The sequence below is a fragment of the Ipomoea triloba genome, chromosome 15 (assembly GCF_003576645.1).
Source record: "Ipomoea triloba cultivar NCNSP0323 chromosome 15, ASM357664v1".
In the NCBI taxonomy this organism is placed as follows: Eukaryota; Viridiplantae; Streptophyta; class Magnoliopsida; order Solanales; family Convolvulaceae; genus Ipomoea; species Ipomoea triloba.
The window spans coordinates 4,585,544-4,657,405 of NC_044930.1; the positions used below are offsets into that span (position 1 = coordinate 4,585,544).

At 33.3% G+C, this 71,862-nt stretch overlaps 8 protein-coding genes and 1 pseudogene across 9 annotated transcripts in view; 6 read left to right on the forward strand and 3 right to left on the reverse strand.

The window, feature by feature from the left end:
- The first annotated feature begins 2,294 nt into the window (after window positions 1-2,294).
- Window positions 2,295-3,491, forward strand: LOC116006253 (PRA1 family protein B4-like). The gene has a single exon (XM_031246556.1). It carries the CDS (start codon window positions 2,553-2,555, stop codon window positions 3,195-3,197), a length of 645 nt encoding a protein of 214 aa, XP_031102416.1. The 5' UTR covers window positions 2,295-2,552; the 3' UTR covers window positions 3,198-3,491.
- Window positions 3,492-6,821: 3,330 nt separating this feature from the next.
- Window positions 6,822-10,015, forward strand: LOC116005979 (probably inactive leucine-rich repeat receptor-like protein kinase IMK2). The gene is made up of 2 exons (XM_031246213.1): window positions 6,822-9,003; window positions 9,117-10,015. The coding sequence occupies exons 1-2, from the start codon at window positions 7,167-7,169 to the stop codon at window positions 9,746-9,748; spliced, it is 2,469 nt and encodes an 822-aa protein (XP_031102073.1). The 5' UTR covers window positions 6,822-7,166; the 3' UTR covers window positions 9,749-10,015.
- A 2,451-nt stretch (window positions 10,016-12,466) lies between these two features.
- LOC116005472 lies at window positions 12,467-17,346 on the forward strand. The gene is made up of 3 exons (XM_031245676.1): window positions 12,467-13,435; window positions 13,581-13,672; window positions 16,997-17,346. The coding sequence occupies exons 1-2, from the start codon at window positions 12,563-12,565 to the stop codon at window positions 13,626-13,628; spliced, it is 921 nt and encodes a 306-aa protein (XP_031101536.1). The 5' UTR covers window positions 12,467-12,562; the 3' UTR covers window positions 13,629-13,672; window positions 16,997-17,346.
- Window positions 17,347-18,797: 1,451 nt separating this feature from the next.
- Window positions 18,798-19,892, forward strand: LOC116006829 (uncharacterized protein At2g29880-like). The gene is made up of 2 exons (XM_031247327.1): window positions 18,798-19,189; window positions 19,301-19,892. Exons 1-2 carry the CDS (start codon window positions 18,851-18,853, stop codon window positions 19,880-19,882), a joined length of 921 nt encoding a protein of 306 aa, XP_031103187.1. The 5' UTR covers window positions 18,798-18,850; the 3' UTR covers window positions 19,883-19,892.
- Window positions 19,893-21,840: 1,948 nt separating this feature from the next.
- Window positions 21,841-23,387, forward strand: LOC116006894 (dehydration-responsive element-binding protein 2A-like). The gene has a single exon (XM_031247401.1). The coding sequence runs from the start codon at window positions 21,894-21,896 to the stop codon at window positions 23,022-23,024; it is 1,131 nt and encodes a 376-aa protein (XP_031103261.1). The 5' UTR covers window positions 21,841-21,893; the 3' UTR covers window positions 23,025-23,387.
- Window positions 23,388-23,445: 58 nt separating this feature from the next.
- LOC116006893 (protein DETOXIFICATION 44, chloroplastic) lies at window positions 23,446-28,997 on the reverse strand. 2 transcript variants are annotated; one of them, XM_031247399.1, is made up of 13 exons: window positions 28,530-28,997; window positions 28,298-28,419; window positions 27,951-28,136; window positions 27,709-27,851; window positions 27,222-27,357; window positions 26,751-26,847; window positions 26,530-26,630; window positions 25,465-25,628; window positions 25,163-25,234; window positions 24,960-25,076; window positions 24,505-24,600; window positions 24,286-24,407; window positions 23,446-24,003 (listed from the first exon to the last, which is right to left on the reverse strand). In XM_031247399.1, the coding sequence occupies exons 1-13, from the start codon at window positions 28,844-28,846 to the stop codon at window positions 23,895-23,897; spliced, it is 1,782 nt and encodes a 593-aa protein (XP_031103259.1). In that variant the 5' UTR covers window positions 28,847-28,997; the 3' UTR covers window positions 23,446-23,894. The 2 variants fall into 2 exon arrangements, with proteins under 2 accessions (XP_031103259.1, XP_031103260.1); XM_031247400.1 differs by having other exon boundaries at window positions 27,978-28,136; window positions 28,530-28,992.
- A 22,780-nt stretch (window positions 28,998-51,777) lies between these two features.
- LOC116006184 lies at window positions 51,778-59,905 on the forward strand (annotated as a pseudogene).
- A 4,332-nt stretch (window positions 59,906-64,237) lies between these two features.
- Window positions 64,238-67,183, reverse strand: LOC116005531 (protein trichome birefringence-like 35). Its single transcript, XM_031245741.1, has 6 exons — window positions 66,914-67,183; window positions 66,214-66,496; window positions 65,947-66,118; window positions 65,623-65,819; window positions 65,210-65,362; window positions 64,238-64,879 (listed from the first exon to the last, which is right to left on the reverse strand). The coding sequence occupies exons 1-6, from the start codon at window positions 67,083-67,085 to the stop codon at window positions 64,549-64,551; spliced, it is 1,308 nt and encodes a 435-aa protein (XP_031101601.1). The 5' UTR covers window positions 67,086-67,183; the 3' UTR covers window positions 64,238-64,548.
- A 1,653-nt stretch (window positions 67,184-68,836) lies between these two features.
- LOC116007595 (protein trichome birefringence-like 34) overlaps window positions 68,837-71,862 on the reverse strand; it is a 3,290-nt gene continuing 264 nt past the window's right edge. Inside the window, exons 2-6 of the mRNA XM_031248309.1 lie at window positions 70,733-71,115; window positions 70,470-70,641; window positions 70,103-70,299; window positions 69,845-70,006; window positions 68,837-69,255 (exon numbers count right to left, since the gene is read on the reverse strand). Of these exons, the coding sequence (XP_031104169.1) occupies window positions 68,901-69,255; window positions 69,845-70,006; window positions 70,103-70,299; window positions 70,470-70,641; window positions 70,733-71,115 (1,269 nt within the window). The 3' untranslated portion in view covers window positions 68,837-68,900. The remainder of the gene's footprint in view (window positions 69,256-69,844; window positions 70,007-70,102; window positions 70,300-70,469; window positions 70,642-70,732; window positions 71,116-71,862) is intronic.

Genomic DNA, 71,862 nt, shown 5'->3' on the forward strand with positions numbered 1-71,862 from the left:
GATGTAAGGCTGAGATTGATTATTAGTTTTCTCTTGAGGGTGTGTTATCATGGGATCCTAAGCCTAGTATGTGTGTGTGTGCGCGCGTGTATATATATATATATATATATATATATATATATATATATATATATATAGAGAGAGAGAGAGAGAGAATTCAGTTCGTGTGCAGTTGATCTTTTCAGGTGCGATTGTGCGGTGAGAGGAGAGCCATTGATCTTGTCAAGATTAACGCCCAGGAATAACAACATTTAAATATAAAAAAATACGCGGTGGCAATTTGGTCATTTTCCATATGAGGCAAACTTAAAGTGCGTAGGGTTTGTGCCTAAGGTGCGTGGGTCTTGTGCTTAAGGTGTGTCGTGTTCCTTCTTTAGGTGCATGTTGTTTGTGCTTTCGGTCTGTGCAGTTGGGAACTTAAGGTGCCTAAATTTGTGCTTAAGGTGCGTGCAGTTGAGAACTTAAGGTGCGTAAGTTATGTGCTTAAGGTGCGTAGTTTCTGTGGTTAAGGTGCGTCTTTGTATCACTTAAGGTGCGCCATTGTTATAAATTGAATGTGCGCGATGTTAAGACTTAAGATGCGCTATTTTAATACTTAAGGTGCGTGTCTCTAACACTTAAGGTGCGTCATTTTTAGCTTATGATTCTTCCTTCCAGACGCGTATTTTTTTTAATTCATTAATTTGAGTCATTGATCTAGATTTGATCAACAACTCAGACCTAACCCTACAACCGCACATGAGACCTCTTGCGCATTTGAACTCATCCCCACATCAATAAAAAACCACAATTTAATTTTTTATTCTGAAAAAAAAAAAAAACCTTCAAAAATCCACAAGCGTGTATGCTCTATTGGGGAAAAAGGTTTTTGGGATTAGGTGAGATAGTGCATGATGAGGTGGATGCTTGGACTGACAAAAAATTTGAGAAAACTCAAACTATCGAGGAGAGCCTAAATTAGATTTCCTTACTCAGTCTCTCTTTGCGTTGCTTGGCTTTACTAATAAATTTAATATATTAATTAGTAAAATATTTTATATTATATTAATAAATTTATTTATTATACTGAATTTTTGTGTGAAAATAATATAAATAAATAATAAAACTATGTTAGAATTCTTATATTATAAATTAAATTAAATTTATTTTTATTTATATGTTAAAATTTTAAATAAAAATCAATCTATTACGGAGTAATACAAGAAAAAAATATTATCTATATATTTAATGCAAATGCCCATAATGATAATTTAACATTTCAATTTCACCACCACTATTATTTTTCTAAACAAACACTTTTTTTCGTAACTCTAATTATTATAATTGTTATTGCTCCAATTTAACTGCCACCACTCCAATCTTACTTTTGTCGCTCTAACTACTATAATCTCACTACTCTCCCAAACATAGTCTTAGTTGATTTCTCTATTGCCCTTACTATTGACATTGCAATGGGCCTATTTGTCTAGGCTAATTACTCATACGTTTTTTTAGTTCACCTTTTTGATATCTTTGCTCTTGGTTGAAATAGATTACGTTGTTGACTCAATAAATCAAATTTACTATTCTGTATTTTCTAGTTAAGGCTCACTAGCTCAGGCCTAGTAGGTAGGTGTATATATCTAACATTATGTAATATATTTATTATTATCTTATTTTGAAACTTTTTTTGAACTTAATGTAAGCTAAGTAATAAATAAATAAATAAAAAGAACTTTGTTTAGTTATATTAAGCTTTCTTGCAGGCATATACATCTCCTTTAAATGGATTTTGTTCTTGTGACTAGAATCATGATCGCTTTTTCTAGTTTTATATACAAAGATGTGCCATATATCTATAATTTATTCAACCAATTGAATGAAATGCTTATACAACCAACATTGATTTCGGCAAGTACAGTAATGCTAGTTGCTATATTGGAGGGTTAATATTAAGTAAAATTAAATCAAATTTACGAATGAAAAAATTCATAAACAAATTACTGAAATCAATAGATATTTAATTTATTTTGTTGGTAAAATATTGAAATTCATAGATATTTAAGCTATAACAATTTAATACATTGCTAAATTTGTTGATATTTTGGTTTTTCTTTTCTTAGTAATACCAAAAAAAACTAATGCATCACAATTAACACTAGTAATACGCGTTATAAGTGGAAAAGGTAGGATTCATTCATACGTCTGTATATAATAGTGCTGTCAACAATATCTGAATTTGGGGATCAAATTCCTCGTACCATACGCCTAAACGAAGTCTTAATCCGTTTGATTTGGTCATTACAATGCCAAATTAAGAAACTCTTAAATAAATAATTACTGAAAAGTAGACGCCGCGTAAATTTCCCATCTTCCTCGACCGGCGAAAGTTCATTCTCTTTTCTCCATCCCAGAAACGTATCGATTAAGAAAAAGCTCTCATCTTTCCGTATAAAATTCCTAATTCCTTCTCGTTTCTCGATCTCTATGTATTCACGCAGTATATTTTGATTTATTTCTCTGGAATTGGAACAGATCAGATCCCGTCGTTTTTTCTGAATCAACCGGAAACAATGGCCAATTCGTCGCCGGCGATTCTCCCGATTTCTAGCTCGCAACCCGCCGTAGCTTCTGACAGCGCCGTGGGACCCACCCCTGCGTTTCGTTCTTTCATCAATAACATATCTGATATTGTCCGTCACGGCCTTTCCAACCGCCGTCCCTGGGCGGAGCTAACTGATCGCTCCGCCATGTCGAAGCCGGAGTCGTTCGCCGATGCCACGCTCCGAATCCGGAAGAATTACGCGTATTTCCGGATCAATTACCTCGCTCTGATCGCCGTCGTGCTCGGCGTGTCCCTAATCACAAACCCTTTCTCGCTAATTTTCCTCGCCGGTCTCTTAGCGGCGTGGTTCTTCCTCTACCTCTTCCGCCCCTCCGATCAGCCGCTCGTCCTCTGCGGCCGCCAATTCTCCGACAAGGAAACCCTCGGCGGCCTAATTGTCACCACAATCATCGTGATTTTCCTCACCAACGTCGGCTCCGTCCTCGTCTCCGCTCTCCTGGTCGGCGTCGCCGCCGTCTGCGCCCACGCCGCTTTCCGGGACCCGGAAGATCTCTTCCTCGACGAGCAAGAGCCTCCCACCGTCGGCTTCCTCTCTTTCTTGACCGGCGCCGCCACAACCGCCTCAGCTCCCGGCGTCGCCCCGAGGATTTGAAAATTGCATCGCCGCCGCTCATTCTCGCCGCCGTTTCATATAAATTCATTAAATTTTTAGTTTTTAGTCGATAATCAGAACATACAGAGAGAATCAATTGAATTCATTAGTCATATTATTCATGGCATTCTTGTTTTTTGTTGATATCAATTAATGAGAATCGTTAGTTTTTTTTATTTGTTGAATCAAGAAATCAGAGAACATAGTTTGTGATGTATTGGGAGACAATGAAATTCAACAATTCGTTGGTTGCATGTGTAGATGAGCTTTTTTGTGTTTGTGATTACAAGAAAATGATGATTGTGATATCCTTTTGTACTACATCCCATTTGGCCCTGGGAATGATTTGACCTGCGCATCATTGTTGCCAACTCACTTATGCTGCGCCAATGATGAACAATAATGAGTTTGGGATGCCAATAATTAATCTTCCCAAGTTTTTTTTTTTTGTTTTTTTAGTACTACTGATCCGGTTACATTGTAGTTAATAATACAGTATTAAGTTGGGAGTTATTTTTAATTTTAATCTTTTAATTATTATATTTTTTAATTTTGGTTATCAAGTTCAATTTTATCATATTCATTACTTGGTTATTGAAAATGTGATGGCCAACAAATTATATTTGGTCAATTTTGAATTCAATGGTAAAAATGAAATATATAATATACTCAGAGAATTAAAACTATAATTAACCCTATGTTGGGCAAGTTGAGAATACCAACAAATGGTGGTGAACATTTAGTTGTTTTGTTCATGTTCATCAAATTTATAAACTATTCATCTTGTTTTCACACAAGAAACTATCAACAAAATTTAGAACAAAAATACTTCAAACTTTTATCAAGTGTTAGGTGACAAGGGTAAGATACTAAGATCTTCCAACTCAAACCTACCTCATTTTCACCCATATGAGATTTGGTGGCCATTTTCTCAACTTAGATGATAAAGTTAGATGAAATGATTTGCCTCTTTTGATTAGCAAGTCTTTGGACAAAATGTTTTGATTAGTATAAATATCTCCTGCTTAAACACTTCTAGTTAATATGTCTTTTCATTGGTCTTTTCTATTATGAGACCTCTTTTGATTTTTTTTATCGACTTGAACTTAGTTGATCTTGCTTGATTTTTTTTTTCAATTAATAAATTTTCTAAACAAAAAAATAAGTGAATTAATTGAAAAAAAAAATTAAGAAAGAGATCATGCTTCTTGTTTACAAAAAAGCACATTTGAATTTATCCAACACATGGAAAGTGCAATATAAACCGGGGAAAGAAAAAAAAGTTGGTTTAAACAATATAACCACTAACCAAAGAGGCAAAGACCATTTATAAGAAGTTTAAGAGATTAAGAAGGATTTGTCTGCATGGACAATTCAGTCGGTAACAAGGGTAAAGTTTGAGAAGAAATACTAGGGATCGAGAAGTGAGTTTGTGTTGAGTTACCATAATTTATATACTCTCAGATGTTTTATGGGGTTAGGGTATCGAGACCCTTGAAGAGTTGGGATTGGGGATTCAACCTTACCGGGAAGAAAGAGTTTAAGAAGGATTTGTTAAGACATGCTTAATTGTACCACAAGACAAAGTGTTGCATTCTTAGTCTAATCAAAACCTATACTAAATCATTGCCATTTCTAACTTTTGAAAGACTGTAAAGTGTCACGTGAGTATCATTGCAATTACCTAACTAAGTTTGTGTTTAGTCAGAAGTGCAAAAGTGCTAGCTATAATACGGAGTACCAGGTTTCTCCTTTAGCTGCAGTCATATTTTTATTTTCAAATTTTGGCCACACATTTTAATCTTGTAAACACTGTACTCGATATTTTTTAATTAATTAAATGCATTCTATAATCTTTCAAAATACTGTTATTTTGGCTAAAATTTATCATTTATTATATAAGAACGGATAATATTACATGTACTTTCATTTTTTTCTTTTTATTGCATGTTAACATGACATGTTTTAATTGATTAACGAAAAAGACGTGTTGCCGTTTTTTATTCATTTTCTTATATTTCTTCAATAAAATGTTAACATGTAATGAGATTTTTTACTTCATGTGAACATATTTTTCTATAAGGACATCTTAAATTTTTTAAACTAAATTTAATTGATCCGAAAAATCAAGGATTGAAATTTGTCTTATTTATTCAGATTTACCATCCTATTTTTGTTCATTGGTCTAACTAGCTCTTCATTAATGGTTTATTTTTTAAAAAATTTATAATCTTAAATTTTTTTTTCTTTGTTTAATAGTAATCTTAATGTAATTTATAAGTATATAATTTTACATATTAATATTAAATTAAATATTACAAAAAAATAAAATTTTTATAATTAGAGTCAAGTTTCATTATTCACACTTAACACATCAAATTTACAAAGAGTAAACTTGATAAAGAATAAATTTTATTTTTTGTTCATCAACTACACTTATATTTTTTACTCTTTTCTTCCTATTTTCTTTTTGTTCTCTTTTATGCAATAAGCATTATTTGCCCCATCATTTGTTTGTTTGTTTTTTTTTTTTTTTTGGGTAAAAACCAATTAAATTGCTAATTGGCATATAACATGATTAATTTTGAAATGTGGGTGCTTCATGAATATTACATGACATTGACGTGTCAAACTAAATCTAAAATTTATTTTAACTATTGTTGAAAATTTTAAGTTTTAAAAAGTAACTTGAAATGTGAGTGCATCATCATGTGTATGAGTTTTAAAGAAAAAGACGATAATAACGATTGTCTTCTTTGTTATCATTATGAATGTATACTCTCATTATGACGAGGAAGCAAACACCGTATTTTCTTTGCTAGTCAAATTGGTTGGCTTCACGTTTCTATTCTCTTATTTTTAATAATATACTCTGTATTAGATTATATTTATCAAGTCATTAAAAAAAGCATGTTATACATCAAATAGAATGCCAAATCATTAGTTATTGGATGCTTGTATAATTACCACAAACAATGATAATTTCACAAACTTTTATGTGCTAAATGCATGTGTCAATTGCACATCCTAAGTGACTATTTGACATGTTAATTGATCATTAATTTTAAAAGATTTTTTTTTATATCATGTTCAACCAATATAGGTCATATAACGAGAGTATACATGCATTATTTTCATGTCCTCAAAAGATAAAATTTCTCATCCTAAGTGTTTTCACACCCTAACAGGCCTAACTCGATAAAATAATAAATGAATACATCATGATAATTAAATGGCGTGAGCGTAACACTTTAACTAATATTTTTCATTTTTTCAAAACGTTACCTATGTGACCAACTAAAGCGTCTATGTAATAATAATTTTCTTGAATAAGGTGTTGTAGGTAGGCTTCATCACTGCATGAGTGGGTCCCTTTTAATTAACGTATAGGAGACAGATAAGTGGGGGTTGGAAGGGGACATAATACGTTACAAGTTATAACGTATGAATATTGAATACTTTATTCAGTCCAAATAAATAAAGTCTGAATGTTCATTAACTGTTTCCCTCTAAATATAGCCGTTGGACCCCTGAAACAAAGAAAGAACAATCAACGAACTAAAAGACGAATAAAAACAGCAAAAAAAAAGTCTTCCCATTCCGACTAGCCGTTACAGGGGAGGAGAAGACTAAACGTGAAAATCCTCAAACACACGGTATACGTTCGCCACCTCCATTGTTAAACCTCCTAAGATTCTCTCTCTCTCTCTCTTCAGTAAGATCCCCACATGCTTTGTTCAGTCCCACCTCTTCCTTATTTCTCTCTCTTCTCTTAGTATTTAGTATATCTCTTCTCTTGTTATCACTCACTTAGTTTTCTGTATAGATTCTATTCTCTCTTCTTCTTCTTCTTCAGTTTCAGTTAAACCAAGAAAAGCTTGAATCTTTAGAGTGGGAGAGGAAAAGAGAGGAAAAAAAACCAAGATTCTTTCTTTCTCTTGTAAACCCTTTGTTCTTGCCCAAAGTTTTATGGATAAACTGGGGAAATGGAGCCACATTGTGTTGTTTACTGTGTTTTTGAGTTTTCAGGTTGCTTGGAGTAAGGGCTGGGATGGGGTTGTGGTTACTGAGGCGGATTTTCAGGCGCTGAGTGCTTTGAAGCATGAATTGGTTGATTCCAGGGGGGTTTTGAGGAGCTGGAATGATAGTGGAGTTGGGGCTTGTTCAGGGTGGGTGGGGATAAAGTGTGTGAATGGGCAGGTGATTGCTATTCAGCTCCCATGGAAGGGTTTGGGGGGCAGAATCTCTGAGAAAATTGGGCAATTCCAGGCTCTCAGAAAGCTTAGTCTCCATGATAATGTTCTTGTTGGCCCTGTTCCCACCTCTCTGGGATTCCTTCCTAATCTCAGAGGCGTTTATCTCTTCAATAATCGGCTTTCGGGTTCGGTTCCGGCCTCAATTGGGAGATGCCCATTGTTGCAGACTCTTGATTTGAGTAACAATCAGCTCAGTGGCTCTATCCCTCCCAGTCTTGCACAGTCCACTAGGCTGTACCGTTTGAATCTCAGCTTCAATGCCATTTCTGGCTCAATCCCAGTAAGTCTCACTCAATCCCCTTCTCTTATTTTTCTTGCTCTTCACCATAACAATCTCTCTGGCTCTGTTCCTGATTCTTGGGGTAGTAAGGTTGCAAGAAACACTTCTTATAAGCTCCAGTTCTTGACCCTGGACCACAATCTCCTCTCTGGAAAAATCCCTATTTCTCTTAGCAAGTTGAGTCTGCTTGAACAGATTAGCCTTAGCCATAACCAAATTTCTGGTACCATACCTGATGAGCTAGGTAGTTTGTCTAAGCTTCTGGTTCTTGATTTCTCTGATAATGCCATTAATGGTAGCTTTCCTTCTAGTTTCTCCAACCTCACTGCTCTTAGCACCCTGAATCTGGGGAACAATATTCTGGATAATCATATCCCGGATGGGATATCTGGGATGAAAAATCTCTCGGTGTTGAACTTGAATAACAACAAGTTTACAGGCCAAATCCCTGATTCCATTGCAAACATTTCTGGCCTAACTGTTCTTGATTTGTCCAAGAACAACTTCAGTGGCGAAATCCCGGATTCTCTTGATACATTGTCAAACCTAACTTCTTTCAATGTTTCATATAACAATCTCTCTGGTTTAGTCCCATCTCTGCTTTCCAAGAAATACAATTCCAGTGCTTTTGTGGGGAATCTTGAGCTGTGTGGATACAGTTCTTCCACTCCCTGCCCTTCTCCCCCACCTCAAAATCTCCCTTCTCAGGGGCCTTCCAGGCCCCACCGCCGGAAACTCAGCGCAAAAGACATTATTCTAATAGCCGCCGGAGCCCTTTCCATAATTCTCCTTCTCCTCTGCTGCGTTTTGCTCTGCTGCTTGATCAAGAAGAAGGTGAGTTCAAGCCCTAAGAATGGGAAAACCAGCGGGGCGGCGGCTTCCTCTGCCAGGGCTGCAAAACCGGCTCTAAGTGGCGGCGCTGCTGAAACTGAACCGGGCGGCGAAACTGGGGGAAAGCTTGTCCATTTTGATGGCCCTTTCGTGTTCACCGCCGATGACTTGTTGTGCGCCACGGCCGAGATCATGGGGAAGAGCACTTATGGGACGGCCTACAAGGCTACATTGGAGGATGGGAACCAAGTTGCGGTGAAGAGGCTAAGAGAGAAGATCACAAAAGGGCAGAAAGAGTTTGAACATGAAGTTGCAGAGCTTGGGAAGATTAGGCATCCCAGTATTTTGGCTCTTAGGGCTTATTACTTGGGACCTAAAGGAGAAAAGCTTCTTGTCTATGATTACATGTCCAATGGCAGCCTTTCCTCTTTCCTTCATGGTAAAAAAGAATCTATTATTGTTCCTCCAATTTTCTTTTTTTTAATATTATTAACAATGCAGTATCTATTCATAAAAATCGAATTTTTGCTTATGATGTTTTTGTTGTTTCAGCTCGAGGGCCCGAGACAGCTATAGACTGGGCAACAAGGATGAGCATTGCGATGGGGATAACCCGGGGGCTATGTTTCCTCCACACTAAGGAAAACATTATCCACGGAAACCTCACCTCAAGCAACATACTTCTCGATGAGAAGAACAGTCCGAGGATTGGAGATGTCGGCCTGTCGAGGCTAATGACCAGTGCAGGCAACACGAACGTGATAGCCACGGCTGGCACGCTAGGCTATCGCGCCCCGGAGTTATCCAAGCTGAAGAACGCGAGCACGAAGACAGATATATACAGCCTGGGGGTGATAATCCTGGAGCTTCTGACCGGGAAATCCCCGAGCGAGGCGACGGACGGGCTGGATTTGCCGGCCTGGGTAGCGTCGATCGTGAAGGAGGAATGGACTAATGAAGTGTTCGATGTGGAGCTGATGAGAGATGCGCCTAATATCGGAGAAGAGCTGCTCAACACCTTGAAACTCGCCCTGCACTGCGTGGACCCTTCCCCGGCTGCCAGGCCGGAATCTCAGCAGGTTCTTGAGAAGCTGGAGGAGATTAAGCCGGAGATTGCTGCGAATCCCAGTTGTTCTGGAGATGATGGCGCACCAGCTGAAGAAAAAGTTGGAGATGAAGAATAAATTTTTTAATGGTTGCCTTGTGGGATTGCTTTTAGTTTTCTGCATTTCTTGGAATCTAGTTATAGATAGGTTATTGATTCATTCATTTAATTTATTCATCTCATCTGCTACAAACAGAAGTGCTGTGTTTCTTTTTGTTTACAGCTTTTTTTGGTTACTAAATTGTATATATAAGATAAGAGTGAACTCTATATATAGATTGTTTTTATCAATTCCTTTTGTTTGCTCTATTTGTAATAAACAAGAAAGTTCTTTCTTTGGCTTCAATGTCTGTAAATATCAAAGTTGGTTTTGGTCTTTTGGATATAAATATAGAGTTTTTGACCGTTGTAATTTTAAATAAAAAAAATTGGGGGGTTTCTTTTTTTTTTTTTTAATAGAATGGAAAACAGAAAAAGTATCAAATAAGAATTACATAAAATTGGACCAACCAACCAACCCATCAGTAAAGATAATAGGTTTAAATCCTTTGTAGGAACATAGTAGTTTTTTACTTTTTGTAGTCTTACGAGTATAGGGATCGTGTTGATACTTAACACAACTATTGAATTTTCTATGAATATGTTTTATTGAGCAATACTACTCTTGTTGCATAACCACTTCTATAACTCCAAGAAGACACACTTGAATACTAATTTGGTTGTATAACCTCTTTTATAGATCGAAGAATTGAAGAAGACACAAGTGATGATTTTTTGAATTTTGTGTTGTTTTGATCTTTCGTATAGCAAACAAGAGTTACTCTCAAGTTTCACACTACAAAAATCATATCCCAACAAAATAATAGACCTTAATACTCTCATCTACTTTGAAGTTTGATCTCATCCTATAAAAATTTCATGTTTAAATTTAATCTTGGAAAAGATTATTTTCCTAGACCCTTGCACCATAGAAGCCAGACTCATATAACAAGAAAAGAAAGAAAAAATTGGAGTAACAAGAAATTTGAGTAAATAGTTAATACTAAGGAGTCCCCAAGAAATAGTTATTCCTTGCAAAGAGAATAGTTCATTCCAGAGAATGTTATTTTCAATAATAAAATGATAAAACAAAAGATGGAATAAGTCTATTCTTATGAATGGTATTTCATTCCCGATCTATTCCATTAACTAAATAGGCTTGTAATATTTATTTGGCTATCTTATCTGGAATAATACTTTGTTATTTGGATTTTTCTTTGGATATTATCCCACCCTAAAAACAAAACTTGACCAAATCCTAAAAATATACTCCGTTGCTTTTTGGCATTTTCGATAAACACCGATTAGAAGGAATAAATATTAATACAATTGATTATTAAGAGCTAATGACTTGATGTAGTAATAAATGTTTTTGCTGTTTGAAAAAAAAAATATCTGGCTCAATGTCATTATCTTGAATTTTACAATAATACTTATAAATTAAATTTTGATTTTAAAATTTTCATAATATATTATAAAACTATTCATTCAAAAACTAATAGTATATCCTCTCATCGAACGGTTCCTTTGCTGCCGCTGCCAACGGACCATTATCACGGTGCATAAGTCTTTTAATGGCAGAATCCATGGCATGTAAGAAAGCTTTAACATGGTTGAAAAATTGGTGTGGTCGATTCGTTTACGGTCGGATTGTTTTACTCTTTGTCAAGACTTGTCGGATCCTGCAACTTTATTTAGATCTTATGTTGGCAATGTCATTACTGAGTGTATGTCTCTCATGAGTTCATTTGTTTCTTTTTCTATTCAATTTATTCCTCTATCATCTAATACTTTAGCATATTCTTTAGCTACACAAGCCTACTCTCTGGCAAACAGTTAGTCCCTCCTAATTTCATTTCTATGCCTTAATAAATCTATAGTTACCTTGCTTTCAAAAAACTAATGGCATATTGGTTCAATTAACAACACATGTTAATTATACATTTGAATTTTCTTTAAAATTAATCGTTTTGGATCTTCTATATATTATTCTCTGTCTAACTTAAAATTTCATTTCTTGTAAAGTACTTACAATGAATTTTGAGCGAGCATATCTTTTGTTGCGAGCCAATTTAAGTAAAAAATTGAAAACCATAATGGTATTTCTACATTTATTTATTTAATATTTACACCATATATAGGGTGTGTTTGGTTAACAGCTTATCCGCCAAATTTTGGCGGTTTTGACCAACTTTAGCGGTTTGACCAAGTCAAACCGCTGAAATCCCAAACACTACTAATAGCAGCGTTTGGGATTGACGTTTTGGGGAAGAATAATTCTTCCCCAAAACACCCTCCATTTTATTAAAAAAAATAAATTCCTACGTTATTTAGAAGCATGAGGCAGCAGCCTCAGGCTTCTCTTCTCTTCTCTTGCCCATTGGTAGGCAAGAGAAGAATAAGGGGCGTTAAAAGGGAGCTCAAGGCCCCTTTTTTTAACAACTTACGACATCTTTTTAGTTTTTTTTTTTTTTCTTCTTTTGGTTTCTTTTTTTTTTTTTTTGATTTATTAATAATAACAATATTATTATTATTATTATTATTATTATTATTATTATTATTATTATTATTATTACGGAGTAGTATTATATATACCCGTTTGGTCATTTTACATGTTAACCGCTAATCTAAACAGCTAATTTTACTAAACATCTTTTTACAAACCGTTAATACATTTCGCTGGTCAAACTCGCTAATACAATCTGCTCAAATAATCGCTAACACAACCCGCTACCGCTAAAGAGAAGAAGTTTGGTGAGCAATTGGGTTCAGACAGGGAGTAACAGTTGCATAGTATATCGTCAAACTCAAACCCTTGGGACAATAGTAGGGGCTTTCCAGTTTCAGAGAAGCCATGGACGATTTGGGAATTGAGAAGATTCAAATCTCCGGCCCAACCCTCGCCTCCCTCCTCAATCGCTTATCCGCCTCTCCCGGTGACCTTCACGGCCTTCTTTACGGCCACGTGTCTTTCTCCACCACCACCTCCCTCTCCGACGACACCTCCTCCGCTTCCACTTCCGCCGCCGCCGACGGCGCCAATGCCCCGATCCTCACTGCAATCGTCACCTCCTTCACCTCCGTGCCTTCTCACCTCGCCCTGCCCCATCAATCGCACCCTCAGGATTCGTCCTCAACCCTCATCGGCTGGTTCTCCGGCCGCCGGAGGACTCCTCTCCGCCCCTCGCTTCACGACTCCACCGCCACTTTGTCTCTCAACTCCTCCACCTCTCTGTCTTTCACTCCGCAAAACTCGCCTCATTCCGTTTCGCTACCCCCGTCTCTCTTCCTTCTACTAACGACGCCGTTTCAGGACCAGCTCATTCACACTCATGAGTACAAGGCTTTCCAATACCGGATTTCTACGTCTTCTTTCGAGCCCAAGAGCCTCGATATCATCAACATTGGTCCGTATTTCCGATCTCATTACGAGTCTTTCACCCCAAACTCTCCATTCCCTCCTTTGACCTGTGATTTGAGGTCCTCCAATGCAATGGTTGAGGACGAGAATACTGAGAACTCGGCTGGTATTCAACGAAGCCTGAAAGATCAGAAGGAATTGGATGTGTGTGCCCAGGGATTTGAAGTTGCCAGATTCAGCAAGTTAATGGGATCGAATGCCGCCAATTACACTGCTGAAGTAGAAGAATTGTATGATAAAATGCTTGCCAAGCTTGATAGCTTGGCCAGACTGGTGGAGAAGAGTTCTGCCAAAGTTCTTGAGCAGGTGAGCATATAGTAAAAGAAAGAATACCTTTTCTGCTGCGTTCAAGCATTTTATGTGCACCAATTTTGGTTGTTTTCTCAAATTTGATTGCATCTGCTACGCTACACTCAGAATGATTGACAAAAGGATTTTGTTATGTTGACAGGAAAGTCATAATATGAAACTGAGGTGCAAGGTTGCTGGCTTGGAATGAATTTCTTTTGTTGCTTTTGTCATCCAATCCTTGGATTTTTAAAGGTACAATGGTCTTCCTTCTAACTCTTAAGAATGCTGCCCTTTGAGTATACTTTCTATATTGTCTGGTTCCTATTTCTGATACATCTGCTCTTGAATTGAAAAAAGAAAAAAAAAAAAAGAAAAGAAAGGATCAATGACCTTTTGTGTGTAGTTGGGTATTGAATTAGCTGTTAAGTCTGAAACTATATGATATATTTTGCAATTTGGGGTCTGCTCTATCCTATTTTACTTTCTAATTGTTAGTTTTATTGTCCTTTCATGAATAGATGCATAGATCACATCAGTGACCAGGGATAAGATTTATTCCTGTCTGTTTGTACAAGATGAGAGCAGAGTAGGCTGTTAATGCTATATGGTATTTGTCTACCCTTAGGAATGTCATTGCTTTTGTCTATCCGTAAATACATGGCTGAAATGACAAAATGGTCTAAGGATTATTAGTTATTGCTATTAGATTCATCAGAGCCATTTTGAGGGTACCTCCACTGAAAACCTATTTGCACCATTACAGTATCAGCTATTCAGCTTTCATCTATTCTTTTTGTTTTCATCTAATACATACATATATAACCATAAATATAGACACACACATACATATTCCTCTTCCTATTTTTGACTTTTAATTGTTTTCTTTTTGAGTGGCATGCGCTTACCTTTCTTCCAATTCTTCCTTGGGATGGTGCGTTTATATTTCTATTAATTCACCTTCCATTAGTTAATTTATCTTTGTTTTATGGGAAATGCTGACAAGTGCCCTTAGTTAAGGCATTAAATGGTCACTTTCTTTCTACTTTTGGCCACCTGTGAAAACGACACTTGTTAGTATAGCCCTTAATTTATTAACCCAATCATTTTTTGTAGTTTGTACTACCTTTTTCCTATTATGGTTTTGGGAGTTATGTACCCTCTGTGCCCCTTTAATCTTGGAGGTGAGAATTGTGTCTTATCCCTAATAGCTTGGAAACAAATATTCTTTTGAGACAATTTCCCATAAAAGGAACTATGAAGTACTCAGAATTGACATGTACTTGTAAAAGCTAAAATCTTATACTTTGTGAAATTTTCTCTGTTTAGCAATGGAAAATTTTTTCAATTTTCCTGAAAAATAAAAACTATAATGGAAAAGTGGAGTTCCTGTTCGAGTTGAAATATTTTCCAGACTGGGAACTGGTCTAACTTCGTTAGCAAAGTGGGAAAACAACTCCATTTTGTTTTCCAACTGAAAAACAGGCAGTTCATTTTACTGTCACCTGCCTTTTGCTTTTTGCCTGTTCAACTGCTATTGTTTTTTTATTTTTTATTTGTTTTCCCCAATTCTCCAATTGGAGAATGAAAAACATTTTCCATTATTAAACTGGCCCTTAGCTTCAATGTTTCAAAAATCGCCTCCAAACTTCTAAAGGATTGCTTTAGAATATCTGTCTGTACTCCTTTTGCATTCCAACTGTTGCTATTGCATTAGCCACAACTTACTGTATATTTCTGTTTTGTCCTAATATTGAATAAGCTGTTCTCTCATTGCTTCCATGCTCTTTTACAGTTCTAGTCTTCTAGACTTCTAGTAATGTGATAAGAGAGGATTCCTCTTCTTTCTCTCTCTCTCTCTCTCTCTAACTTGTATGGAAGACTAAGCAATTTTTAGGCTCTGCTGCCAAATTGATGGCACACAGTAAGGGAGAGAAGAGAAGTCTGAGAGATGGAAGAAAGGGGAAATAGAAACTAGTGTTGGGATAAATTTATTAGATTCTCAATATTCCAGAATGTTTTTTTTTTCCTGATATGTAGGCTATAGGAAATTAGTGACATTGCAAATAAATTATTGCAAAAGGTTTGTGATGTTTTATTTGACCCTAATAAATTTTTGTACATGTTGAGGTACTATTTTTTCAACTCTTAACATAAACATGTCTAAGTTCCTCGGAGTTGTCTTATCCCTCGAGTTTTTGGGTTTTTGCCTTTTTGGACAACACAATCCAGGTATAAGGGAGCATATGAAAGAGGACCATAGCTTGAAAACCAATCCAATTCTTTTGATATTATTTCATGAACTATGAACTATGAAGTACACAATTTACATTTACATGTTAAAGCCTAAATCTAATACTTATGAAATTTTTAGTTTCAATGTTCTTGAATTTGCCTCTTTAAGCATTTAGTTATTGCATCTTAATCGATGTGTAAGTGTACTCTTTTGCATTCTAATTTCTAAAACACTATTGCTCTCACATTAGCCATGAAATAATAAAGTCCATTGTTGTCCTAACCTTGCATACTTGTTTCTTCCTGCTTCCCTCACTTTATGATGGCCCTCCATATATTGAAAACCAGTCCAATTCTGCTGAGAAACTATCTTTGCATGAAGTAGTCAGAGTTGGCCTAAATTTTAACATTTTTATTTTTTAGGTTTAGTGTTCTTGAAATGGCCTATTTAAGCTTTTCAGGTATTGAATCAGATGGATGTATAAGTGTACTTGTTTTTCCTTTTAAATTACTATTGTTGTGTCATTAACCATGACATGTCACATGCTATGAAATCCATTGTTTTCCATGATTGCATGGATGACTCTGTGTGCCTCCACATTTTCAGGCTCTCATTGTATCATGCCCCTTTAAGCTTGTGATACTAGCTAAATTAGATACTATTCCCTTTCTGTACTCCATTTTTGCATTTCATGAATTAACAGTTGTAGCCCAGGAGAGAGAAAAAAGGTGATTATGAGTGCATAGACTTCAAAATTTCAATGGATAGTAACTTGGCTTGGGGCAGTGTGGATCTGACATTCTTTTTTATATTATTTTTGGTAGCATAATACTATGATGGAAATGTTAAATCCGTGGACTGAATTGATTTGTCAGTCTCATAGAATCATGCAGTTTGCAAATCGATGGTAAATTTTATAGCCATTGAGTTTTTCCTATTCTATTCTAATGGAGGAGAGGAAATCTAGGTGAAATCAATTAGTTTATATACAATTCTTTTTTATGCATTAAGAATTTAAGATAGTATGGATTTTTCACTTAAATATTACGGAGTAACATCTTGAGATAGTTCCATTAAGCTATCTTTTCCTTTGCAATGGCCTTATGCTGGGATTATGAATTTCTTTTTTGGCCAACGTAAAGTATTCAAGCTTGGTCTTAGTTTTTTGTCATGTTATTATAAAAACTCCAACTAACTTGTAACACATAACCCCCTTCAAAGTTAAGAAGGGGCTTCTAGTGTTTTTATCATAGTTTTGCAGAAAAGAAAAGGTTGAAATATGTACTTGTCTTCATTCTTTACACTCTGTTGTTTCACTAAAATTTTATCATCTGTTTTTGTAGATCACTTGTTGGCGGAGAATGATTCGTGATCTGTCAGCATCGATGCCTAAGAACACACTACTACTACTACTCTCAACCTCATTTTGTTGTTCTCTATAGGTAGGGCATTTTTGATTGATGTGCAATGAATCTCAATCTCCTCCTCAATGTACACTTACCTGGTCTGGTGTTGTTTCACTATAATGTTTTTGGTAGATGTAGATTTGCCCATTTTGTTCATATCCCCTACCCCTAGTAGCTAATATGTATAATTTCTGCTCCAATCTCCATGCTGAGGAGGGTTTTGTTTCAGATCAAAAGTGAAAAATGGTTGAATTCAATGGATTTTGGTGCTGCCTTGCCTTCCCTCTCTTCTCTTCTGTTCCCTCCCTCATTCACTTTATTTTGTACTATAATAATTCTCTTACCTTTTTTTTTTTTTCCCAGTTTTTCATATTTATTAAATACTTGTTAATTAATGAATTATATAATGAGGTGGAGGCTAGGGAGTTAAGAAAGTATAAAATTTGTTACAAAAAATTTGGTTACTGAAAGATGAGGAAGTTGCGCATAATTGCCACCACCGTCATTAGGGCTGTCAAGTAGGGCCGAAGCCTGCGGGCCGGCCTGCACCCGCCCCGCAGTGGGGCGGGCTAGGGCCGGCCTGCACCCGCCCCGCAGTGGGGCGGGCTAGGGCCTCCAAAAAGAAGGCCTGCCAATTAGCGGGCCTAACGGGCTTTGCCCGCGGAAGCCCGCAGCCCGCGCGGGCTGATCCGCGCGGGTCGCGGGCCGGCCCGTGGGCCATGCTATTAAAAAAAATTAATATATATAATTAATTATTAATTATAGATGATATATATTATGTTGTCTGTTCTGTAACTGTTGGCAATATTATATTAATCTAATATTAGTGGACTGTGAACAGTGTGAAGTTTGTTATATTATATTAATCTAATATCATATATTTTATTTTAAATATTATTTAATATTTAATTTTAGATTTTTTTAATATTAATTAGTAGGCCCGTGGGCCAGCCCGCCAAACCCGCAAGCCCGCACGGGGCGGGCTTGGGCTGTATACTTCCCAGCTCGCGGGCTTCGTGGGCCGGCCCGCATAAGCCCGCGAAAATAAAAGCCCGCAGCGGGCCGGGCCTAATGGGGCGAGCCGGCCCGCTTTGACACCCCTAACCGTCATAAAGAATCAATAGAATAAAAAATTTAAAGGTATTAAATTTAAACTTTTAATTAGTTTTTAAAAGTAGTATTTGAATTATACTAAGTTTTCTATATTGTTTTGTATTAGGACTTTAATGCTTTTTTATTCTCTAATATACATAATTGAAATTCATGTTCCAAAGTTATGAACTTTCTTTTCGCATCAATCAATCAGATTTTTCTTCTGTTCCATCAAATTTTACGGTATGTTTGATTGCATTCATAGATACGCATATGCTTTGAGTTTTGCAAATAATATATACTAGTAATTTTATTATAATTTTAAATGTTTGTACTTTGAAATAAATTCCTGTTCGTCGTGGTTCATACTATTTTTCTATTGCGAACAACTACCAAATGCCTTTGGCTGCTGTTCACAATAGTACCTCCACCTACAATGTTTTAAACGTGATTTTTTTGGTAAAATTATAAATTTTCTCATTGAAAATTATATTATAATCATATGTTAATTGCCAGTTATTGACTTATTCTTATTAGCTTATGAAATCGTAGTGTGATTCACGTATTTGTGCGAAGTTATGTTGAATTTTTTTCAAACATTGCTAGAAGGATAAAGATTTTTTTATTAGTTGTCCTATTGTTATTAAATTGTTTTCGTCACTTATAAGAAAGTTTATCTATAATCTATGGTAGTAATCAATGGAAGGTTCTCAACAAGGAAATAGCAAGGAAAAGAATAAAGTAGTTGGAAATTATACATTGTGGACGCGGGAGGAGAGTAATGAGTTGCTACGTCTTATGGTTAATGCGGTAAAAAATGGATGTCGTGGTAGTAGTGGAGTCTTAAGCAAGGCAACTGTGGAAAGAAAGATACTTCCTCTTCTTAATGAAAAATTTGGTTGTCAAAGATCATATGCACACTACCAAAGTCGATTGAAATGGTTTAGAAGACGTTTTCACAAATTTTCTCAGCTTATGTGTCATAACTCTGAATTTCGGTGGGATCCAACAACAAAAAGGTTCATGGCTAGTGATGAAGTGTGAGAAGATTATTTTAAGGTGAGTTTTTTAGGTCATTAAAATAGATTTTACTTTGAATTTTATATTTCAAATAAATTATTAACTACTTTTTTTTCTTTTCTTTTCTAGTGTTATTCTACTCATAAGAACCTACGCACATGTACTATTGCTGACTATGAAGATTTGGCAATTGTATTTGGGAATACTAATACCACAGGAAGTGATACAGATGCAAAAACCTACAATGCGAAAGAAGATAAACAACATAACATTGATGAGCTACAATTTGACTCTGGCAATGATGAATTCATCCTAAATGATGCATATGTAGCATCCCAAGATCCCCAACCCTTACAATATACTTCGTCAATACCTCAAGAGATAAATGAAGCAACTTCAACAAAGTATTTTAGCAAAAAAAGAAATAGAACAGAGTCGTGTGATGAGAATAGTTTAGTTGAAGACCAATCTAACATCTTGGAGAAACTATCTATTTGTTTAGATTCAATTGCTGCTAATTTTCATAGCTTAGTGCAAAAGAGGGAAAAAGGAAATAATTGTTGGAATGCTATCAAGGAACTCCCAGGCTTGAATAATGACACCCGTTTCAAAGCTATTGAATGGTTGAACACGGAAACAAAGAAGAATATCTTTCTAGAAATGTCACCACAAAATCGTTACAAGTGGATAATATTTAAATTGTCTAAATGAGAGTTTATATCGTTTTACTTTATATTTAGTTTCAAACATTTTGCTTTATCCATAACTTGTAAGGATCTTTGAAAGTATTTTATTTGAATTATTTAATTTAATGTAAGTTCTATTATTATTATTATTATTATTATTATTATTATTATTATTGTCACTGTTATTTCTCTTGTTATATGTTACTCATAGAAAATATGAATTTTCATATGAAATAATTTTGTTTGTAAGTGCTTATTAATACCGTTTAGGTAATTGACATATAATATTTTGTTCTAATTTGATTATTATCAATACTCTCCCAATTGACTTGTTATACAAGATCTTTTTAGCATGATTTATTTCTCCTATGTGGTTTGTAAATATTATGTAGGAGTAGAGTAGTAATTTATATCGTAGACCACGGTGCACAATGCATTGCGCACCCCGTACCAAAATGAGTTTTGTGTATTCTAGGTAATCGTTCTGTGTATTTTAAGCAATCATTCTATGTATTCTAGGCAACCGTTTTGTGTATTCATGTTAGTAACACATGCTCTGATGTGTTTGTGCATTCGCATGTTTAGGAGGATGAGTTTGTGTATTTTGTGTCAATATTCTGTGTATTCATGTTATTAACACATGTTGTAATATGTTTGTGCATTCGAATGTTAGGAGATGAGTTCTGTGTATTTTATGTCAATATTCTGTGTATTCTGGGCAAATATTATGTGTATTCTAGGCAAACGTTCTGTGTATTCTAGATAATGATGATGTGTATTATAAATAATGAATTTCTTGGAGTCATTCGCGTCCGCGCCCACTAACATTGAAACGACGTCGTTTTGGATCAGGGTCTACAGTACACTGTGGGGCGTGATCCACGATATAACGATTGGAGTAGAGTTTACTCGGTGTATACCATTGGATAGCGACTACGAATTTCCTTTGTCCCTAAATAATAATAATAATAATAATAATAATAATAATAATAATAATAAAGTTGGGGTGGAGGAAGAAACATACAAAAAAAAAAAAAAACGAATTGAATGAGATACTAAAGAGAGTTATGAAATCATTAAACATACAAAATGAATGTTTTATATTTGTATGTTTTGATTTACTCAACATTATATTGAAAAGTGAGATTGATTTTAAATTTATAATAAAATATATTTTTGTAGCAACTAACTTTGATTAATCTTTTCATTGCAATAAATAAATTTATTTAAGGTTATTAAAAATATATAATATATTATAAACGTTTTAAAAGAAATTATAAATTATAGTATCAATAAAATTTTGTAAAAGTGTATACAATTTAAAAGTTTAATGACTATTGTAGATTTTTTTAATAAGACTATAAAAGTTTATAAATATTTTGTGATATAAGATTTTTATATGCTCTTACAAATCTACCAAGTCTGCCATTTAAAATTAAAATTTATAAAATTTTAATAATGCAAAATATTTTTCCCACTATATTCTTTTTATTCACATATATGCTCGTTATTTAAGGATAGTGGTGGTCAACCGTTAACTACCCAAGAGTCATAAAACCAACCGAATACACCCTCCTTAAACTGTATTTACTTCAATTCTTTATTTTCAATTTTATAAATTTGTAGTCTATATTCTATATTTTCTATTTATCCTTAAAAATTGGAAAATTTTCTAATTAGTAAACATAATCTCAAGCCAAAATGGAGTTGAACACTCATGACGTACTGGTACACGAATGATGCTCCACCCACTCAACCACTCCTTTCAAGACAATCTGATATTATTTCCCACCTTATAAACTTGGGCATTAAGAAAAAAGAGCACGCTTTATTTGTTTCCAAACATTAAAACTGATTTCCTTGGCCCCCAAGGTTTATTTGGTCTGTTACCCGAACAAGTAATATACCACCAACGTACGCAATTTAAAGTTATTAGCTAAAAAAAACATCCTCCATCTCCATCTCTATCTCAGAGAACACTTCAACAATTTCATCAAGAATCTGTCTTCTCAGAATCTTCATCTTTACTGATTACAATGGCATATTCTGGGAGCAGCAAGACGAGAAAAAGGCGGAATGGGGGTGAATCAGTGGAGGAGATGTTGTTAAGATGGAAAGCTTTGAACAATGAAGCTGCAACTAGTAATAGTTCTGCAACTGCACCAGATGGTGCTAGGAAGAAGAAGAGGAAGTTTCAGGCTAAGGGATCGAGAAAGGGGTGTATGCGCGGGAAAGGTGGACCGGAGAATTCAGGGTGCAGCTATAGGGGTGTTAGGCAGAGGACTTGGGGGAAGTGGGTTGCAGAAATCCGGGAACCGGTTTCTGCAACCGATGAATGTAACAGTGAAAGGCACCGTCGTAGATTTTGGCTGGGAACGTTTTCCACAGCTGTTGAAGGTGCCCTTGCTTATGATATGGCTGCACGGGTAATGTATGGCCCGAACGCCATACTTAACTTCCCCGGCGCATTCTTGCAGAATGCATCGGGTGGTGGTTTGAGGGTAAACTATGAGGGGGAATCCTCAGCAGCATCTGTCAACAATGATGTTCCTAAGGATGTTTCTAAAGCACAGGAATTAAATGTTTTGAGAAGAAATGATTCTAGTTCCCCAATTTGCTCAACTGGGGAATCAAGGGTTGTTCCCATAGTAAAAGAATTAGAGGATCTTGTTGAACCTGAGCTGCCAGCATATTCTTATGTTAAAAAGGTTAATGATGATATCACAGAGCTTGAAGATTCAAAGCTCTTTAATGGCTCCAATGGAGCCAATATATCATGTAATGTAGATGCAGGAATGCAGAATATAGAGACTAAAGTGGATGCAGAAGAGCGACGGCTGGATTTCAACTGTTCAGAATACGAAAGATCAGATGATAAAAGGTTTAGCCAGGACGAGAATCGGGATTCAGATGAGCGAAAACCTGAGTTGCAGAGCCAACTCGACTACTTTCTGAAAATTTTGTTGGAAGACAATCATTCTACAGAAAATATGAACATATCAGAAACCTTCAGCTTAATGGAGAACCATGAAGGAAGCGACTTTTTCAAGAACCTCTTAAAAGAAAGTTTCAGTAAGGATCCAATACTTGAGCTCAACACAGATGACACAGAAGTGAAACAAGATGGAAAGGATGAACCGAGCAACCATTCTACCCTAGTGGATTGATTATACAAGGAACTAGCTTCCATCCGACTATTACTATCATATAAACAAAAAGCGTGGAAAACACCCTGCAGAACCAACAATCACAAGAAACTACTATGGTGCGACATACCTTGGTAGCCATGGCGGAAGTCAAGATGTTCCAATAACACAGATCATATGGATGCAGTGCACTGGAATTCTCTCCCCTGTAGTAAGATTATAACTTGCAAATTTTCAAGATATTAGTGTATTAGGTAAATCGATTTTATTATACAATAGACTAAGTTTTGTGAAAGTATATACTATATAGTATGTTGATTATTAAAAAAGAAGAGACAGAAGAATATTGATTATTGACAAGACTTTATGCATTGTTGTAAGTAACTTACGATTTTGTTTTACCATAATGTGCTGTCAATGGAAAACATGAGAATTCAACTAATAAATCATGAAAAACATCTCCTTTACATTCAGCTCTATCTGCCTTTGTTCAAGAATCTTCAATTCTTCACAAAATTTATGTTCTATAACAGAAAGCTACTGAATTTACAAGTGGGAAGCTTGGAAAGCTTAACAGCATTACTTTTCGACTCTTAGGAAGTAAATACCATGAAAATGAAGTACTTACTAGGTTTAACTTAGAGCTGTTTAGTCGTGGTTAGAGATGCTGTAGCATGCTGGTTAATCCTGAAGACGAGGGTGATGGAAGTAACTGTTAATGATCTTTTGCGTTCCCAAGCTGGACTTATCATATGCTCACCAACATATTGTCTGAGCCATAGTTTTCAGTAAGGGGTCAAGAATCCAAAACCCAGATTGAAAGCATTAATGCAAGTCAGCCGCTAGAAGGCAGCAAATTTCGTGAGCAAGTCTTCATCATATGACATAAGCCTATTCATGTTTTGGCTTTTTGTGCGTTGACAACTCATCAAGTGCATCGGTACTGTCCCGTTCAATATCAGACCAGAGGAATTTCCAGGGTCCAGTTCTTGTGCCTAGTCTGTTATCATTAGTACGTAAAATGAACAAATGCAGATTACCATAAAAACAAACTAGAAGCAGAGAGTAAATTTATGTCAGAATGTGGCGTGATGTTCTAAAAGCAAAACCCAATATTTCATTTACTAGAATAGCTGATTTTAACATATGAAACCAATGAAAATGCAAGATTCATAAGAGAAATCATGTATCAAAAATAAATAAGGGAAATATATGCCCTGGTTCTTGAACTAGAAAGAGAGAGAGAGAGAGAGAGAGAGAGAGAGAGAGAGAGAGAATGCACCTCAGGCATCCAGCTACCACACGCAAAGCCATTAAGAGAAACAGGCCTGCCCAAACTCCAGCAAGACCAAAGAAAGGAGTAGCCACCCATAAGAAAACGGAGGAGATCATTCCAATTAGCAACTACTCATCACAAGTAAAGAATAGTATCAGAACAGAAAAAGTGAAAAACAAGACAATAAGGATTAGTCAAGATAAATAGAGATCAACTACAATTTACCATTGAGTAAGCAGCAAATTCAAAGTCTGAGACCCCATAATAAAGTCCATCAAGAACAAAAGCAATGGCGTTCACTGGTTGAGATCCAGCAACAAACTAGGCAATGATAAAAAATACACATGATGAGTCACAGTAGCATCTTGTGATAACCAGATGCTCAATCCTTAGGGAGCAAAAACCACTTCTTTTATCTTTGAAGAGAAACCTCAAAGTAGATAATACAATATTGTGTTTTAAATTTTTTTTACTATCTTTTGAATTCTTTAGAAGAGCCTGTTACAAGGCTGTATAGATAGAACCATATCATGGAATATCAGCAAGTAATCAACTTGCAAGAAAAAATATGCATGAAATGGAAGGCAAAGCAAGAACAGCTTCTACCAATGCATTCATTGTGAATATGCAATTCACTATTCAAGTCTTGAAGGAAATCTATTCAAAAAGTGCATCCTTACCAAAGTACCATAACTGGCAATTTCTAGAACCTCAGAGTCTGAGCTGAATAAGCTGGACAGTGCTCCAAACCACAAGAGCAAGCTCACACCTAAGGTCAGTCCAGTTGCCATACCAATCTGAAAAAGTAACATTTAAGAAGTTGGCATGTCCGTATTTCTTGAAAAGCTAGATCAAGGCTATTACACTAGGAGAGGCTGTCAACCTGCAGGACTTTGTAAACCACTTCACGTGCTCGAGTATAATTACCTTGAGAATAATCACTGGCAAGGAGAGCCTTCAAAAAAGTAAAATAAGAGTAAGAAAACATTGATAATAAGTAAACATGATTTGATTTTTAAAATATGGAAATTCATAATATACTGAGAAATCACTAAATACTTCAACAGTTCAACAAAGCCTAATATTAACACTATGGAGCAGTTGAGTAACTGCAGAAGATATTCAGCTCATTCCAGTAATTGTGGGCAATGCTGTTACATATTAGCAGAAGTTCATGATATTTACTTGGCCTGCCAGTGCTAAAGCATCAGTAAGCATAGACAATGCCAACCAAACTTGGAAACAGATTTGATGACCAGCCATAGGTATGGGACCCTCTCTAGCTGCCAGGGATGTTGCCAGTGTCGTGGTTACAAACACTGCCAAAGTTCTCCCAGTAAGAAGAGCACCTGCAACACGATATGAGCACATTGAGCATAAGAAAGATTGTACATCCAGAGTAAAGAGGATGAAGAAAGTTATATCTTGAGTGCACTATAACAATTGTTTGCTTCTTGAGGCATATGTAGAGTAATGTATTTTAACATTTTTGAAGTCGCCATAAGTATCAGATGTGTTGCAATATGAAAGGATTAATAGCTAAACCTTGAACACTGTAAAGACGGGCATATGTAATCATATGCAAAATTTCTATTGACTTGTACAGCAGACATGTCCAAACATCAGGTCATAAATTCAGTACTCAGGTATTAGTTTCTGTTAATTTTTGGTGCAAAGCCACAGCTGGGCACTGCCTAGATTGACAACTATCCATCAAAATGTCTCAACTAAACCAAGTAAATTCCTCTTAGCAAAGGAATTAGTATATAGGTCAGAAGAGAATGATAATGACCAATACAGCCAGAGCAAAAGAAACATGGAGATGCAAATTTTCAATTTACATCCTTAATGCCAAATTGGCCCATGGCATACAGGCCTAAAAAGTGGTCATTGATGGTTGCATTAGCTGACAGTGCATTTCTTAGATATACAATCTACTTTGCTATGCTTGCAATATGGGGTGGATCTCTCAATCTCTGATAAAACATGTTAGTCTCTACAATTGTATAAAAGTCTTTTAGCAAGCTAGACTACATATGGCATTAAACGGCCTGCAATTTCCTGTTTGAGATTCACTGTGTATGCCTTTTCAAAGCAGCATAACCACATATTGAACAGGAAGTGCAACCACAAGAACTAACTTCAGCTTTGAGAAGAATCATAGTATGATCCAGAATGGCCCATGCCAAGCATGTTAAAATTTTCAATGCAGATTATCAAATATTAGATAACATATTTCTCAGGAAATACCAGATTTCAGATATCGAACAACCCTTTCCCCATCAATGTCTGGAGCAATAAGAAGGACTTTGTCATTTAACTTGAAAAGCAGGATGAAAGCAATCAAGTACCTGATTAACAGAATGCATAAGGAAAAAAGGAAGTTAGGAAAAGTTACTGCTGGCTTATAGATCTATAAAAGTCACATCCAAATTAATTACAGAATTAGTTTTACCACATTTTCGACGTACTCAGAAATCACAGTAGCAATAGCAGCACCACTTATGCCAAAACCACAAGAGAATATCAAAAGTGGATCCAATATTGTATTCAGCAAGCTACCAGCTCCTAGAACACCACAAATAATTTTATGACCAAACTGGAAGATATAGTGACATCAAAGATTTATAGGTTTCCAAGGAAAAAACGAAATCAAGTTTCTGAAACTTTCAATTTATATGCTCCATCAGTTTAAACAAGTATTAAATATTACTCATCAATCTCTTATATTATCCTACACAGTAGTAAACAACTAATACAAAATTTAAAATCAGTGAAGGATTGTTTTAACTATGGAAAGTTAGAGAAGCAACATTATCAAGCCAATTAACGTAATAGACTGCTTAAGCTTCTTCATTTACTTGAGGTTTCTGTGTCTAAGATGATTTAGCTCGAGAGTGATAATATTTTTATAGAGAAATTTAGGAATTAGCAATACTTGCCAACTGCATAAAGAGGTGTCTTCGTGTCCTTAAACCCACGAAATGTTCCCTGAGCAGCAAGTGCTATTACAATTGCTGGAGCACCAAACGCCCTCATGGTAAGAAATTGTTCAGCAGGTGAGCGCATTGGTGAATCCTATAACACATAAGTTCTGAATGAGCAAACTCCAGAAACTTTTTAAAAGAAATCAGTGAGGCACGAGATGCACATCATGTTTAAAGTTTAAATATATACTTCCCCTTCTTGTGGACCACATATTCACATCCATCCCGCCAAAACAAGGAAAAAAAATCCCCATATTACTCATTATATCCTCATACATGTAAATGCTATGATTAATTTACATATTCTCTGAATAAAAGGTTACTGAGTACATGTTTGTGAATATGTTATGATCTGTTAACCAAGATATCATATTAGCATTCTCTAGAACCTTGAGAATAGAGATGGAGGGAAAAAAATCCTGTTGGGAAAAATAACACATACAGCAGCTATACCCATTGCATTCATCAGAAAACTGGAACCAACGGAAACTGCAATAGCTTCTGCAATGCCAAGGCCAGTAGCAAGTGCTAAAGAAGTTGATACTGAAGGAAGAATAATCTTGCTCTTCTGTTCTGCCCCACCATCTATCCAAACAAACACAGACCAAACCACAAGAGTTGATTCCATTGCCATTCCAAATGTAAAACACAGCATCAAAGAACACGAAATAGATATTTATATACTGGAATAGGCGCACATAAAAGAATCACCACTATATGTCTGCCCTGGCTGATCAGAACCCTTGCTGAGTACTGCCTGCTCTTCAGCTACAAAAGAAGTTGTAATATTGAGTAGGGGAACATTGAATAATTTGGACACAAGGTTGAACACTGATGCCGAAACTCCTACTGCTGCCAATTCAACCGATCCTACACAATTCCAGAGCATTGAATTATGGCCATAGGCACATAGCTTATACTTATAAACATGGATAAATTATACTCCGTATTACAATACCATCAATCAAAACATACTTGCACCAGTGGCACAAAATGAAGTTAAAGTCGAAATCTTTAACAAACAGAAGTACCTAAATGGCCGACGAATGCAGTATCAATAAGCGAAGCAATGGGATCAGCAGCCAGAGCCAATGCAGCAGGCAATGCAATTGACAAAATCTCTCGACCCAATCCATCCACTTTGAATCCCTCCCTGCAAAATCTCAAACAAAACAGTAAAAAGGAAAATGTGAGTAACAACCTAATAATAAAAACCAAAACGACATCACTAGAAATATTGATGAAGGGAACCGAAGATTGTACAATATCGAAGAGGCTGAACTCCAGAGAGACAACCCGGATGGATGATCCGGGTCGGGTTCCCGGACCCGGTTATCTGAAATCACCGAAGAATCGGGGCTTGTTTTGGAACCGTCAGCTGCTTTCTCCGGCAGAATGCTGGCGCTTTTGTTGGGAGAAGATTTGGCGGTAGTTCGAATGCGAAGTGAAAGGCGATTGTTTCGAAGATTCAGCGGAGCGAGAGGAGAGGGAGAGAAACAGGTGTGTGTGCTATGGAGAAGCGATTGCGTTGAGAAATGGTTGCGGCAGCGAAGCTGTGAGAGGCTAGACGCCACCGCCATTGTTGTGTTGCTGAAGTTTTGAATTTGGATTTTGAAATAATAAAAGCGAATCTATGTTGTTGTCTAGGGTGGAATCCAAATATCAACCGAATTAACGGCTGGCAATAGAGTTGGAAACTAAAATATCTGGAAAATTGTTTTTGAAGGGGAAGGAGTGTACTAGTAGTTACGTTACTCTGTACTAGCGTGTACTTCATATAATTCGTAAGTAACTTCTATAACTTCCAAAAATATTTTGGATATTAGCCACAAAAACAATTTGTGTGATTGAATTTTTGACATATTCAAATTTGCATAGTTCGTTAGTTTTATAAAATTGATTTTTTAAAATTAAATTAGAAGGACAACCACATATCAACGTTGTTAGCTAAGGAGATTCAATGACTAAGATCCTCATTATATTGTGAATATGATATTTACCAACAATCTCACCGCGTGACATGCGCCCTAAATTGTCTTGATCAATTAGGAGCGTGACATTAGCTTCCCTCCCATTTGTACATTGTCTTAACTGTATTTACGATGTGTTTTGTGAGTGATTTAAGCAATACATTTATAGTTTTAACCTTTAGAGTTTTAACTAAGCGGAATTTTATTTTATTTTTAATAATAAAGTCCAATGAGAGCACTATGATTAAAATGGTCTAACTAATCATTCTAAGAGTAATACGGAGTATCATTATGTTCTTTCTTTATTAGCATGCCCTCATTAATTCATTCAAGAAAAAAAATGGATTGTAGTTTTTTATTCATATCTTTCTCTTTAATTAATACAATCATGACATAGAAGCTAGTTTTATTCCATAAAAATATTATTTTATCGATTTTGTTCTAACCACTCTATTCTCTAAATGGAAATTGATATGATCTCAAATTGTTATTATAAGAGAGTATGATAAAATATTTATGTTTAAAAAAAAAATCTCTTAACTCACGTACTCAACTAGTATTTTGAGATGAACACTTAATCCAAAGAAGTAATTAAATATTTATTATAATAACTCTCAATAATTACTATAAGATTTTGAAGACATGCATCTTGAAAACAAAAATATTGATTAGATTACAGCTATACCAAAACCTTTTCAAAGACAAAATTTCAACGTATAGTACTTAAAGCACTAATTACCAGAAATGAGAAATCAGAACAATCAAAGCTAAGCCATCTCAGAAATTGAATTTTCAAAGCAGTCATTGATTATAAGTGGACATATACTTGGAGAGCAAGCAAGATAAACCGAGAGCTAACTTCACGCTCAACATCAAAATGTTTTACTCCTGAGTTACACACACTGACATAAACATTTTAATTTTATTTCCAAATTATTCTACTTTTACATTACTATTACTATTATTATAATATTTGAATATAATAACAGTGCAATCACCTCTCTCGTATAGTCGAACGGTTAAAATTGAGTTTTAAAAACCAAAATAGGGTCATTTTGATATATTCATTATTATATCAGATCAATTCTAAGTACTAAAAACTCTATCAACCTTACACATACTTAATTATATCAAATACACTTATAGATTTTCAATTAAAAAGTAGTCGTTAAGAATTTAATTTAAATCCCTTTTGTGAGAAACAAAATTTTAACTATCTAATGTTTGTTTAAATCTTTTACAGTAAAATAGTATTAAATATATTAATATTAGGTAACACTTGTGTTAGACCGTCTCACGGATTGAGATCCGTGAGATGGGTCGAATATTTGATTAATGAGTCGAACTTTTGACGTCCTCATTAATCAAATATTTGACCCATCTCACATATTGAGACCAGTGAGACGGTCTTACACAAGCTTTTGCCATTAATATTTTAAACTAAAATGTAATATATATTTTATGAACACAAAAATTACATTTGTACTAAAAAGCAACATTAGTCAATATAAAATAATCGAAGAGTTAATACTATTTTTAGTTCTTTGATTATAGTGATTTTGAAACTTTTTGTATTCAACTTTAAAATGGATTAACATTAATCATCAAACTATTGATTTTGTGTCACTTTTGTCATTGGTGATTTTTTGACAAATCATTTGAGATAATGTCAAAAACATAATATTGTTTTTCAATCCACCTAAATCATTCCAAATTCAAAGGAAAAAAACCATAAATCATAAATCATCCCAAACTAGGAAACCCTAAATTCTGCATAGAGTCACATGTGAAATTTATTATAGTTGCAATTCCTAATTTTGAATGATTTAAGGGAATTGATTAATGAAATTATGCTTTTGATCACTCGGTCTGCCATGACCATTTGAGAGAATATCTATTGGAGAACCAAAAGTAACAAAATAAATACTTGAAGGACCAAAGTTGGTCAATTTAAAATTGATGATAAAAGTGACAAAATTACCCTATTTAGAAGACTAAAAATGGTATTAGCTCTAGAATCCAGCTTTTAACATGTAATTTTGACCGTTTACTTCATAACCACAAAATTTTAAATTCGACTTCACATAAGAAACTATCTATTGGTCTTATTCTTGATTTTATCTCTTTGTTATCTTTTGCCAACCTAGTCGTGATCACATCTTTCGACTTTGGGTAGAAGTTACTGACTTTCTGCTTAATTAAAATATGTATTTTAGCTTAAAAGAGAAGGTAGTCCTCAATCATTTCTTTAATGAAACTGAACTCTACATCATTTATGATGCTAAAGGATGAAAATTCATTGATTAATATTACGTACTGTTTCCACTGTTAATGCATGCTGGCTTCAAGAAATATACATATATTATACGTGAATCTCAAGTCATCACTTCATGACATCGCCAACTGACACAATAGTTTTCAAAGTTTTTTTTTTCTTCTTTTTTTGCAAACAATAGTTTTCAAAGTTAAACTTCTTTTATCAATTGATCAATTCCAACACTACTTCATAATTTTTTTCAACCTATTTTTAAACAAAGTCTAAAGTACTAGAATATAATATTAATATCTATATCATGGAATGCATCTATATAAAATTTAAGGTAAAGTCGATGAGACAAGAGAAATGCGTACTCCGTGATGAATAATGGAGGAGACCAAAATATGGATGCGAAGGGACAATACACCCATTTTTGGTACTTGGTAGTCAATTAAATTGGAAAAATTAGGACAAAAAACGTGGAAACATAGTCACCACAAAACAGGGAAGAAAAAAAAAAAAGAAAAACAAGGAAAAATATTTCACGTGCACGTCGGAATGTATTCAATCTACTGGTCTCCACCACAACCTCAAAACCCCAAACGTACGCCATTCATAGTTTCAGATCTAAACCCACTCCTTACCTAACCTTTATGTTCAACTACAAACAGTATTAATAGTATTGAGTACAATAAAAAAATAATATATATATATTGCAATTGTTATACCATAGACAAAGATTCATCTTACATTGTGGACGTTAATTCAAAAATCATGGGGTTACAATTAATGTATTATGTGTCATCTGTGTATAAATTAATATATTAATAACACAAAATGTTTTAACTGCATATTATGTGCTACTAGACACATGATATGAATATTATTTTAGACTAGAGTACACAATATAACATTTGATAAATTGTATAATTTGCCTATATATTGTGAAGGAGTTTATTTTTTTATTACTTTATATTTGGATAATGCTTAATATAATGCTTTCTCAGTGTCTGGCATAAATAGAAAAGAAAACTATTGGCCCATTGCATATATACAGTAGATTTGGCAAAGGTCAACGTTATGGTCATTCATTCTGCCTGTTATAATCAAATGTATCTTCTACAGTTCTACTACTGACAGTAGAGATTCCTTGTACCTGCTCTTAAATTTAAAAAAAAAAATAACAAAAAAGAAAAACTAAAGATACACCAGATATAAAATACTGTAACAAAAAGAAAATGGCTACTTTTTTATTTTTTTTTGGGGGGGGGGGGGGGGGTTTATTATACGGAGTACTAGATAATCATTTGGTCCAGGTTTAATTAAGAAGAAAAAAAGGTTATTTAATTTATACTTAACAAAGTTGTACTTATCTCACTTTGACCTAACAAAGCAGAGCTAAGTGCGTCAGAAAGATGCAAACTTTAAGGACAAATATACAGCAAACATAATTTTAAGAATCAACAATAATAAATGCATATTTAGTTTTATGCATGAAGGAAAAACAAAACAAATTAAAAGTATTAAAGTAAGCAGTGAACATGGTACAACATTACTTAGTACCCATATATATATGATGATGGTGCCTTGAAGAAGAAGATCCAGATCGATCATAGCAGCATGAAGAAGCCATGAAACTCAGGATGGATAGCGCTGTAGACGATCAAAAAGCCCGTGAAAATTAAACAGAAGCTATAATATGATCATCCATGGTGCTATCCCTCCTGAGCTTTACAGATTCTCCACACATTTTGCAATAACGTGTCAGAGCAAGCAAGCGTGTTTAATTTATTTCTGGAATAATAATGGGAATGGAATGAAAGAAGAAGGGTGAGGGAGGGTTTATTGGCTGGACAGCAGATATGAATGGGAATACCCTTTTATGGGTGGATGGGATAGAGCTACTTCAACCCATGCCGCCTATTTATAGTGGCAATTTAACGTGGGTAGAGAGGACTAGAGGGGGACACAAAAATGTGTAAATTAATTATTCATGCCCCTATCTACGGCTATCCTATTATTTACTCTTGTACTATCTCCATACTAAAAATCATATTTTTCTTGACCAGTTGATAAACATTGGTAAGTAAATTATAAAGTTCGATGACCAATAAGTTAAAGAATTTTGAGTTAGATCTGATTTCCTTTTTAATTAAAGTTTACAGGTGTTGCATTTAATCTATACTAAATTCAAATTAGTCAAATTTTAATCAAGTTATGACCGTCCGGACACAGTAAGGCATTAATTATTATTTTTGAAGATTTCATAAATAATTAAAAATTCAATTCAATCACATCTAAGTTAAAATTTGAACAGCAACAAAATGATATATTAGCTAGACATGTACGGTCACGATGGACGAGGCCATGAAAGCAATGACTGGACCAACAAGAAAATTTGCTGTTTAAATATTCATGCATTTTATATAATTTAATAAAGTTAGTGCCAAAAACGCTGGTTTTAAACAACGTCATCTCTCCAGCTTTTTCTAAAGCTTAAAGGATTATTTATTTATTTATTTTTAAAAATGTATATATTCCGGCCGGAGCCAAGACTGAGCTAGATATGATGAATGGTTACAAGAATTTGACCAAGTGTTTTCAAACTTTTGTTGGTAAAGACCATGACTTTTCTCTTTGATCGTATTAATATTAATAATAGCATTATTACTTACTTCAAAAAAAAAAAAACATTATTACTTACCTTTAAATCCGACCACGTATTCTTACTCAATAATCTATACTTTCGTTTTAATGTTACAATCTATATATGATTACTTTTTCATTTTCTTTTTTAATGGGGTTTTGCCGTTACCGAAGGTGGTGCACACCGAGTAAATCTCATTTTGTAATTGTAGTCGACAAAGGATCACAATGAGGTAATTAGTCTAAGTTACCAATAATCGATCGGCTTAAAAAAAAAAGGCTTATAGATGAGGTTGAACTTGAAATCTATGATTACTTGAGGAGCAAGATTTCAAAGGTGACAAAACTCGTTTGATTAAATTAGAAGAGACTCATGTTATCTTATCCACACACCACACTTTATAAATATAATTCATTCTTTTATCATATTTGTGTGTATACATGAAAAAAAATGTTTCAATACCGCCTTGGTCGTTCCAATTAAAGTATGTGATCCCATAGTTGGCTGCACATATTATATTTATGTTCACACACCCCCTCAAGCAACACGTGGAAGTCTCTTTTTGTGGGAGATTCGAAATGACCTTTTGCATGGCTCTGATATCAAATTAAAGTATATGATCCATCTCAACTAAAAGCCTAAGCTAATAGTTGGACTGCACATATTATATTTATGTTCACAGTTCCCGTTTTACAAAATAGAAAGGATATACATTTAAATCATATATTGAGTTGGAAATTAAATATGATAAAAATGTACAAATTGATAAAAATATCAACTTAGGGTGTGTTTGGTTGACAGGTTTAGCTATAAGGAATAGGTATCAAAGTCATTGTTATTGTTTGGTTGACAGGTTTTAGAATACTACTATGGCAAAAACTTGTGTGAGGCTGTCTCATCATGAGTCGGATCGGGTCGGGTCAAGATGCAAATGTAACACTTATATGCACAAATGTCATACTTATATGCTCAAATATAATACTAATCAGGAATAAAATTTTTGTTACTTATAAGGGTAAATGTAATACTTTTAAAGGAAAATACAATACTTTTACATTTCGATTTAAAAGTATTACATTTTTCCACAAAAGTATTATATTTGCCATTATAAGTAAGGGGCACTTGTCAACATTACTTATTATGAAAAATGTATTGCTTTTTCTCTAATAAGTAACAAAAATTGCATTTTTGATTAATGTTATATTTGAGTATATAAGTATGATATTTGCACATATAAGTATGACATTTGCATAGTGCTTTGACCCGACCCGACTCGTCTCACAAACAAGGATCCGTGAGACGGTCTCACACAAGTGTGACCCTACTACTATTGGTTTTGATTGCCTCCTTAATTGCAAAACCCGTTCCCGAATAAAATAAAACTTTCACCCCTTCCTCCTCAGCCACTTCCCCAACTATTAATAATCATTCTCATTCCACCTTACTACCAAACATGCAAAATACTTTCACCAAAATTCATTACCATTATCAAAAGTATTTGATACTGATTCCGATTCCCATGTACGAACCAAACACATCCTTAATATTTTTTTAACAAGTTGACATTAACTAAAAATGACATTAAAATTTTTCTAAAAAAAAATGACATTAAAATCCTTCTCACACTTATACATACTAGTTGTAAATACGCACCATATGCGATTGAATATAATTATGTCCGATGAATAACCAAAAAACTAGTGAAATTAAATTATCAAAATAAATAAATAAAAACATAAATCTTATAAATATAAGAAAGATAAATTTTTAATTTTTGATTGTAATAAATATTAGTATCTAGCATAATTTTTTAACTACTACGTATTAGCTATTTGCATGCTTATATTAAATTATTAATAATATATAATGGGCTCAATAGTCTCTGCCGACTACGATCCATTTCTCCTGTCTTGAAAATTGAATAGCGTACGGGTCAATACTTCCTTTCTGCATAGTGCTTCCAAATGAGCGTACACATTACTTTCAGCTTCACAAACGTGTCTTCATCATTACTTCAATTCCCAATTTCTCACCATAAATTCTTTTTTTATTAATAAACTGACGACAAAAATTTATAATTATTATTTAAAAATAAACAAGATGATAAATTTTATTTTTGTATAATACTCTTTAAATTACATTTAAAAAATAAATCATATTAAAAAAGTGTATGACGTATAGACTGAATCGAGAGTGCTGAGAATATTGATATACACCCAAAATTATTTATTTCAATTCAAACAACAATGTGTCAAATATTCCGAGTATTTATAAACATATTTAACAGTTATAAGTCAAAATATACTATACGTTCTTAGATTGCTTATCAAGATGGAAAAAGTAAACCAAACTCTAATATAAGGCTGACACTGTCATCCAATCTTATGTTTGGTTACAGTCACACCACTATGACAAATATCAACCTGTAATTAAAAACTTCAAAGATTGAGATGAGAATGTCCAAACACATATCTAAGTCAGTGTGGGTTTCAAAGAGTCTGTCCAATGACTGTGTTTCCTAGTTCAACACCTTTGACATGTTACCCTTATCAGTTTTGACCTTTAAACATCCACGAGTGAAGCTACAACATAGTGTTGAAAATTAAATAAAGATGACGGGTGGTTAATAATACCACATGTTGAAAAAGATAACAATATTAATGATCTAGTGAATAACGTAAATGATGAGAATAGAATTATTATGATTCATCGAAAAAACATCAATATTAATGATCTAGTGAATAACATAAATATAGGCTTATTATGATAAAATTAAATCTAAAAATATAAGAAAAATGCAGATTAAATCCTATCTTATAAAGATCTCAACAGTAATTTTTAACGCATAGAAATGTAATAATATGTTATGTTCTGATTAAAAATTTAAATTAATAGTGAGATTGCACATTTATTATTTTATATATTATATATAATGTGTTCAACACTATCTAATCTATCTTTTTTTGGGAATGGGAGTGGGAGGGGAGTTAGGAATATAGAATTTATAGTAATTATCAATTCATGAGAAATTGTGTGAAATGAAGAAATGGACTAGACAGAAAGCTTCCCCAGCTTTTATGGTGTGCTTGACATTCCACTCCTATGTATGTATCACGTTTCTCCTAATTTAATTTGACTCATGCCAAATATTTGGTATAGTTTATGCCTACTTTTTGGCATAGCATTGATGCATAGGAGGATTGAATTATGTATCTTTTGATCATTATGTCGATTTTAGAAATTAATTTGAAGTAGCTTAATTGTTAAAATTTTGCAAGATTACGTGCTTTAATTCATTTGTATAAATACTAAATAGGCTCCCTCAACCCATCTAAGGGATCGTCTACCCACTCATTTGTACTCACTTGGGTCAAGTAACTGTTTCATATTATGGCACCTAAGTACAACTAAAATATACACTGAGTATCAATATTAAGTGCACCTAACGTTATCATTAGTCACACTAGATGTTCTCGTTAAGTGCACCTATATGAAATACTTTATTATTAGGTGCACAAATATTAACAAGGTAAATTATTTGCACTTGTAAGTGAAAATAAGTGTACTTATAAGTGATTTTACTTAGGCTATGTTTGGCAAACTTAGCTGAAAAGGTAGCTGAAAGCTGAAAAGTAGCTGAAAACTGAAAAGCTATAAGCTCGAAGCTGAAATCTCAAGAGCTATTAAGCTAGCTGTTATGCTTAAAAGTGTTTGGTAAAATTAGTTTTTTGATAGGCTGATAAATGTAAAAAGACTAAAAAGGACATCTTCATACAATTTACTTGCAAAGGTGCACTAGCTACCTGCACTTATAACACATTTACTTGCACTAAAATTCGTTATTTATCAAAATGCAATTGTGTCGTTTTTTAAATTACATTTGATTCGTTGATCTGGACACGTGGACAGTTGTAAATGATTTTTATTTCTCTCCTAGGCACAGAAGGGAAACCCAGTAAATTGCTGGTTTAATTTACCTTTCCCAGAATGCAGTAAAAGGGAAAGATTTCAACATATATAGTGAAAAAGGCGTGCCATTTCCTTTACAAATGAATGGGAGGTGTGCATGCATGGAAGCAAAACGAAAATGACTGGCAAGCTAGAAAGAAATTATATTAAAGAAAGAACTACGCAATCCTTAACTTTTGCAAGCTAAGAAATGATTGAAACTTATTATATATGCATTCAGGAATGACGACTAGCTACCAGCAACATCTGACATCTCTTAATGCAAAAATGTTTCAAAAAGGACGACAATCGTGCCATATTATCCAAAATCTTTGAACCCAATAAATCATATACAATATCTAATGACAATAGTTGTATATTATACTCCTTTGTTGATATCTAGGACATAGATTGCAGCTTTCGTGCTACTAAAGCACTACTATTTTAATCCTTTAGCCGTGATTTTAACGATTCACAATAATTAATATTATATATTATTTCTCCATCTTATAAACCCTAATCAACCATTGGATACTATTATACTAATATAAATATGATATTGAAAAGTTATACTTGGTTACATCAATGCCCACAGGATATTTAACTTTAGACTGTAAAAATTATTGAAACTTTTACTTCTAGTAGTATGAGAGGTTAGGTCAAGACTGGGAGGAACTGAAGGTGGGGGCCTATATATGAATTGAAGGCATGCAGGGGGTGAGTACATATATGGGAAATCTGAAAGTGGCGTCACTTTCCAATGATCTGATGTGGAGGGAGGAATTGAATGCATTGGGAATTGAAGCAAGACCATTTTCCTTTTCTCTGACCTCATTATATTGTTCCCAAACTCCCATGCCCCCATGGAGTCAGCTAGAGTTGCTTCTACTCTATGATGGGAAAAGGATCCACCCTTTTCATTGTGCTGTGCCCCGCCACAAATTTTACAAGAGAGAAAAAAATTGTTGAAAAGGTTAGAGCATCCTTATCAGTGGAGATATTTTGTGATTATTGAGAAATTTTTGTAAGTGTCATTAGGAAAGAGAAAATAAGAGGGAATGAAAAAAATAAAAATAAATTTGATATTTAAAAAAAAATTAAATGCATCAGGGGCGCCATACGTGCCCAGCGGCGCGTGCACTGCATGGGCTGCGGTGTGCGCAAAACGCGCACAGCAGCTGGTGTTGTTAAAAGTACAAATGTCTAGCTTTCACTGTTCTATTCTCTCTTAGCTTCATTGCAGGAGCTCATTCCCCCTTCTCTCTCCTCTCCTCTCTGCCAAGTTGGCTTGATTTCTGACATTAACCCCCCAATATGCATCAATGTGGATGCTCTTATAACTTTGATTCTTAAGTCTTTCTCAATCGTGGAGATTTTGGTGTGATTTTTGAGAAATTTTTGTAGGTGTGATTAGGAAATTAAAAAAAAAAAAGAGTGGAGGAAAAAAAGAAAAGAAAAAAACATATTTACACGCTCAGATAGGCGCGATGTGAGGCGCAATTCTCTTCTCATAGTGGGGTCCATCATTGTCTGCTAAAATACCCAAATTTACCAGAGAAAAAAAAAATCTCCCCTTCACATTTGTTAAAAACTCACCCATAACATCTTACTATTCTAAAAACTCAACAAAATCTTTATATAGAGATGGCCTTAGCCCTTACATATATTTTTTAAATCATATTTGTCATATAAAATTTTTTAATGTATTCTTGATTCTTCCTGGAATTGGTAAATTGAGTTTATAAATTTAATACATTGAGTTTTTTTATTAGTGAGAATGTGAAGAATCAAAACTTGACATTATTACTATTAAATTTAATATTTACTAAATGAATATTTAATTGAAAGACCAAATTTAGAACAAAATTAATAGTTAATGGACTATTCATGATCAAATTGAAAGTCGATAATGAAAATTGGTTAATGTCAATAGTCAATGGACCATTTATGATCCAATTCAAATTGAAAGTTAAGGATAAAAATTAGTAAATGTCAAAGATCATTATAGAAATTAAATCTTTTTATTACTTATTAGGTAAGAATGTAAGATGTTTGTGAGAGTTTATAACTTACTTTAATTTAGAGTAATATTACCTTCAATTCTTTAACTAAAATTACCTTTTTATATATAAATATCATTATATTATTACATTAGATTTTAATTTAGTTATTATGTAGGATATTTATTAACTAGATGGATTAACTTATTGATGGACATAAAGAATTCTTGGGGTAACCCTTGGCCAGTTGGCCTAGCCAAGTTGGCAAAACGTTGACTTTGTGAATACAATATTACAATATAATGTTATAAATTTGACTAAGAGTTGCGGTTTGTTTATTTTATTGTAGTCAATTTGCCAATTATGATAACATGATAAAAAAATTTAATGCACACCCTCGAGTAGTGATTGCAGGTTCTCCTCATCACTCAAAAAATAAATAAAACAAAGATTTTTCTACTTTTAGTTAATCCAATGTCAAGAGCGAATATGAATTCATTTTAATAGGAAAAATAGTACTCTTTAAATGATGATAACTAAGCTATCAACTCCTCCATTTGATAAGTAAATAAGAAACTAAAATAAACTAAAATTTTCAACTCTATTGATAAAGTTTGAAAAAAAAAATAAAGCTTCCAAATTTATTTTTTTATTTTTATTTTTGCTAATAATCCTATTATTTTATAAAGCAGTAATATAAGAATGTGATCGACTTACTAATATCAAATTTTACTAAATATTTTAACACTAATCACTAAACTTAATAAAATTTTTTATTATTATTATTATTATTATTATTATTATTATTATTATTATTTAAAGTTAAGGAGTAATTGGTGAGCTGCCCACGACTTGGACTCTTGGAGGACACAGGAATTCCTACTCCCATCGAATCCTGGGGATTTGATACGGAATTTCGTGAATTTCAAGTCCTGTCGTATTTTTTAAGTAAACGTCAAGGAAAAGAAATTCATATTCTAATTCCATTTCCATTTTCAATAAATTTTAAGTGTGTATTTGATCAATAATTTATGAATTTTAAAAGTTTAAAATATTTAATTCAAACTTTTATTAAAGAGTCTTTTAAAAATTTATTCGTGTTCAAAATATTGTGAACTTTTATAAATCCTTTATTGAGACTTTTGTAAACTTTATGTTTTAAATATAAATATTTAAAATTCAATTGATACTCTAAACTTCTAAACTTTCTCGCTATCAAGTCTATAGATTTTCTCTCTTTGCTTAAAGTTTCCCTCTATCAAATTTACATACTTTCTCTCTTAGAGACATTCATTTGGCCTAAATTTTTAGTTAAATTAAAGTATCATTTTAATTCAACTATAATTTTATTTGACAATATACACTCAATATATGCAATATGTTATTCAGTTTCATTTTAGATACATAATACTGTAATTTCACTACAACACAACTAAAGTACTATTTTAATTTAATTACAGTTTCATTTGACAATATACACTCAATATGTGAGACATGTTATTCAGTTTCATTTTGGATACAATGTAGTTTCATTTCATTATTCACTTATTTCTTTCTGAAATATAAGCATTAAGCAAACATGATATTATATTAAGATTTAAGATATCAATAATAAATGAAGGTAGACTGACATGCTATTGTCGCGGCCTAACATTAAAAGGAAGGCAAAAACTTGTGTGAGACCGTCTTATCGTGAGACGGGTCTGATTAGATCGGGTCAAGGTGAAGGTGTGATAATTATACGCACAAATGTCATACTTATATGTTCAAATGTAATACTAATCAGGAACAAAATTTTTGTTACTTATAATAGTAAATGTAATACTTTTACATTTCGATTTAGAAGTATTACATTTTTCCTCAAGAAGTATTATATTTTTCTTTATAAGTAAGGGGAACATAAACCCAATGAGGTAGCTCAAGTGGCAAGTGAGTTCTCTTTGTTGGGAAGAATTTTGGGAAAACCCGGGTTCGATTAAAAAAAAAAAAAGGAACATTACTTGTTATCGAAAATATAATACTTTAAATCAAAATATATACAAAATTATTACTATACATTTTTGTTCAAAAATATTACATTTTCCCTTATAAATGACAAAAATTTTATTCCTGATTAGTATTACATTTGAGTATATAAGTATGACATTTGCATGTTGATTCAACCCGACCAGACCCGTCTCACAAATAAGGATCCGTGAGCTGAGATGGTCTCACGCACAAGTGTGATCCCAAAAAGAATAGTATTTATTATAGGAATAAAATGTCAAAACAAACAACAAAATATGTCTATTTTCAGTATTGTTATTCTATTTTTGATCTATTTAATAAACCAAATATACATAATGGAAGTTTCATTATAGAGAGCTCTTTCAACTTTAAAAGCATTCTTATTTTAAGAAGTTTATTTTTAAAAAATATCTGAGTACAAATAAATCAATTTTTAATTGATTAATGAATAGACACACATACAAGTACTGAATGAGCAAAGCATCCAGCGGCAAACACGGCTCATTGCTCATCGGCAGGGCCACCCCAACAAGACAATGCCTGTTTACATGCGGCTCTTCCAATTTAGCCATCTGTATACTCATGTAAATTTGCTAATACCATTTATTATTTAATGATTAATTATTTCCAATTATATTTTCAACAGAACAACCATAACATACTCTGAAATCGATAAAATATATACGTATGTAATAATTAATGTCACGTTTCATTGACAAGAATTAGATTCAATCCTCCAAACCTATGTCCAATAGCTACAAGATAGTGGTTAAGGTACCCGTGAGGATATGGATGAAATGACATGAGTCTTTTTTCCTCTTAACTAGAAGTCTCAAGATCGTGAATATATTAAGTTGTATATGTTGACATATTATATTTTTTAGAAGACATTTTAATTTTGAATAATAGGCATGGGGTGATGATTAATTATGCAAGTGAAGGTTTGAAATTATTGGAGTATGCAGCATGTGAAAGAAATCAACAAGGAAAGGGCAGTAGAGTAATTCTTTATATTTTCAGTTGTAACCCCCTTTCCAGCCCAAGCTCCATTGTATATGATCTTGCTTGTCTTCTGTGTAATGCAACCAAGACATATTACATACAATGGAGCTTGGCGGGAAAGGTGGTTACAACTGAAAATATAAAGAATTACTCTATTGCGGCCCTTTCCTGGTTGATTTCTTCACGAGCTGCATGTTCCAATAGAAATGTACGTTAATTTTGAGATTAAGACATTTGATGAATTTAGTTTTGAACGAACTCGATTTTCCATTTGTTATGTTTTGATTATTTTTCATTGTTCACACAGCTATGTGGACCATGGTCCATGCAATAATGATCGATGGATTGCAATTACTATGTTTTGTTTCATGGTAAATATATGTGCAAATTATGCTGTGGACCCAGGTCCACCTTGCAAGGTGGACCTGGGTCCAAAACTACGTCGTTTTTGTCTTTTTAAAAAAAAAAAAAAATTAGTAAACATATTGTTGAATATAGAGTTGTCCAAAAATGTGTGAATGTAGAGTATAGAAATCGTGAATGTAGATTTATGATTGTGTGAATGTAGAATTGCGCAGAAATGTGTGAATGTGGAGGTTTCAAATTGTGAATATGGAGTATAGAAATCGTGAATGTAGAGTTATGCATGTGTGAATCTGTAATAGAGTTAAGAAGTTCTAGCAACTTGTAGTCCTGTAATGTGTGAATGTGGAGTTCTCAAGTTGTGAATGTGGAGTATAGGACCTGTGAATATAGAGTTTTGAATGTGTGAATGTGGAGTTTACAAATTGTGAATGTAGAGTATAGTGTATGTGAATGTAGAGTATAGTTACTAAACATATAATCTTGTAATGTGTGAATGTGGAGTTTACAAATTGTGAATGTAGAGTATAGTGTATGTGAATGTAGACCCAGGTCCACCTTGCAAGGTGGAACTGGGTCCACGGCATAACAACCCAAATATATGTCTTAACATAATTTACCAATTTTTACTAAACATCTCATTACCAGGCTGAACCCAACCTCTTATGGGGCCGCAAGGAAGGTTGCTTCCATTAATCCAGTTTACAATATAATCTCTTTAGCATCACTATGAACAATACATATAATGTTTGAAACCCTTTTCCCAAGCCCATTGAATGCCCTTCAATGTGAGGGAGTTTGCTTTTGGAAATGTGTTTGCAATCTCAACTTCACACTAGTGAATCCATTGAAACTTCCATCCGGCATTCTTCTCATTTCTTTCCAAAATATACTTGTGTTGCTGTATCTATATCCTCAATTTTTGGATGAAGAGGGAAATTCAAATTCATTGTCAACCAACCTAGGTCCTTCATAACTAACCAACTCAAATCAAGAAAGTCAATATGTCGCTCTTATTAGAGTCAAACTTAAAACTTGTGATTATGAATTCTAAATAACATGTCCAATTTGATTGAGGTTGCCCCCTATATTCTCAATTCTTTATAGGAAATTATTATGTAGACTTCTAAGTTTTACTCCTAAATCCTACTTCCACTCTCAGATTTTTTATGTAAATAATTTGTTTGGAACCCACACGATGAAAATAGCTTATCATTGTCTACAGGAAGTAAAAGTGATGGAGTACAATTTAGGAGCATATGTACAAAACTCTTTATAATAAGTTGTATGTACTTAGATTTCCGTATTTAATTATTTATAAAAATATATGTATATAACAGATTTCGTACACCGTACGTACAAGTAAATTATTTGTAAATTTTAATAATGCATAGACAACACAAGTACTGAACGAGCAAACCACCCCGCAGCAAACACGGATCATTGCTCATCGGCCTTGCCACCCAAAACAATGACTATTTGCATCTGATTCTTGTGGGCTCGTTCATGTGCTAAATGGTAATGTTACCATGAGTTTTAGAAAGGACCAAGCTAGCTTGTTGCCATACACAAGTACAAATTTTGAATAAATTACGATGGAATATTTATATAGTAATGGAGATTAATATTTCAGATGGACTATTATGTAAGTTTAAATAATATTTAGAGTTGTGGAGTTATAAATATTATTTTAGTTTGGTAGATTTTATATATATATATATATATATATATATATATATATATATATATAATTTTATTCAAATGCAGCGGGGAGCTCCCATGCGGTCGTGCGGCCTAATATGCATCGTCCGATTTCATTAATCTAACTGGAATTCGCGTATGTTTAAGTGGGGGTATTATGGTAATTTTAGTATCTATATTACGTGAATTGAAATGGTGCATTTTAGTACATAGTGTGGTGCGTTTTATTACGTATGTTGGTACATTAACTGTGTTGTTGAATGGTGCGTTTTAATTTATCCGATGGTGCATTTTCATATGTAGAACGGTGTGTAATTGTGTTGTGGAATGGTGCGTTTTAATACGTTCTCTGGTGCATTTTAATACGTAGAATGATGTGTATTTTAACACGTGTTTCTAATAAGTGTGCTATAGAATGGTGTGTTTTAATCCGTCCTCTGGCGCATTTTAATACGTTGAATGATGTGTATTTTTAACACACGTTTTTTAATAAGTGTAATAGTGCATGTTTATAATTTGGGATGGGTATTTTCAACGAGTGGCATTGTGCATTTTAACACACGTTGTGGTGTATTTTAATACATAGAATGGTGCATATTTTAGCACATGTTTTCTAATGTGTAAATAGTTTATACTTATAATCTGACAGGAGGCACGTTGTGGTACATTTTAATACATAGAAAGATGCGTTTTATCACGTATATTGATGAATTTTAAGTGAATACGTGCATTTGATTATAGTGTGGAATGATGTGTTTTATCGGTCCTCTGTTGCGTTTTAGTATGTAGAATGGTGTGTTTTGTAACATATATATATTGCGCGTTGATTTGATGACTTGATATGATCTAATGACTGTACATAATATACTAATTATCAATATCACTCATGAATTATTAGTGGTGTAAATGTTGACCCTCAATTTTTATAACGTTACATATACTGCCCATCCCGTACCGTACGAAAGGAAAATTGAGGGGCAACATTTACACAATTAATAATTCAGAAGTGACATTGATAATTGACATATTATGAAGGCAGTTGACAATGAATTATTAATTGTGTAAATGTTGCCCTCAATTTTCAAAACGGTACATATATTGCCCCTCCCGAGTCTAAATGTTGCCCCTCAATTTTTCCTCTCGTACGGTACGGAATGGACAATATATGTACCGTTATAAAAATTGGGGGTCAACATTTACACCACTAATAATTCAGGAGTGATATTGATAATTGATCTAAAAATTGAAGGTCAACATTTACACTACTAATAATTTAGGAGTGATATTGATAATTGATCTGATTTAACATATATATATATATATATATATATATATATATATATATATATATATTGCGCATATATTATAAAAATCTGATCTAATGACTGATCATATCAATAATAACTTCATAATTGTTTTCAAAAAAATAATAACTTCATAATGATCACTTCTTATTTATTTATTTATTTATTTTTTACTTTGTGAAATGATGACGTGATATCTCAAAAATGATTTGCCTACCCAACATATAATTAATTGATTAATTGAATTTAGCTACTAAATGAATAGATAATTTAGGATATCTTTTTCCGTTAAATTATAAATAGTTAATAATAACACTTATGGTACTTATTACTAGATTAATTGAATTCAATATTTATGTATGTATGTATGTATATATATAAACGAAAAATGTGAGATGTCAAAGGGAGAACTAAATTAAAAATTGTACATTAGAATACATAATATAAATAATTAGCGATGAGTTATAAGTACATTAGTATAGTGTTCATATTGGTCACTATTTCTATTGTATTAGCGTTAGCAAAGAATGCACCTCCACCTCTTGAAGACATTACTAAGGAGCTAGAAAGAAGAATAGACCAATGCTATAATGGAACAATCCAAGAGTATTTGAAATGGGATACACCCATGTTGCAAACCGAATCAGACCTTTTAAATAATTGTAGATCATATTGGAATTGTGAATTACTTAAGAAGGATTGTACGTGGAGAAATTATTTAGTGCCACCTAATTCTATTTAATGTAAGTTGCTATGTCTAGTTACTTTTTTAATTAAATTAAAAATGTATAACACACGTATTATATTATATAGAGTAGTGGCTGTGAGTATGATACATTGTTTCACGCACACAAAAAATATGTTCAACAAAATAAAAAAAAATAGTTATTGATATAATCTTGAGGTTATTCTTTACAATAATTTTTGTAGGATCAATCGGTTGCATGCGTAGTCATTTGCATACTTGATATATGTTAATTATGAATTTTAAGGTATTAGGTGTTTGGATTTAATTGAGTTAACTTGTTGCTTTTTGGAACACATTTAGGGTATATTCAATCATGACTTTTATAGATTTTTAAAATGATAGATTTTAATAAACTTTTATTGACTTTTATAGAGTCATTCAAAACTTTTTAAAACTTTGTAAGACTTTATAATAAAAGTTTATATAAAAAACATTCACAAACTTTTATCAACTTTTTTATTTTAAAAAGTCTACAAAAGTCATTAAAATTCTAAATTGAATACATTCTTAAAATCTTTAATTTCAATGATTTTGATCCTTATCATTGATAATTATTTTTTTTTTACAAAACATGTTATTATATATAATAAAATTCTTCTTTATCATAAACATGTTATAGTATTAATAAGCATAAAAAAAAACTATTTCATAAAAAATTCATAACAATACTGAACACTAAAATTTATAGTAATAGAATTGCTCAAATAAAATATTTACAAATATAATTACTAGTTGCATAAAATAAAAAAATTAAAAATATAATATTAATAGTATATATATTGCTAGACATCAACCAAAGAACTATTATTTGCAATAGCAATTTGAGACTGTGAACAACAACAAGGTGCTACTGTTTGCAACCCCAAATTGTTGTTGCAAATAGTAGTTTGCTATTTGTAGTAGTTTGTTGTAAAAAAAATATTACGAATATAATCATAAAAAGAATAAAAATCAAAATATAAAAGTATTTATATAAATATTATGAAACATATAGTAAAATTTGACAGTGATAGATGAAAAATTTACTTTGTTCAAGTACTTAAGGAGAAAAGTTCTTAGGAAAAGTTTAGAAGTTAGGGAGAAAAGTTCGTAGAGAAAGTTTAGAAGGATAAAAAGTTCGTAGAAAAAAATAAGAAAATCAAAATATACAAGCAATATAATAATGAAGTAAAAATAATATTATTTCGAATTTTTAGAGGAAGATTGTAAAGTTTAGGAGAAAAAAAAATTGGTAGAGTTTAGGTATGAAGAAAATATAGGGTAATGAAGAAAAAATAATTTACTGAATTTAGGTATAAGGTTTATAAAGTTTAAATTGAGAGAAAAAAATAGTTTAAATAGAAAGAAAACATTCAGAGTAGAAAGAAAATTTTGAAATCTTGGGGTTGAGAGTTGGATTTCAACTATTTATATTTGAGAATGAAAAGTCTATAAAAGTCCTAAAATTAAAAAGTCTATTCAAATTCATAACTTTTTGAATACCACATAACTTTTAAAGATTCTTTAAAAGTCTTAATCGAATACCACCCGATTTTAAAGGCTCTTTAAAAACCTTGATTAAATATGGCATGACTTTTAAAAACTCCCTAAAGGTTTGAATTGTATATCTCCAAACTTTTAAAGTTCATAAAAGTGTTCAAAATTTTATGAAAATCATGATTGATCATGAATACACCCCTTAGCTTCCTGTTCACAGTTTTTTTTAAATGAATTTTGTTCTGTAAAAATCCTTGCATATTCTTTCTGTCATAATATAATTAATACTCTGTAAGATTATAGAATGAACTCTGTTTCATTGAAGAGAATAACCAAAGTATTTATAGTGTACAACAAAAGAGAAATAAAGAAGTTACAACTAATAACTAGTCTACATGAATGAATTTAGAATAACAAAATAACCTCAGTCACTCATATGCTTAACATACTTCGGCAATACCTTGAAGTTTGTTTTTTTTAAAATGTTTTTAGATTTATTTTATATATTGTAGTATAACAATAATTTTTTAAGTTAAATAGAGATAATAAAAATAAGATCATATAAATAATAAACGTGAATATATATATATATATATATATATATATATATATATATATATGGTTTAATGTAGATAACTTTTTTTTTTTAAATGATATCTAAACTGTACTGAAATTATATTTGAGTATATCATATATAGTTTTAAATATCTAAGTTGATAATTAATTGGGAATTTGGGGTCATCTGAAATTTAAATTTAAATTTTTTTTTAAAGTTAAAATAATCTAAATAATGTCCATTCCTAATTACTATCTTTGGGGTCCGCGAGAATTGACTATGCCGGACCTAAGTATTTAGGTTTTCAAAGTACTCCGTAAGTAATTTGGTAGAGCCAAACTTAATGTTGCATAATATAGCAATTGGATGGCAATTTTGAACTTTGAACAAGCTTCCAAGCCTCTACCAAATAAATGTTGATTTGTCTCATTTGGAAGAAAACTTAAAATGGTGTTTAGGTTTGTACACAAACGTTTACCTAACTCATATAAAGGGTAATAAGCCTATTTTAAAAATATATACTTCCATACAATTTTTAGTAAAATGGCTAATACAAGAATTGAGATAAAAGAAAATTATTAAATATTCCATTCTTCCATAACAATGTTCCTTAGATATAGTATATCCATTATTAAATTTGTGAATTTGGTCCTAACTGATAGAGACTTATAACTCGATCAATTCATAGAAGTATAGATATAGACATTCCCACGAAATGAGCGACAATGGATATTTGTAGACTTGTAGTCACTACTCGAGAATATGTTTGTACTAGGTAAACTTTGCTGGCTCAAACAACTAATAGACAGCTCTCATCGGGAGTCAAGCTTATAACTTTGTGGTTACGAAGTCAAAACGCGAAGATCAACCTGAGTGGGATTGCAACAAAAAAAAATATAATTATAACCTTATTTTGGAGGATAGCCTTACTAATTTTGAAGTTATGATTGATGTGTTTTTTTATTTTTTTATTTTTATTTTTTATTTTTTATTTTTGCAAAGATGTGTTAATATTCTTACTCCTTTTTGTATGCTCATTTATCCATTTTTGACAATTGACAAACACTCACCTCCCCTACTAAATACAAGCACAGCATGTGACACTTTTTCTCATGACATTGATGTTTGGAAAAATAATAAAATCAATTGTTAATTGAGAAAATTGCACTTTTCAATCATAACTTCATGATTAGCAAGGTGGCTATATCCTTCAAAACTAAGTTTATAATTATATTTTTCTAAGCATGAATTTGGTCCTAAATGATAGAGACTCTATTAATTTAGAGAAGTATATACATAGACATCTCCACTAATTGAGTGAAGAGGAAAATACACAGTTACTATTCGAGAGTGTACATTGGGTAAACCTGACCGATTCAAAACACCAATATATCACTCCCACCGATAGTCAAACTTGTAATCATGTGGTTACCAAGTCAACATCTTAACAAATTGATGACTGAAATCGCACTTAGAAAAAATATAATTCTAAACTTAATTTTGGAGGATAGCGCAGCGTTACTAATTTTGAAGTTATGATTGATTTGTTAATATCCTTACATCCACTTTTTATGCTCATTTATCCATTTTTGAAAATTGACAAACGACCACCTCATCTATACTAATTAAATACAAGCATAGCATGTGACCTTTTTTTTTGAAGATACATAGCATGTGACCTTCTTTCTCATAACATTGACATTTGGGAATTTGTTTACCTGCGAATGGAAAGAGATAAACTCAATTTGCCATTCCACTAAAAAATCGAATGGAAGTATTATCATATCTTTCTAAATTAGGCTGATATATTACGTACCCTTCATATGGGAATTTGTTTACCTATATAATTTGATTTGTTTGTATATTTAATTTAAATCTTGTGGTCTAGTGGCACCAAGTTACCTTCTCATATAGGAGGTTGTGGCTCCAACCCTTAGTAGAGGCTCTATTGACGATAATAGAGTCAGTAATACTAAAAAAAAATTTAAATTTTAGACTAATGCATAACTTGATTTTGAATAATTTAATGTTAACGAATTAGATGCGTTTAAACATTAATAGATTACCAATTTCATATAGGTTAAGAATAGAGATTTATTACGTCCACGTACAGATGTTAGGCCTTGTTAGTTCTCGGACTCCAAAGGTAAAAATTAGGGATGAACATTATTCAAAATATTTTAACTTAAATTTTAAAACAAATTTATAATTAAATTTCGGATGATCCCAATAATTAATTATCCATTTAGATATTTAGAATTAAGATATATTCAAATATAAGTTTGGTATAGAGATATGGGTTAAAAAAACCATCCACGTGCATTAGACCTAAAATCTGAACTAACTAAAAATTTTTACTACAAATATATATAGTAATTAATTGTATATTAAGTATTAAATATATTTCACAATAGTAATATATTAATTTTAAGAACTCTCTTAATTATTTTTTATTAGTGTTTTGTGTTATTTTTATAGACATTCTCACTCTATATATAGCTTGCCTTCTTTATTCACTTCTCTTCACATTATCTATCATATCATTACTCCTCACCTCTCTCTATCTCTCTAAAAAATCATAACTCTTTGATCTAAATTTCAAGATTTAGTGTTGAGTGTTGTTTTCTTGCACTTGCATACCTACCAAAGGAAAGAGGTAATACAATTATTTGTATCATATATCTACATGGAGTTAATTAATATAATTTTTCATAAAGTTATTTATGTATGCTCAATTTCTCAAAGTTGTATGTAATCTTTTTTGGTTCTCTTGTTGATGGATATGATCCATTTAATATTTGCTACATGTAAAATAACAGTAATTTTTTCTTTTTGTTTTATCTATAACATTTTTGAAAGATTGTTACGTTAACTAGGTGATATATTTTCTTTTGATTTTTAGAATGGAACAAACAAAAATTTTGGTATGCTTGTTTTTTATGTTCATTTGCATGAACATAAAAATAAATTCAGCTTGCATGACTGGCCCTACTCCAAATGTTTCAATCACACGTCTCATAAATGACAAGGGAGCCCGTAAGTTCTAAATATAATTTATTTTCTGTAAATTTATTATAATAAAAATAAATTTAAAAAAGACTATTAATTTGCTGAACTTTTTATGTATAAATAAATGTAGTCTGTCTGGATGGGACTGCACCAGCATATTATCTTGACCAGGGTGAGGGGGACGGAATAAATAGCTGGGTAATTTTTCTAGAGGTATGTAATTAGGTAATTAAACTCTTTTATGATTTAGGTAACAATCTCTTAAATGATTACATTTTAACATGATTGGAAGGGGGGAGGGTGGTGCTCAACCGTAGAGGAATGCGTTTCTCGATCTGCACAAGACCTTGGTTCTTCAAAGTTTTTAAAAGAAAGTGTGACATTTGCTAATATTTTGAGCAAAGATTCTAAGACAAATCCGGGTATGTATTTATTAATTAACTTTTTTTTTTTTAATATCAATCAATCCATTAGTTTATTTAACTTATGATTTTCTTTACAAATTGAATTAAATATTGTAGATTTCTGTAACTGGAATAGAGTATATATTCATTACTGTGATGGGTCTTCCTGCACCGGAGATGTTTGTACTGTCAATCCTGTAAGTATCTTAAAGTACAGTTAATGTTTAAAATAATGATGATTAGTCAGTGTAATGATTAAAAATCAATTCTTATTCTAAATACCATTGCATGCCCTGCCTAATTCAAGGTAGGTTTTAATTTATAAGTCATTTTAATGTTCTCTACTAATTTGATTTTCAACCTTCTTTCAGGCTACAAATATAACTTATAGAGGAGGAAGAATCTTTAATCTAGTAATGGAAGACTTGCTAAATAGAGGAAAATGCCAATAATGTATGCGTCACATACTTGAATATAATATTGTATATATGTTTGTTTATTTTACTTTCTACATGACTACATGTGTATACTATATACTCAGTACTTTTTAAGTTGCAAATAATCAAGCATGAATGCATAACTAAATTATCATTAATAATTTATTTTTTTGGTAGGCAATTCTTTCTGGAAGCTCCGCGGGTGGTTTAGCGGTACTTTTACATTGTGATCGGTTCAAATCAATTTTACCAACTGGAGCGAAAGTGAAATGTTTCTCTGACTCAGCATATTTTTTACATGAGTACGTGAGGCTTAAATCTAGCTAATTCTATATCGTTGAATTGTTAGCATAACTACAACTTTATTTATATGCAATTAGTTAACCAAACTTTGTATAATCCTTCGACAGGTGTAAGATATATTTAATATAAATATATCTATAGTAATTGAGAGGAATTAAAGAGAAGGATTATGGATGGAAATGAATTTATTTCTATTTGCTTCTGTACGTACACTCACACACAGACCACACTTTTTTTTATTGACAAAGAAATGTTTTGCTTTTCATTATTTCTCCACACCACACCTACAACCCTTCGGTAATACAACATATATATATATATATACATATACTAGCAAACAAAGATGACAATAATTAATTCACACATCAAAGACCACTAATCCATGTTTGATGCTTTGTGCCCCACATCCCTTAAAACATTCCATGATTTAAGCTTTCATGTTTTAAGGGATATATCAACTCCATACATCCATGTTTTCAGGGATTATGATCCACTTGGTTTAATAATAATAATAATAATATCATAACATTGCCTCCCTTAAACCAAGTTGGATATATTCGTCATCCCAATTTCCTTCTTCAGTTTGAGAAATGTCTCTGTCTTCAATGGCTTTGTAAAAATATCAGCAACTTGACATTCACTTGCACAGTACTCAATGTTGATTTGTTTTTCAGCTACCAACTCCCTGATCTTGTGATACTTGATATCAATGTGTTTGCTGCGACCATGAAAAACAGGATTTTTTGACAACGAAATGGCAGACTTGTTGTCACAAAAAATTGTTGTAGGTGCCTCCTGCTTTTGTTGCAAAAACTCCAAAATTCTTCTGAGCCAAATTGCTTGAGTAGCACAGTTTGCTGCTGCAATGTATTCTGCTTCTGCGGTTGAAAGTGCTACAATCTGCTGCTTCTTTGAAGACCAGGAAAATATAGCAGAACCAAGATAGAAGGCATATCCTGATGTGCTTTTTCTTGTCTCAACATCTCCAGCACAATCACTGTCTGTATATCCAACAAGTTTCACTGCATCATTAGTAGAGTAAAAAATTCCATCATTACTCGTACCTTTGACATATCTCAGAATTCGCTTTGCTGCAACCCAATGTGATTCTTTTGGTTCCTCCATGAATCTGCTGAGTATTCCAACTCCAAAAGAAATATCTGGCCTTGTAGCTACCAAATACCTCAAACTCCCCATTAAACTTTTATAAGCTGTAACATTCACATTCTTACCACACTCATCTTTGGACATCTTCAACTTTTCAGCTACTGGAGTTGAAACTGGTTTGGAGTTTTCCATTTTGATCTTTCTCAAAATATCAGCAGCATATTTCTTCTGTGAAATGAAGATTCCACCATTCATCTGAACAACTTCAAGACCAAGAAAGTAACACATAAGGCCCATATCAGTCATTTCAAATTTCTTAATGAGTGCCTCCCTGAATTCTGAGATTAGTTTCAAATTGTTTCCAGTAAAAATCAAATCATCAACATACAGACAGATTATAACAATATCTCCAAAATCTGTGTATTTGACATACAGAGTATGCTCATAAGGACACCTCATAAAACCATTCTCAACAAAATAAGAATCAATGCAACCATACCATGCTCTGGGTGCCTGTTTTAAACCATACAAAGCTTTTCTCAACTTGTAAACCTTATTTTCTTACCCTTTCTTCACATACCCTGCAGGTTGCTCAACATATATTTCTTCTTCATGAAAACCATTCAAAAAAGCAGACTTGACATCCATTTGAAACAATTTCCAATCATTTTGAGCAGCAAGAGAAATAAGCATTCGCACAGTATCAAGTCTACTTACAGGAGCAAAAACCTCAAAATAATCAATACCTGGTTTTTGTTTGTAACCCTTTGCTACCAACCGTGCCTTAAAACGGTCAACCTCACCATTTGACTTGTATTTGGTTTTATAAACCCACTTTACTCCAATTGGCTTCTTTTCGGGAGGTAATTCTGTTAACTCCCAAGTACCATTCTTTTCAATGGCACAAATCTCCTCATCCATTGCCTTAAGCCAATGAGTTTCTGTAGCAGCCTCCTCAAATGATATAGGGTCACAATCTGCAAAGAGAGCAAACTGAACAATCTCTTCATCAGTCAAGTCATTATCATTACCCAAAACATAATCTTCCAAACGAGCTGGTAAGTGACGCTCGCGTTGAGATCTCCGAACTGATGACTCTGGCTGTAAAGAAGATTGAACATTATCTGAAACCAATTGCTCATTATCAGGAATAATGGGAACAACAACTGACCTTTCTTCTTTAGTTGACCAATCCCATGCACCATATTCATCAAAAGTGACATCACGACTTATAACAACCTTTTGAGTTTCAGGATTATACAATTTATAAGCCTTTGAAATGTCACTATAACCAATAAAAATACACTTCTCACCTTTATCGTCCAACTTCTTTCTCAATTGATCTGGCACATGTGCATATGCCAAACATCCAAAAACCTTGAGATGTCTGATAGATGGTTTACTCCCACTCCAAGCTTCCTCAGGTGTCTTATCACGAACACTTTTAGTTGGACACCTATTTAACACATGAACAGCACAAGCAACAGCTTCTGCCCAAAAAGGTTTAGGCAGATTTTTAGATTTCATCATGCATCTTACCATGTCCATGATAGACCTATTTTTCCTCTCAGCCACTCCATTTTGTTGTGGAGTGTACCTAGCTGTCATCTGATGCTGAATACCATTTTTCTTTAAAAATTCATCACAAGCAATATATTCTATACCTCTATCAGTTCTCAAAATCTTAATCTTATAACCACTTTGTTTTTCAACAAAAACCTTAAATTGTTGAAAAACATCACATGCATCTGACTTCTGTTTTAGAAAATAAACCCATGTTTTTCTACTGAAATCATCAATGAAGGTAACAAAGTACTTACAACCTCCATTTGAAGGAACTTCCAATGAACACAGATCTGAGTGAACAATCTCCAACTGCTTTGTCGCTCTTTTAGACTTGCCTACAGGAAAAGGTTCTCTATGCTTCTTCCCAATCAAACAACTCTCACAAATTTTGTCAGGAACATTAATAATCGGCAAATCAGAAACAAGTTTCTTTCTTGCTAAATAATTTAATCCGGAGAAATGAAAATGTCCAAACCGCATATGCCACAACCAATTATCATCACGGATTTCAAAATTAAAGCAAGTAAGAAGTGCATGGTTGATTTTTAAAGGAAATAGTCGATTTTGAGACATATTTACCTTTGCAATCAAAACTCCCTTGGCATCAACAATGGTACAACACCCTCCAGTGATATTTATTTTATATCCCTTTTCTGACAACTGTCCCATACTCAACAAATTTTGGTGTAATGCAGGAACATAGAAAACATCGGATATAAAATTGTGAGTACCATCCTTCAATTGAATAGAGATTTTACCTTTTCCCAAAATTGGCACTTTTGACTTATTTCCAAATGTCACCTCAGATCGTATTGATTCATCCAACTCTGAAAACAATTCTTTCTTCCCACACATATGATTACTACATCCAGTATCCAAGAACCATATGTTTTCATCTGCAGACAAACTGTTACTGACCAAAAATAAGGTTTCAGATTCAGTAGAACTCTCACCAGATTTTTCAGCAACATTTGCTTGATTTTCATGACCATCCTCTTTATACCAGCAATCTGCAATTTTGTGTCCATATTTGCCGCAATTGTAGCAATTGAATGGAAATTTACCTTGCTTGGTATTATTACCTCCACCTCTTCCCTTATTGAAGTTACCTCGTCCCCTTCCTTGATTTGAGTTACCACGTCCTCTTCCTCTGAATCCTCCTCTACCTCTTCCACGACCTCTACCAGCTCCTCCACCTCTTTGATTAGAGCTAGTCATATTAAAGGTGACTTGGCTCTTCAAAGCTTCTTCTGCTAGTGGTTCTGATTTTGACGCAATCCTTTCAATATGACTTTCGATCATACCTTTTAACTCAGCAATTGACAAGTCCTCGGTATCGTGTGACTCTGTTATTGAAGCCACCACATGGTCATACTTCATCGGCATCGTTCGTAGAACTTTTTCAACCACTGCACCATCCTCAATTGTGTCTCCGTATAACCTCATCTTATTTACAAGATCAATAAGACGAGAGAAATACATATCTACGGTTTCTGTAGAGGCCATCTCACAACGATCATACAACCTTCTCAACGTCTGCAGCTTGGACTTCTGTGACCGGTCGACTCCTTTGTTTGACACCTTTAAGATGTCCCAAGCTTCTTTTGCTGTTTGAGCACGAGCTAGTTGCCCAAAAATGGAGTAATGGACACCTTGATGAATTTGTCCCAACGCCAATTGATCTCGCCGTGTAGCAGCTGCATCAGCTCCTTCTGGTAGACCGGGATCAACATAGCTCCAAAGATTTTGAGCTTTCAAATGTGTGGTCATCATAATTTGCCAATAATTGTAATCGAGCTTCCCGTCTAATTTAGGACCCGACCATACAATATTGAAATTATTGGCCATATTTCACTAGAAAAAATATCTCAGGGTTGGAAGGTTGATAGGCTCTGATACCAAATGTAAGATATATTTAATATAAATATATCTATAGTAATTGAGAGGAATTAAAGAGAAGGATTATGGATGGAAATGAATTTATTTCTATTTGCTTCTGTACGTACACTCACACACAGACCACACTTTTTTTTATTGACAAAGAAATGTTTTGCTTTTCATTATTTCTCCACACCACACCTACAACCCTTCGGTAATACAACATATATATATATATATATACATATACTAGCAAACAAAGATGACAATAATTAATTCACACATCAAAGACCACTAATCCATGTTTGATGCTTTGTGCCCCACATCCCTTAAAACATTCCATGATTTAAGCTTTCATGTTTTAAGGGATATATCAACTCCATACATCCATGTTTTCAGGGATTATGATCCACTTGGTTTAATAATAATAATAATAATATCATAACAACAGGGAACATTTGAAAGGGGAGAAAACATTCGACACTGTCTTTGAAAGATTAATAACTTTGCATGTAATACTGTAAATTCTTGTTTAATTTTAATAGTCTTATCTCTAGTCGCAAAATTGTGTTGGACTTGAATTTTTAATATGGGTTACAGGGATCAGGCCAAATGCTACCCTCATCCTGCACAGATAAATTCATCAAACCAAGTCTGGTAAGAATATACTATATATATATATATATATACACACACACACACACACAAAAGTTTAGATATGTTTTATGCTGCCGATATTAATGTTGACTTATTGTATTTACAGTGCTTTTTTTCCCCAGTATATAGTGCCAAACATTAAGACTCCATTATTTATCACTATGTCTTCATTTGATGAAATCCAGGTTAGTCATTACAATAACAACAAAAATATTTTTGATGAATAATGTCCCATTATCCTGCCTTTGTAAAATATTTTATACGGAAAGTTTATAATTTTTTTTTTGATAAATGGAAAGTTTATAATTATTTACTTATTAATTAACCTCTTTTATTTAATCTAATCTTAGGCTAAGTATAACCTATCTCCTGAACACGAGGTATGTCTCGTGTATCAAAATTGCACCTTGGCTGAGGCGAATGAAATTGAAGGTTAGTGCCTTAATATATCTTCACAATTAATCATTTAGCAATTTTTTTTAGTTAGATTAATTATTTTTGTATCACATAATCTTAATTTATATTATCTGGGTATTTGCATGTAATTTATATTACTTCATGACAAGATTACTAAACTAATTTCAAAAATTGTTTATCTATCTTAGCGTTAAGATTAGAATTTCTAGACGCATTACCAAGGGGTAATCCATCCTCGAGGGGAATATGGGTGACAAGTTGCATTACCCATGATTTGATTGAGCTTGGTTGGATTGCTCCCAAGTCCAACACTATAATTTTCTTTATATATGCGCGCTCCCAATTAGAATAGTAATGATTAATATGATCCATCTATTTTGATATATTAACAGTTGAGGATTGCTAAAAGTTAAAAGAAAAAATGAGTATGACTAATTTTATAAATATTGTAAACTTGAATTTTGTAACAATTATAAATTTGACAGACTTTATTTTATAATTCATTATATATATATATATATATATAGGTCACGACACAAAGGACAACTTAGCAAGGCTCCATCGAGCCCACTCTTTTGCACCAAAAAAAAAAAAAGCAAACAAAATTAATATACAAAAAGTTTATTATAAACAAAGTGAAATGTTACATTTTGCAGGCATATCCATAGGTTTTTGGTGATTGGTTTTATGATCGGCGTGCAATTAATATCATTGACATCTCCAACGTATCAAAAAATTGCACGGACTCTGGAATACAAATATTGCCAATAAGGCAATAATTATCTAAATATAGCAAAATATTACATTATATTGTTTAAAAATAACAATTAGAGTATAATAGCATGTATGATATTATATATATTTCACAAGACTCTTAATTAAGTTGCATTGTGTAATTATATGGGTTTACAAGTTATACACTTTTCATTCATCATATACTTTCTCATTGTTGATTTTTCTTTTTTTTTTTCTTTGATTTGGTTCAAATTTTATGAATTACTCGTCGTTTTTCTTTTTTAAAAATTCAAATTACTTAATTTTTTGCAATACAACTCAAATGCTCTTTGACAAGCAATTGCTAATAATGTGAAGAAATTGAATTAAAAATTAAAATTAAATTCAAATAAAACATAACATGTGGCTGAGCTATGCATGACAAACCTAGCTCTACTAACTAACAATCTACCATAATCAAAGTGTTGGCAGTGGCGTACACTAAATACTCCCTATCTTTCTGGTATAATTTACAGTTAAAATATGTTTTTATAAAGTTATATATATATATATATATATATATATATATATATATATATATATATATATATATAAAATCCGAATTAAAAAATATACTCCTTAATATAATCTGAAAAGAACTTATAGAAAAGATTATTTGTTGCCGATGCTATAGTGAAGAGAAAACAATATTTTGTAAGAATACCAACGTGCTTATAACTTTTAAGAGAGGATTGGGCACTATTGCCACAAAACTCAATGTTTTTAGCAGTATTTTAGTTGGCATTGTTTAATTATTGTTTACAAATTTAATAATTGTATTATTCAACTGTTAGATCAAGAGCTTACCATTATGACAAAAGTTATACTCTTTCTGTTTCATTTTATTTGTCTTACTTATTATTCATTCATTAAACTAACTCTTTTTTTTTTTTGTTTTTTTTTTACAATTTTAAATTTAATTTTTTTGTACTTAATAGTACTTTTAGTGTATAATATATAAATTTTGTATATTAATATTAAACTTAATATTATAAAAAATAAAATTAAAAATAACTTCAATCAAGCCTTGATTGTTAATCGAATCATACACATAAAATGAGACGGAGGAAGTAATTAGTAACGAATGCATAACTTTATTCTGTTATACTTATGTAACAATTAGTGTCACGTTTCAATGGCAAGATATTATATTCAATCCTCCAAGCCTCCAATTAGTGTCACGTGTCAATGGCAAGATATTATATTCAATCCTCCAAGCCTATGCCAAACATCTACAAGATAGTGGTTAAGGTACCCATGAGGATGTGGATGAAATGACAAGAGTATTTTTAATTTTTCCTCTTAACTAGAGGTCTCAAGATCGTGGATGTATTGAGTTGTACATATTGACACATATTATATTTTATAGAAGACATTTTAATTTGAATAATAGGCATTGGGCGGGTGATGATTAATTATGCAAGAGAAGGGTTAAAATGTACGTTGATTTTGAGATTAAGACATTTGATGAATTTAATTTTGAACTCGATTTTCCATTTGTGGTCGGAACAGGTGTTTTTGACCCGATTAAGGCCATTTCCGACCACTTTCATTCATATGGTTAGAAATTCGTTAATTCCCAGTAGTAAAAGGTCTACCTAGACCTAATGCCATTTTTTTTTTGTTGAATACAAGCCTGATGTCATTTTGGTATTACTAATTTTTATGACATTGATTATGAACTTGATTTTTGAACAATAATATTATGATAAATTTTAAAAGTGACTTGGCATCAGTTGTGTGTGTATGAACCAAGTATCTACTGACAAGTACATTTTATTTATGGATATATTATTAATTTCACTTTGTTCAATCACTTTTTTTTCTTTTTAATTTAAGTATGTAATTTTTATTTCCACCCAAACGAGACAATGCCTATTTGCATCTGATTCTTGTGGCTCGTTCATGGGGTAATGTTGCCCTGAGTTTTAGAAAGGACCAAGCTAGCTTGTTGCCCATACACAACTACAAATTTCGTATAACTTGACAAAATTTAATACATGTATAAACTGAAAAAAATTAATATACACAATTGAATAACAAATATTTGAATAATTTAAGATTTGAAAGCTTGATAGGAACCGAATAGCTACCACTGCAAAGAAGCTGTGGTAGAGCCAAAAATATCGGTGAATAAAAAATTAAAATACTTTGAAACATGGTAAAACGTTGTTATTAATGACAAAATATGAAATATCATTTATTGAATGAATATTACAGAGCATCTTATTGTAATACACATAAAAAGTAAATAATGTTTGTGTATTTATATTTGTAGGAAAAAAAAAAAACAAAAAAAAATGCTTACTTTTTGAATGCATGGTAGAACATATAAAAATCATAAAGATGATAGAACATATAAAAATCATAAAGATGATAGTTTTATCCACAATACAACTATTTTTATTTTATTTTGTTGAACATATTTTTGTGTGTGTGAAACAATGCATCATACTCTCAACCACTACTCTATAATACATGTGTTTGTAGATTTTTAATTTAGTCTAAAAAGTAACTAGACATAGCAACTTACATCAAATAGAATTAGGTGGCACTAAATAATTTCCCAATGTACAATCTTTCTTAAGTGTGTGTGTGTGTGTTGAATTCAATTAATCTAGTAATAACAACATAAGTGTTGTTATTAACTATTCATAATATAATTTAACGGAAAAAGATATCATAAATGATCTACTCATTTAGTAGCTAAATTCAATTAATCAATTAATTATATGTTGGGTAGGCGCCCAATTTTTCGGGTGGTCGAAAATAAGGTCGGAAAATTAGCATTTTTCAGCAGTGGGTGAAATTATTTTGATCCTAAAGTAACTAGATTTTTAATTTAGTCCAAAAATAATTAGACATAGCAACTTACATCAAATAGAATTAGGTGGCACTAAATAATTTCTCCACGTACAATTTTTTTAATTAAGTAATTCACAATTCCAATATGATGTACAACTTTTTAAAAGTTCTGATTTATCTTGCATCATGAATGTGCGCCACTCGAAATACTCATCGATTGTCCCATTATAACATATGTCTATTTCTCTTTCTAGCTGCTTAATAATGTCGCCAAGAGGTGGAGGTGCATTATTTGTTGACGCTAATACAATAGAAATAGTGGCCAATACGAACACTATACTAATGTACTTATAACTCATTGCTAATTATTTATATTATGTATTCTAGTGTATAATTTTAATTTAGTAGTTCTTCTTTAACATCTCACATTTTGTGTGTGTGTGTGTCTATATATGTGTGTGTGTGTTGAATTCAATTAATCTAGTAACAAGTAACATAAGTGTTTTTATTAACTATTCATAATATAATTTAACGGAAAAAGATATCATAAATTATCTATTCATTTAGTAGCTAAATTCAATTAATCAATTAATTATATGTTGGGTACGTGTACACCTGTCAAAACGGGCCCAACTCGATAGGTTGGACCCTTTTAACTTGAATTTTTAATGGGACGGGTTAGAGAATTTCATACCGTAGGCAACATGATTAGATAATTTTGAGATATCACGTCATGATTTTAAAAAGTAAAAAAATGTGATGATTAAATTATTTCCTCTCTAATTTAATACTTTATGGCTCACATTCTTTTTAGACATAACACCGACCAATGCTCCATTAGCGGCGCTGAACAATAACATATCCGTCAAGAAGCAAAATTTTGCCAAAAACCTTGTGGTCAAGCGGCATAGCTGTGGCTCTCCCAAGTTACTAAAAAAAAAAAAGAAAAATTTTAGCTACAACAACTCAGACTCCACCAATGCATATATTATTATATTTTCGATAAGAAAAAAAAATCGAAAATAAACATACACTATTATTATATTTTCGATAACCCTCGCTCCGCAAACTTCATTCGAGCTGCTACTACACGCCTCCACAAATGCAGTCGTAGCTCCGTCGACCATCGTCAGTCGTGAAACAACGGCTCATCAGGTTCATTTGATTTTATTCCATAAATCTCTAAATGTTGTATGAAAGATTTGCCAAATTAATTTAAATTTGTTTTTTTTTTAATATTTAGAATTCTCTTGGTATTTTTTGTCCGTTTCTTTTGCTTTTTAATATTTGGAATTCTCCTCTTCATCTGATTTTGCGGTAGATACGTAAGGTATTCCTTGTTTTATGCACTTTTGCATTTCCTGCAATACATTGTTGGATATTTGCTTTCATACATTGTTGAATAACAATGCCTTGAATTAGCATAGTTAATACGGAGTACTAATGTTGTGGTTTGGATTGACTTGAATTAGCATTTGTTTTTTTTTTTTGAAAACAGCATTTGTTATTTAAGCATTATTTTTTATTTTTCATTTTTCTAGAAAAAAATGAAAATATAAAAATTTGCTATTAAAGTCTATTTACTAAATTCAATAACAGAAAATAAAATAAAATAAAAATTAGAGAAAAAAAAAATTAGGTGCAAATATCCACACGCAATTCTCATAAAATTTCATTGGATTCACGTGTTCATAAGCGAATCTAACACTCATTTAAGTACAACGTAGGAGAAGCAGAAAAATGTTGATGCCGCCATTTCAATATGTTGGTATCCATTCCCATTTTCCTGTAGTGTTCAACCTTAAAATCTTCATTTTACAAGTGGAAGCTCGCTCTACAATTCAAATAAGCAGCCACCATCCTCCACATTGTGCAAAGTTGAAAGCTTTACACTTCACCTTGGAGTGCAGCTGAAAAATTACTTACACAACCATATATGCCTCCTTTCACAAAAACTGGAACAGCAGTTCATTCCACACGTCGGGCACGCCTGGCAAGCACCAGTGTATACAATCCGAGTAACTCGCAGGGTTTGCTAGTTTTTCAGGGGACAAGGCCTCCCAAAACTTACGGTAGATGGTGGGATGGCCATCCTTCCTGTATTCTGAAAGCTTGGTGATGTTGAGAACCGAAACTTTTGTGCCCAGATCGCCCAACACCCTTCCCACCATCTGCATTGTAGCGGCATCAGAGCCGTTTCCCCAGTAGTCTCTGTTTGTGATGGGGAGTTTCTCGTCGTAACAGTTTCCTTCGCTTCCCGGTTCCCATTCTTCCTTCCTGACAATAGAGGGGAAATGGAGGGAAGAAAATGAGTAATCATAGTACCAATAAAGTGTTGGGAAAATAGTAGCAACGTCAACGAAGGCTGGCACTCGTTAAGACAGGGGAACAAAAACAAGCGGGAAATGAAGTCTGTGTCATGTTATATTAACACCAAACCAAAAAAAAAAAAAGAAAGAAAGGTTTCATATGGAGTGTGGATTCTCTCTTAGCAGCTCTCGGGCTCTCGTGTCTAGTCCATCTCCTACTACTACCATTCTACCAACGCAAGCATTGTAAGACAGTAAGAAACTTTAGAAAAAATGTGATATTTAGTTATTTACTCACGATTGATGTGTGGGAGACATGGTAACAAAAAATACTTGCTTCTTCAAGGGGTCAACGTTAGATGCCACCCAATCCGCCCAGGCTCTCATGGCCAACTCCATGCCTCGTAGTCCATCTATTTCTTCACATGCTCCATTTTGCTCATTGCTCCATCTGCATAAACAATCGAGTTTGATAAATAATATTTCATGAATCCATTTTTTACTTGGATAAGTAAAATATGCAATACCTTATACCTCCACTTGCTCAGTATCATATTCTTTTTTAACTTTTTAAAGCTGTAGGCACTCAACTTTCCCTTTAAAATATCATATTCGTTTTTTTTAAGTGTCCTTTCCTTTTTATATAATAAATCCCACCGAAAGTATCCTATACTCCTATTCTAATCTATATGAGATCTTGGACCAACTTACAACAGTTTGACTGGTCCTTGCCTCCACCATAGGTAAGAATTGAAGACTAATATATCAGCATTTCTCCAGTGTGACAAATGCCTGAGAAGTGAATCGGGACGGAGAATTCGCTCCGACAACCTATGATCAACGGGATGATCAGAATTTGATTCCACAAGAAGCGGTGCCCAGAGAAATTCCACACTGGCATTATACTCCTGCTCCAATACAGCCACAAGAAGAGTAAGTAGCACGAAGATAATCGACCTGCACACCTCAAAATTAAGACACGTAAAATGCTAGAAGATCACGTTTCCCCTTTACTGGATATACAAGTTCGGATACCTCTGTTCTAAAGATTGAAAGATGTTGCTGCGGTGACATGTATCGCTTATTAGACGGAATCACGGACTGCAACATACACACCATTGACATCCATTGGTTTCTATTCAATGAATCCCCGACAAACATTAGTCTTTTGCCCCTCAACTTCTCCCACATTTCAGTTGCATTCCATCTGCAAACCGAAAACAATCACTTAACGAGCCTAATATTAACTGATATACTAAGTTCCACTCCAATACATTTCGAGCAAACAGAAATACAAATAACCTCTTCAAATCGCAGCCGTGGGGTTGCCATCTCCAATGCTGGTAACCCTTCTCGGGCCTTCCATGCTTTTGGCACGCCAATTGATCAGACATATAAGGGCAGTCAAACTCACTGTAAAGTGGATGTGAAGTGTTATCAAAGACCCACTCGCCCGAGAAGAAGTCACAACTCTCTGGCATTTCTCGTCTACCACCAGACTCTGGCATGGGAGCATCCCAATTGGCTCCCCTGCCACTATATTCTACCGTGTTGTGGCATTTACTAAACTTATCCAATTCCCTAGCTACAAATATTTATACATAAAAACAAAAACTTCTCCATTAGATCAAGCAAGAATTGACACTCTGAATGAAGAAATCTAGATTGTTTCTACTTTCTAGTACACTTGTTCATATTCCAAGAATATGCAAGAATGTAAGTATGTAACCCTCAAACAATCTTGAAAACTCAGACAAAGTATAACTAGAGTCCAACACATTAGGGTGAGTAAAAGATTCAATTTTTAGTTGTTAAATAAAGAAATGGAAAGATTCAGAAGCAAAACAAACATCATTCCAATACATGAGATCACAATGAAAGGGGCAACCAAAACATTTCAAGAAACTCCCCAAACCCTAGATAGTCCAAACATTTACCCACTCAATAGCAAAAAGGAACATATTCCTCCTATAATCTTGAGAGAACAGAGAGGGAGAGTGACCTGGGTTAAACTCTGGGGCGGAGATATTCTTGGATACGAGAAAAGGGTGTTCCTCGGATGGAGATGTTTCTTCAATGTTGCTCCCATTGAAGAAGACGGAGAAGACTATGAACGCAAACAAGACAAGAGCAATCAAAGGGTACTGCCCTCTCTTCTTCTGGCACCTCTGCATATTTTTGGGTGCGCCCACACTGGGAAACAAACAGAAAACAAATTGTGGGAATTGGGATTTGATGACTGAGAGAGAATCTTGACTGCAATCCCAAGATTTTCAACCATAATATATAGCAATTCAGACAGCCGACATTTTCGCTTCCTAATTAACTACAGTTAACTACAGTACTAATGTTAGCTTAATAGGTAGTATAACAGTGTCTTCATCACTTGAACTTGGCTGAGAAATGGATAGGCCCCACCGAATTTAACCCTTGATTAATGGGTACCTAACCAGGAGATTATGTTTTGAATGGAAGTTTTTCTAATTTTTTATTGCCAGTCAATATACCTACTTTACTTCTTACGGTAACTTACTATAATATCTCAATAAAATAATTTTTATTAGAATAATCATATTTTTAAGAAGCCAAAGATCTTGTGGTCAAGCGCCATATGGTCTGTTGACTCTTTGTGCTTCAGTAGGTTGAGAAAGTAGATATGAACAGATACTACATTGTAACAGAGTCAGTAGAACTCAAAAAAATCATATTTTTAAGAAGATGAATTATTTTTAAGAAAAATATGATTAAATTTAACCTAAGAATTTTGACTTTTAAAAATGTTGACTATCCTATTATTATAGTTCTCGCTAATACATTCATCATAATTTCTCATTTATTACAAAGATAATCAAAACAGAATGCTCTATGACTTGTCCCTATCCAATTTATTAGTCTTTGACTAATTCATACCAGGGTTGTTTCGTGTAAAAAATTTAATATATTTTTTAAATTAAGTAATTAGTCCTTTTAATTTCTTTTATCATGTAAAAGTAAAAAACTAAAAATTGAAAAGGTTACTGTCATTCTTACTTAGCTAAAGGAGACTAGACAGTATAATTTGTGGATGAAGTGAACCATATTAGTGGCTACAATAGGAAATGGAAATTTAAGCAGGCAAATTTCTTGTTATGGCAGGTTCTTAGAATGTAGTATTTGACTATTATTTGTATTGGTTCATGTACCTACTAAGCATTTGGTTACCTTGGTCCTTGGACTTGTAATGTCATTTGTCGTTGGTCCAAAACCGTTAATGGATTTTAGTGTTTCAAAATAGCCCATTCTATTCATCTTTGCTTGCAGGCCTGCTTATCTCAGCAACTTGCCTAACAATATTGTTGATTTTATTTGAAATGAATTTATTATTGATTTATATTGCGATTGAAAAAAGTGTTAAATTGACTCTCTATATTGAGTGAGTAGTGATCCTCGAACTAATCAAAACTCTAATCAACCTCTTAGGGCATTCACATTAGTAGTTCTTTGTGAGATTTTTGAAAAAATATATATATATATATAATGTGGAGGAGAGAGAATGAGGAGAGATAATGGTTTGGGGTCTCCTGCAAAGACCAAGGTTTTTGCAAAAAGAAAAAAATGCGAAAGAGCGCGCTTGAAGCTCACTTTGCGTCCTAGCGGCGATACTTTAGACTGTTGCTTTCCCTTAAAAAAAAATACGAAAATATTTAGTAAGCTTGGAATGAGGTAAGAATTTAACTCAATTACACTTTTTTGTTGATGGGTTAATTAGATTTTTTTTCTTTTACTTATGAGAGCTAATTACACTATTTGCCCGACTTAAGTGTTAAATTTAACACTTTTTTCGTATGATATTGTGACACAATCTTACCTTATCAGTATACACATGCACATACTATACAGTTAGAAAAACAGGACAAGAACATGCACATGACAGTAACAAAAAGAATGAAATCAAAATATGAAAACATCCTTAACTATATTACAAATGATTTTAAGAAAGAAAGTGTATACTATGAATCCTGAACCATAATGTAGGTATAAAGAATTTGATTCCAAACATCAGGGACTCCAGGGAGGCACCAATGCACACAATCTGAGTAGCTCTTGGGGTCCAACAACTGTTCTCTCGTTGGAGGTTGCCACTGCTTCTTGTAAACGGAAGTGTGAGCATCTTTTCTGTAATCTGAGAGTTGTGTTATGTTCATGTATTGGATTCTCAGACCTCTGCTCTCCAGCCGCTGTATAACTCTCTCTGCAGTGCGCATCATTCCTTTATCTGATCCCCTTCCCCAGTAGTCCATTCTTGAAATTGGTTGTGTTTCATTGTAGCAGTTCTGATCCTCCGGCATGCCCCAATCCCCTGCCCTGTAAGATGGAACAAGAACATATATACAGTCAGAATTGAAAGATGTGCTCCATCTCAACTGATAGTTGGACTCTATGAATTCCAAGCAACACGTTGACTATGGTTTTTTTTGGATGATAAGGAAAACCCGTATTCACTACCTAAGGGTATACAAACCAGTTTAAGATGCCCACCAGCTCAAATCAAAAAGGCTGAGATTCGAACTTGTAATTACAAGTTTGTATCCTTAGCTAACTTGGCTGAAGTTACCCCAACTATAGTAACTTTTTGTCAGATAGAGAGGTTCAAACCTATGATCTCTTGCATGGGTTGGCTCTGATACCAAATTGAAGCATGTGTCTGTCTCAATTAAAAGTAGGTTTAAACTCTAAACCTGAGGATCCCTCACCCCTGACCTGGTGATTGTTTTTTCCCGGGAATCCTCCATCCCCCATTTGAACTTGGGTAATTGTTGGGCACTGCACATATACTTAGACTTTCGAGCACTGAATTATGTCCTGGGGCTTGGACTACACATTTATGTTTATATATTAGGTGTCTAACAGTTTGGAAATACTAGGAAAATAAAGAGGAAGTTGGGATTGTTACAGTTTATGGTAAGGGGAGAGGCTCATGAAGAACAGCTGTGTTCTTGTTCTGTTGACGTTGAACTCGAGCCAATCCGACCATGTTTCCAGTGCCATTTCATAGCGACGAAGCTTCATTGCTACCGTCTTGTACACTGCATCCTGGCTATCGAATGACCCCCACCTGTGATCACAGCAATTCGATTATAGATCATTAGGACTCAGTGGTGTTCACAACTTTTTTCTGCAGAAATTAATTTCAAAACTGGGATGGACTTACAGGAGGGTCATGGTGGGCTCTAGCCACCACATAAAGGAATCAAAAACCACAATATCTGCATCACTCCAGTGCCTGGCATGCTTCTCAATTGCCTTTATTCTGGCAATTCGATCCCGGACATGATGGTTAATTGGATCATCACAGTTGGATTCCACCAGCAATGGCGACCAATAGAAGTCGATTGTCGCATTGTATTCCTTCATCCAAAATTTCATTTCTCAGAAGTCAGAATTAAAGCATGTGCTCCATACCAACTAAAAACCTGAGTTAATAGTTGCATTGCATATTTATGTTTATATATTATATGCTCAACACCGAGGGCCAGAACAATCAGAGACCCAAGATTCAGAGAAAATGGTTTTCTTACCTTGGATTCAAAAGTTATCAAATTGCCTTTCCAAATGGAGGATTTGAAAGATGGAGCTAAAGAAGATTCAACCATGCACACCAATGACATCCACTGGTTCTTGATCAGAGAATCTCCTACAAATATAAGCCTCTTCCCACCCAGCTTCTCCATTAATTTAGTAGCATTAAACCTTTGATGGATTTAAAACAGTCAACAAATCAAAGCTACCCAGAAATGACAAGAAAACAAGAAATACAGATTAAAAAAAAAAAAAAACAGACCTTGGGAGATCACAATCATGGGGCTGCCACTTCCAATGCTGATACTCAAAGTCCTTTCTCCCATATTTCTGACAAGCAAAATCTTCCACCATGAAAGAACACTCTTGCTCCTTGTACAACGGATCCGATTCGTTGTCATAAACCCATCTCCCTGAGAACAAATTGCACCTTTGGCTCAATCCCGCCCCCTTTCGCGAAATCTGATGCACTTGGCTCTGGACCACATCTCCAGTATCCCCAGTCATGTAAAATGTGACAACCACAAATGCCAGAAGAAAGCTCCCAATGATGGAATGGAGGTTGTATCTGATAATCCAAGAGGAAGCATGATGCCCTGCTGCTCTCTGATCTGTGCTTCCCATTTTTCTACTTGTTTTGATTTCCTTGAGCACAACACTCTTTGGTTTGGTACTTATATAATGCTAATTAGCAGTTGCTAGTAAGTACAGAATTTTCAAAAAATTTGTTGGTTTCATTTTGTCAACCATTAGGTGGTGGTGGCTCTTAATTGCATGGTTTTCTTTTGAGACAATCATTTGTTGTCAAATAATCAACTTGTTTGATATGACATAGAAAGCATCATCAACCATGGGCAATGTTCCATGGTTTAATTTCATTGGACTATAACGCCAGAATGATTAACAACTTTTAATTTCCCAATTGCAATAACCTATGGGATTCACAACAAGTTTTTAATTTGGTCAATTAAAAATGACAAGATGTGCAAAAACCAAGTTACTCACAATTTTGTGTGCTCAAGCCCGGCCCAAACACTTCTAGTTTGATTTTGTTTCAGTTTTCTATGGCCCTGTTTGGTAAATAATCAGCCTATCAGCAATTTTAGCTTATTTGACCACTATGAGTTGTTTGACTTTGTTAAAAAATCAATATAAGTGTTTGGTTAATAAGCTTTTTTGTAACTTCAAAATGCTAAAATTCAAAAGACTACTCAAAGCAGTCTTTTCAATGCTAATTTATCAAACAACTTTTTACAATCAGCTAATGTTATCAACAAATCATACCTTCTAACTCAAAGAGTCAACTCATCCAATCAGCTAATAGACATTTATCAAACAGGGCCTATATAATTTTTTTTTTCATTTTGATTGTATCCAACTTTTGGTTTCTTT

Excerpts from the sequence above, each read along its gene's own strand:
- LOC116005531 (XM_031245741.1), bottom strand. The coding sequence starts at position 67,085 with ATGCAGAGGTGCCAGAAGAAGAGAGGGCAGTACCCTTTGATTGCTCTT. Across the intron at positions 66,119-66,213 it reads CACGGCTGCGATTTGAAGAG|ATGGAATGCAACTGAAATGT; the intron begins GTTATTTGTATT and ends TTCGGTTTGCAG. Across the intron at positions 65,363-65,622 it reads CAAGGACCAGTCAAACTGTT|ATGGAGCAATGAGCAAAATG; the intron begins GTAAGTTGGTCC and ends TTGTTTATGCAG.
- LOC116006253 (XM_031246556.1), top strand. The coding sequence starts at position 2,553 with ATGGCCAATTCGTCGCCGGCGATTCTCCCGATTTCTAGCTCGCAACCC.
- LOC116006894 (XM_031247401.1), top strand. The coding sequence starts at position 21,894 with ATGGCATATTCTGGGAGCAGCAAGACGAGAAAAAGGCGGAATGGGGGT.
- LOC116006893 (XM_031247399.1), bottom strand. The coding sequence starts at position 28,846 with ATGGCGGTGGCGTCTAGCCTCTCACAGCTTCGCTGCCGCAACCATTTC. Across the intron at positions 27,852-27,950 it reads TTTTATGTGCGCCTATTCCA|ATGGTGGGGCAGAACAGAAG; the intron begins GTATATAAATAT and ends TTGTTTGGATAG. Across the intron at positions 25,235-25,464 it reads CTTTAGCACTGGCAGGCCAA|GCTCTCCTTGCCAGTGATTA; the intron begins GTAAATATCATG and ends ACTTTTTTGAAG.
- LOC116006829 (XM_031247327.1), top strand. The coding sequence starts at position 18,851 with ATGGAAGGTTCTCAACAAGGAAATAGCAAGGAAAAGAATAAAGTAGTT. Across the intron at positions 19,190-19,300 it reads GGTTCATGGCTAGTGATGAA|TGTTATTCTACTCATAAGAA; the intron begins GTGTGAGAAGAT and ends TTTCTTTTCTAG.
- LOC116005979 (XM_031246213.1), top strand. The coding sequence starts at position 7,167 with ATGGATAAACTGGGGAAATGGAGCCACATTGTGTTGTTTACTGTGTTT. Across the intron at positions 9,004-9,116 it reads CCTTTCCTCTTTCCTTCATG|CTCGAGGGCCCGAGACAGCT; the intron begins GTAAAAAAGAAT and ends TTGTTGTTTCAG.
- LOC116005472 (XM_031245676.1), top strand. The coding sequence starts at position 12,563 with ATGGACGATTTGGGAATTGAGAAGATTCAAATCTCCGGCCCAACCCTC. Across the intron at positions 13,436-13,580 it reads CTGCCAAAGTTCTTGAGCAG|GAAAGTCATAATATGAAACT; the intron begins GTGAGCATATAG and ends TTATGTTGACAG.